General features: G+C 43.5%; 4 protein-coding genes, 1 long non-coding RNA gene and 1 pseudogene across 6 annotated transcripts; 2 read left to right on the top strand and 4 right to left on the bottom strand.

Moving 5' to 3' along the window:
- Positions 1-26,918: 26,918 nt before the first annotated feature.
- LOC136502769 (uncharacterized) lies at positions 26,919-28,794 on the top strand. Its single transcript, XR_010770697.1, has 3 exons — positions 26,919-26,979; positions 27,876-27,967; positions 28,277-28,794. It is a non-coding gene; the product is annotated as an uncharacterized lncRNA (long non-coding RNA).
- A 757-nt stretch (positions 28,795-29,551) lies between these two features.
- Positions 29,552-31,110, bottom strand: LOC136505322 (CEN-like protein 2). 2 transcript variants are annotated; one of them, XM_066500473.1, is made up of 5 exons: positions 30,538-31,110; positions 30,394-30,455; positions 30,203-30,243; positions 30,040-30,120; positions 29,552-29,929 (listed from the first exon to the last, which is right to left on the bottom strand). In XM_066500473.1, exons 1-5 carry the CDS (start codon positions 30,736-30,738, stop codon positions 29,913-29,915), a joined length of 402 nt encoding a protein of 133 aa, XP_066356570.1. In that variant the 5' UTR covers positions 30,739-31,110; the 3' UTR covers positions 29,552-29,912. The 2 variants fall into 2 exon arrangements, with proteins under 2 accessions (XP_066356570.1, XP_066356571.1); XM_066500474.1 differs by having other exon boundaries at positions 29,555-30,120; positions 30,538-30,796.
- A 4,555-nt stretch (positions 31,111-35,665) lies between these two features.
- On the top strand, positions 35,666-37,399 carry LOC136504726 (uncharacterized). The gene is made up of 4 exons (XM_066499704.1): positions 35,666-35,999; positions 36,088-36,299; positions 36,386-36,653; positions 36,949-37,399. Exons 1-4 carry the CDS (start codon positions 35,745-35,747, stop codon positions 37,255-37,257), a joined length of 1,044 nt encoding a protein of 347 aa, XP_066355801.1. The 5' UTR covers positions 35,666-35,744; the 3' UTR covers positions 37,258-37,399.
- A 136-nt stretch (positions 37,400-37,535) lies between these two features.
- On the bottom strand, positions 37,536-39,855 carry LOC136506158 (uncharacterized; annotated as a pseudogene).
- Positions 39,856-41,406: 1,551 nt separating this feature from the next.
- LOC136505275 (pentatricopeptide repeat-containing protein At1g22960, mitochondrial-like) lies at positions 41,407-44,784 on the bottom strand. Its single transcript, XM_066500422.1, has 2 exons — positions 42,132-44,784; positions 41,407-42,036 (listed from the first exon to the last, which is right to left on the bottom strand). The coding sequence occupies exon 1, from the start codon at positions 44,338-44,340 to the stop codon at positions 42,187-42,189; it is 2,154 nt and encodes a 717-aa protein (XP_066356519.1). The 5' UTR covers positions 44,341-44,784; the 3' UTR covers positions 41,407-42,036; positions 42,132-42,186.
- Positions 44,785-45,914: 1,130 nt separating this feature from the next.
- On the bottom strand, positions 45,915-50,009 carry LOC136504719 (ACT domain-containing protein ACR12-like). The gene is made up of 10 exons (XM_066499693.1): positions 49,785-50,009; positions 49,173-49,224; positions 48,739-48,852; positions 48,525-48,619; positions 47,942-48,020; positions 47,766-47,825; positions 47,498-47,553; positions 46,620-46,725; positions 46,473-46,541; positions 45,915-46,365 (listed from the first exon to the last, which is right to left on the bottom strand). Exons 1-10 carry the CDS (start codon positions 49,904-49,906, stop codon positions 46,303-46,305), a joined length of 816 nt encoding a protein of 271 aa, XP_066355790.1. The 5' UTR covers positions 49,907-50,009; the 3' UTR covers positions 45,915-46,302.
- Between the last annotated feature and the right edge of the window lie 18,134 nt (positions 50,010-68,143).

The following is a 68,143-nucleotide window of genomic DNA, read 5'->3' on the forward strand; positions in this document are numbered from 1 at the left end:
GTTCCCGCGTGTCGCGTCCCGACCAGCGCCAGAGCGCGACCGCCGCGTGGCGGCCATGCGCCGGCGACGCTCGCCGCGTGGCAGCCACGGCCTGCCTCCGCTTCCACGCACTCGCCTTCATCTGCTGAAGCCACTGCGCTCCCCACTTCGCCCTCCCGCTCTCTCAGACGTAGCGCCAGCAGCAGCGCGCGCCCGCTCTCGCCACCGAACGCCGCCGCTGCCCCGCCGGTGACATATCCCCTTCCACGCCCTCTTCCTTCGATTCCCGCCGCTAGCAGCTCCGCCTAGGGTCCCTGCCTCGCCTGCGCTCGCTCGCGACCGCCGTCGTCGAGGTAAGGGCCGAGCTTGGCCGCCTCCTTCCTCTCCGGCGAGCGTGCTACCGCGGCCATGTGGTTCGTCATGCCGCCAGGCCGACGCCACCCTCCCAACCGGTGCGGCTCGGCGTGGTGTGCACGCTGGCACCGCCCGCGCCACCGGAAGGGCTCGCCGCCGGTGATCACCGGTCGGCGGAGCTCCTCCCCTGCTCTCGGGTCGCTGAACCGTGGGACCGCAGGGCCCAGCCACAGTGGCTGGTGAAGGTTTCAGGTGCACAGCACCGGGTGCACCCAACAATTTCGTCAGCTGAAGTTTAAAAGGATTTCAAAAATGGTTTTCAGATTTCTATTTAAATGCTTTGGAAAATGTTTGTGTACTCATTTTGGCTCCAAATTTGTTGAAACAAATTTTGTTGTGTTCCTTGTCACCAGATCTACATGATAAAAATATTGCATATCATTTTTGAGATACTTTTCTGTAGAGCTTTATTTAATTCTTGATATTGCTGATATCTTGTAAAATGTGTATTAAAACCTATATATATCAGAAAAATATGCTTCTAAGTTTGTTACTCTTCTTGTGTAATGTACTTCCTAGGAAAAATATATGCCATGCATGTTCTGTAGAAAAATTATGAGGTGTAGTTCAAGTGACTTTAGTGGCTGATTCTTGCTATTTTTGCTAGAGAGCAAAATTTGTATAAAACATGCATGTGATAATTTTTGTACAGTGATTGTATGCTATGAAGATCATAGGAAAAATACTAAATCTGTTGTTTGACACTTTTCATAATACAAAGTATTTTCACATTCATAATTAGGTCCAAGTTTGTCATTTTTGTGTAGGCTATTCCACTTATCCAAATGCCATAAAAATTTGATGGTAGACTACTTAGGGTAGTACTGTGCTATGGTAATTTTCTAAGATTTTTCTAAGCTATAAAAATAGATGTTGCTATTCAAACCTATTATTATTAACTAGGGTTAATCATATGTTGCTTTGTGTATACGTAAGAAATTAGTGAAGCTTTGGTGTATCTTTGAAGCATTTAATGAGATGTGTTGACTTAGCATATTAGTAGTAGAAGAGAATGCAGTAGATGACATGTGCTTGTAGTACATGTTCTTGGATGATGTTGATTACCTTGCATTCAAGCATATCCATTGTGCTCATTTCATCCGATGCACCATTTGCATAAGCACTTACGCACATGCATCATACAGGATCGCAAACCGAGAATCCAGTCGTCATACCCGAGGAGCCCGAGGAGCAGCTCGAGGTGCAGCCGCAGGAAGTGACCGAAGCAGACGAGGAGGATGTTGAGGAACTTCTGGAGTGCCCCGATCACCGCCCGAGCTCCTTCGAGAGAGGCAAGCCCCGGAGCATTTTCTCCTCGGTTTGCAATTGTTAATTAACTGCTTTACTTTAATTGATGCATTATGTTCAGGAGTTGTTTGCAACTATTGCTGCATTATACCTTGTCTACCTTTGTTATACTATATCCTTGTTACCCTAGTATCTGCAGTCGAGTCAATGCTTAGCTGGCTTAGACCAGTAGAAGTCAGGTGATTTCCTGTCACCTGCGAGCTATAGGTGGTTACCTGGATCTGCTTGGATGACTATGAAGTCATGGTATAACTAAGTGTTAAATGAAGTTGAGACCGGACGGAGACTTACAGAGTTTTGAACTGTAGTGCTTTCTCTCTGTGTCGATTAAGGACCGACCGTTGTTGGGCCTCGAGTCATGTTGAACGCATGCCTTACATTTAGCTGGCCGAATAAAGTACCTTTCGACCGCGAAGCTGGGAGATTATTCGGGCCGAGTAGATTGCCCGCAATGCACTGTGCCGGAGCAGGTGTGGTAGGACACGGGGGCGAGATGATAAGACCAAAGTGCAGTCGGTCGGCCCCCGGGTACATGTGGTTCCTGGCAAACTCGAGATACCTAGATAGTTGACTCGGTGACCAATACCTCACTTTAGCGGGTGAGTGAGGTTTGTGTAAGGAATAAATTACCAGCTGGTTAGGAATCGATTCGAATCGCCATCGCTCCTGGACAGTGAGCACTTGACTTGAGTTACTTCATCATAGTAATGTTAATGGAACACTGGACAGTTATAATGAATATGACATTATGGAAGTTGATTAATGATCATGGGTTATCATTATTTGCTTAATCTCATGTTTGCTCTGGTATAGGTGCAAATGTAGTCGACAGGTTAATAATAATTAACTTGACAATAATGCTTTTGGAAAGGTTCTTGAAATGCTAAAAACGCTTCTTTTTGCAAATGAGTCAGCTACACTACTATAAAGCCCTTCATAATCCTTGGTGTCACTTATTTTTGGTTATGTCGGGTAAGTCTAGCTGAGTACCTTCTCGTACTCAGGGTTTTATTCCCACTTGTTGCAGATGGGCAGATGTATTATGGCTACTGTATCAACTGCCTTTATCCTGCGATGGGTGATGCTTAGGACCATGGGCATGGTCATTCCTTACATCTCGTCCGATGCTTTTGTTGGAGATGATCATTAGCTGGCACTGTATTTGAACTCCGTGTGAGTGTGTGTGGTTTGCACAAATGGCTTCTGCTACTTTTATTCGAACCCGTTTTGTAATAACTATGTTTAAACTCTGATGTATCTGAGATGCGAACTTTTATGTAATATGTGATGGTGACCGCTAAACTTATTACGATCTTGGCTGGTATGTGAGTTGGTTTGAAATCCTTCACGATTTCATGGACTACCGGGTTATACGGACTTAAGTTTGTTAAATCGTCTGCGCTGGCGGATGATTTTCTTACTTAATTTCGTATAATTGGTCGGTTCTGTTACATGGCACAACTTTGGTACTCCAATTGGATTGAAGGGTCAGCTGCTAGTTCTTTTTTAAAAAAAGGCTCAGCTTCTAGAAACATCACACTACACCCTCATTTTAAGGCTCCGTTGGTTATGGTTCTAATGGACGAGTAAGGATATAATCTGGAATATATTGGACGTCCCTTGTAACAACTCATGCCATGATCTATTCAACACCTCTATTGTCATCACCATCGGGAATGGAAAATGCATTGTTCTAGCTTTGAAGTTGGCTCAATGGAAACACAACAAAAACATTGCACCCACTCTTTATAAAAAGGTCATAAGAAAGGAGACAACCGATGAGAAAGCGTTGACACAAAACAAATGGGTTGAGCACATTGCACCAGTCCTTTCCCAACGGCCCTGTTCGGTAGGACTTATTGCTGCTATAGCTGATTTGTAGGGCTGATTTATTGTGAGAGAAAAACATTGTTTCTATGGCTGAAAAGTAGGGTTGATTCTGGCTAATAAGCTCAAGCGAACAGGGCCGAAGAGAGGGGAATTTTTGATTTGCGGGAAGCAATCCAAGAGACAATGAGAGAACTGGAGATGGAAGACCTGGTTAGGTGGAAATTGACTACTATAGCTGGATACACCACACAAGGCACCTATCAGATCCAATGTCGAGGAACCTACACTAAGATTAAAATCATGCCAATTTAGAAATCCTAGACCGAAGAGAAATGTCATACCTCAGTCTCATACAACCAATGCTTGCAATGTTTTTTGTTAGGCAAATACAATGAAGCACGATTGCTTATTAGTGGTATGCAAATTGATAATGGTCCCTTCCCAACCAATGCCTTTGAACTGCAAAATAAACATATTAATCAAGCTAAATCAACTAAAGGCAAGAATGAGATCATTGGAGAAGAAAGGTTTAAACTTCTGAAGAAAGGCAAGCAAAAGCTAGTGGAGAAGACCCCTGGTGCTACGTCGAAGACTTCAACACCCTCAGGGGGCAAAGACATAAGTACAATAGATATGCCGCAGAGACTAGCTTGGTCGGTTTGAAAACTGGCATGGATGATTTGTCCAAGGAAATTGAAACGGTTCCAAATCCAAGAACAAGGTGAGGCCTAGCTTTGAGGAACTTTTGGCCAAATACAAGAAGAAACAAGATAACTAGAAGAGAAAGAATTGTCTGTGGAAGGTGGATTTGAAGCCATCAACAACACACCAAGAGCGGTGAAAGCCCTATTTTGGTTTTGGATAATTGATGAAATCTACTTGGACTAACCCTATGTTCTAAAGTGTGGATTTGAGATAGGTTGGCCCAACTCAAGTGATGGAGCTAAGTGGCACTCATGGATTGAGATGGCCACATGAAGTGAAGATCATGGTGATGGTGTGGACACATGTGATGATCAAGCTCCGGAATTTGAAAAGAACAAAGAGAAAAACAAAATGGGCTCAAGGCAAAGGTGATATCTATAGAGCCATTTTGTTTTGGGGATCAAGACATTTAGAGAGTGTGATCACATTTAGAATAGATGGTCTTACTATTAAGAGGGGAGCTCTTATCGAACAACTCGATCATCAAGTGCCACTAGGTGTTAGAAAACTTGCATATGCATTTTTAGGCCTAGTGCACAATCAGTGAGAAGTGATTAACCTTTGAAAAATGATTATGAAAATGCTAACACACTTGCACGTGATGGTGAAACACTTGTGGTGTTGGCACATTTGCAAAGGTGGTGAAAAAGGTGAAGAAAAGGAGATGAAACCAAGCTTGAAGTGGTGTCCTGGGGGCACCGCCACCCCCTGTCCGGTGGCACCGCCATCCCTAGGGCAGTGCCCACCTAGCAGTGTCCTGAGAAGTAGCGTGGGCGCGGTCACCGCCGCATCCGGTGTTCACCACCTCGGCGAGGGCGGTGCACCGCCTGGTCACCGTCACTAGTAGGGCGGTGCCACCGCTATTTTTATCCAGAGAGCAAGGGAACCAGGGGTGGTCATCGGACAGGGCAATGCCATCCTGTGTCCGGTGCCACCGCCCTATTTTTCTAGAGAGGGGGTCTCGGGTGGCTTGGTCACCGCCCTCCCTTTGGCGGTGCCACCGCCGCCTGTCCGGTGCCCGCTCAGCCAGTCAAACTAGCCGTTGAGTCGATCGTTGGGGGGCACCACCACCCCATGTCTGGTGCCACCACCACCATGTTCGGTGGCCTCGTAGAAACCAGCTCCAAGGGGTAACAACTCTTTTTCGAGGTGGGGCTTATAAATAGCCCCCTTGGCCGGCCATGGCCACTCTCTTAGAACCCCAAAGTGCTAAGATTTCATATTGTGAGCAAGCTAACACACTCCACTCACTTCTACACTTGATTTCATCATCTTGAGTGAGATTGAAGAGCCTCTAGTGCATTGCTTAGTGATCTAGCATCTTGTGGCACTAGTTGGGCGATTTGGGCAGGTGGAGATCTTGTTACTCTTGGTGTTTGCCGACACCTAGACGGCCTAGTGATTGGTGGATCGTTGAGCAGCTATTGGTGATTGTTGCCGGCTCCGATCATTGAGCTTGTGAGGGGTTCTTGTGCCTTCTCCGGCAGAGCACCAAAGACAACTCTAGTGGATTGTGCGTGGCTTGTGGATATCTTGTGTTGGTTGTGCGGCACCCGGTTGCGGGTTAGACATGTGATGCCTATTAGCGCGTGAACCTCCAAGTGAGTGAATCACCACAATGGGGACTAGCTTGCCGACAAGCAAGTGAACTTCGGAGGAAAAATCATTATCTCCTTGGTATTCTTTGATATTCATTGATTGATCACTTTCCACGACGGTATATCTCCTCTACCACTCACTTGCATTACTCTGTGTATTTACCTTGTGTAGAGCTTGTGGTAGTTGTAGCTAGTGTAGCATAGCTTCCTAGTTGTAATTAGTTCCTAGCTAGCTCAACTAGTGTAGAGAGTAGCAACATAGCCCTTGAGTGCCTAGATATCATAATTAACTATAATTGTTGGTAGGTGGCTTGCAATTTTAGTAGGCTAGCGCAACACTTGCTTCACCTCATAATTATCTAACCTCTCGGCTTAGTGTTGTTGTAGATTTTTTTAATAGGCTATTCGCCCCCCTCTAGCCATTAGGACCTTTCATGCGGCCGAGTCACCAAGAACAAGGTAATCATGCCATTGCACCTTATTCAATTCTATGACGATAACTCTGTAGTCTTGTTTATATCATTGCAGTTACTCAACTTGGGATTATAATTGTATGCATATGCAACCATATTTCATTAAATATCCTATTGCATATACAAACTATAGTTTATCACCACATCCAATTGTTGTTAGCAATAATCAAGAATACATCCTCTAGTGTTAAATAAGGTGATAAAGGCAATAAGAACATTTCTACATCTCTACAACCGAGGTGTTCCTCAGGCTTATCTCACACATAAAATGGGATATTGCGGTGGATGCACATGACATAATCAATGGAGCAACAAGTGGAGGTGATTCCAACGAATTCTTCATTTACAAAGAAGGTTTGGAAGCTAACACATATTGTTTCTTCATCTACTTGAGCTTGATAAAGTATTATGGCCGATAATGTGATTATCGCCCTTAGAACAAATGTGGCTGATAAATGTTGTTAATCATAGCCCTTAGACTACTATAGTCTAGATGAATATTTTTTAGCATGCAAACTTTTACTAAAAAAATAGTCTACGCATATGTTCAAAGATCTCGGCTAATCTAGGAAAACCGGCTAGTCCTATTTTGCATCTTTGTCAAACTACAAATTGGACTTGACGATTGCATTTCTCTCATTGAGATGATTAAAATATATATATATAAAGAACGCCTATTGGAGTAAAGATAAGAGAACTATGGCCTTCAGGAAGATCCACACTCGTGGAAATCAGATATGGTATTGTTATCCTAAAACCAAATTGGAATTGTATATTTACATAGATTCTGTAATAGTTATGATCCCCAAGGGGAAAGTCCACCCCACCCTATAAATATATAGGGTCACGAACAATTGAGGGCATCTGGCCAATCGATCAAAAACACAATCAATATAATATTTGACCTTTCCAAACCCTATATCTAATGTTCTGCAAGCTTCTCGATGATGTTTGTGGGTGTTCTAGGAGTGTACAAAGTAAAGAGCACAAGTGGAGATGAAGAGTGACTCTAGTGGATTCATGGTGTTGTTGGTGTAACTCATGATCGAGCCAACTCATACACTAGCACTCACATCTGATCCAAGCTTGAGGGATTGTTGAGCTAGTAGAGGAGCGGTGATCCTTGGATATGCCACAATGGGGATGTAGGTAGCTGATAAACAATGGAACCTCAGGGAAAAATCTTGTGTCTCCCCTTGTGGTTTGCACCTACTACACTTGTGGTCTTTACTTTGTGCACTCCTTGCTTGTGTAGTAATTTAGCTCTCTAGTTTGCTTGTCTTGTGTAGTTGTTCTTGCTAGAGTAGTCAAGTTGCTTGTTCGAGTAGCTCCTAGTTCTAGTAGTGTAGCTAGTTGTTTACCTATGATACAAGAATTTTGAAGGGCTTGCTCCTCTTTTGGCTTGCTTGCTAGTTAGGCTTAATGTTTTTAGGGCCTTATTGTTGCCTAACTAGTTTTTGATACTATTGTGCATTTGAAGGAAATTTTTATAGGCTATTCACCCCTCTAGCCATCAATCGATCCCTTCACCTTGTTGACCTAGAACAGCCTAAGGTGTGTCCTCATAGCGAGATCCTTCTCAGGAAGCATTCATTGGTTTTTATCGTGGCAAATCTACCAAAACTAGCCAAGATGGTTTGGGAAACCAGATAGGGCAGTTTTCTCTGGCCCTGCTTCAATTTGATCCTTATGCGATCTGAGCACACTACCTCTTTGCGTGTGTGACTAGATTTGCGTCCATGGGACATGTTTAATGTGATGGCCCTAGGGACTTATTCTTAGTGTGATTCTTTTAGTCCTGTGCTTCAACCAAATAAGGGGCGAGTACAACTACAAAGGTAATGTTTGTTACTTTTAATTTTTACAGCCCAGTTCAACCCTCCTCACAGCCTTGAATGACAATGGATAAAGTTTAATAAATCATGGAAGCATACGTCGAACAAAAATCGACAAAATCAGGGTTTGAAAGCATCTAGGCCCCTAGTTGGGTTTCGGTGATTAATGACAATACATGATTACTGTGACTAACGTGTGTTTTGTAGAGGCAATTAAGTTAGGTCACGGTAATGGAGATCGTTTGGGCTATCATGGTGGTCATGCCCCTACAATGGAAATTGTTTCGGTTTTTAAAGGATGGACGATAAGGTTAAGGATGGACTAGTTCTAAGTGTCGTTTGGTGTTGAGGAGACACTTAGAGTAGTTTAGGACTTTATTTTTCTTTTGGCCATACTATTAAGGGGGGTATGGACGGGTAGCTTGACCTAGGCGAATCTAGTGAGTTAGGTGTGGTGCACACTTGCTAAATCTAGCACTAGGTAGCTCCTAAAAAGCCCTTAGATCCATTGGAGCAAACTTCATTCACGTATGATCGAGAGTTGAAAGTGAATGGAGGGTCAAATGTTGACCGGATGCTGGTTTCAGAGTGACCGGACGCTGGCGCAGAGTCTGGTCAGTTCATTTGATCAAGGTGAAATCATCTGGACGCAACCGGACACTGAGAGGTGAGTGACCGGACGCTGGGTGCCAGCGTCCGGTCGACTCCAGTAAGGTTCTAGAGAGGGAAAATCATGATCGGACGCGTCCGGTCACAACTTAAATACTGGAGATCGGGGAGAACTGACCGGAGCATCTGGTCAACATGACTGGAGCGTCCAGTCACCTCACAAAGGCCCATAATGGTTTGTTTTTCAACCCAGGTTATAAATACTTCCTCCATTCGTGTGAGAGGGTACTTTTGCTCATTCCAACAGCTGAGAAACACCTTTGAGAGTGCCAAGAAGAGCAAGGTCCTAGTGAGGTGCTTGAGATTTGAGAATCCCAAAGAGAGACCTCATTAGTGAAAGCAAGAGTAGCAAAGTGTGCATCCACCCTTCTCATTAGGCTTGTCGTGGTCAAGTGAGAGTTCATGCTTGTTACTCTTGGTGATCGTCATCACCTAGACAGCTTGATGGTGATTGGAAGCTTGGTGATCATCCGGCGGAGCTTGTGGATGACCCAACTCATGTTGTGAGCGGTTGTGGGTGATTCACCGCGACAAAGTGCCAAAGAATCAACCTGTAGAGAGCACTTGATCCTTGCGTGGATCAAGGGGGAGCTACACCCTTGCACGGGTGCTCCAATGAGGACTAGTGGGGAGTGGCGACTCTCTGATACCTCGGCAAAACATCACCGTGTTCCTCCTTCTCTCTTTACTTTGAGCAATTCAATTCTTGTCATTTACATTCATAGAATTGCCATGCTAGAGTAGGATTGGAACATAGGTTGCTAAACTTTTGTGCGATAGATCAATAGAAACACTTTCTAAGCATAAGAGGTTAATTGGGCTAACCATAGGACTTAATTATTGCAAAGAAATTTAGAATTAGCCCAATTCAACCCCCCCTCTTGGGCATCTTGATCCTTTCAATTGGTATCGGAGCCTCGTGCTCACGTATTTAGGCTTAACCGCCTAGTGAAAGATGTCTCACGGGGATGAACCTCCTCCTATCTTTGAGGGGGATGATTTTCCTTATTGGAAAATCCGCATGGAGGCATATTTAGAAGCTCTAGACGTTAGAATACTTAGAGCCGTCTCACAAGGCTTCCCAAAACCTCGGGATGCTACACACCTACAAGGCAATGAGGTGAATTATGAGAAATGAAATGCAAAGGCTCGAAACACCATCTTTAGAGCCCTTTGCAAAGATGTGTTTAACCGGGTGAGGAACCATAAGGACGCCCATGCACTATGGTTGGACGTTTATGCACTCCATGAGGGAACAAAGAGTGAGCGTGAGGAACGCTATCATCTTGTCATGAAAAAGCTTAACTTTTTGAGATGCTTCCTAAAGAATGTGCTAATGAGATGTACTCACGTTTGAATGTTCTTGTAGAGGAAGTCAATGGGCTTGGACTCACTCAAATGCAACCATCCGATGTTGTAAGAAAAATCTTGAGTGTCCTCCCCATTGATAAATATGGGCATATTGTGACCGTGCTTCATCAAGGTGATCTTTCCACCGCTATACCAACACAAATCTTAGGAAAGATCAGTGCTCATGAGATATGCATGCACATCACACCTCAAGATGGCTCATCCTCTACTAAGAAGAAAGAAAAAGACTTAGCATTCAAAGCTAGCCAAGAGAAGGGCAAAGCAAGGCTTGAGTATGAGAGCTCAAGTGATGATGAAATTGATGATGCAAGTCTTGCTCTCATGGTGTGAAGAACCGCCAAGATGCTAAAGAAGCTCAACAAGAGTGGCATCAAGTTTGATGGCAAGAAAAAGAAGTTCTTCACTAACTCTAGAAGGAAGCCAATCTCCGAGATGGATTGCTATAATTGTGGAGAACTTGGTCATCTAGCACACCAATGCACCAAGCCCAAGAAAGACAAGTTCAAGAATAAGTACAAGGGCAAGAAAGATGACTCAAGCAATGAAGAAGAAGATGAGAAGAAGAAAAATAAGCCATACAAGAAGAGAGATGGCAAGAAGAAGGACTTCCACAGGAAGAAGAAAAGTGGAAAGGCATACATCATCGGTGATTGGCTCACGGACATTGATTCATCTAGTGGCTCATCCGATGATTATAGTGATAACGAGAAGGTGGCCACCATTGTTATTGACTCTTCATCATTTTCATCGCCACCACCACCATCATCCTCTACACACCTATGCCTTATGGCTAAGGGTGATCGCAAGGTATCAAATGATGATAGTAGTGGTGATGAACATGCTAGCAATGATGATAGTGATAGTGATGATGATGAATATGAATCACCTTCTTATGATGATCTTGTTAAATTGCTAAATCAATACACTAAGATCATTAGAAAGAGTAGAGCTAAGAATGAAAAACTAGAAGCTAAGAATGATTCTCTTTTAGCTAAATGTGATATAGCCAAAAAGACCAGTGTTGAGCTTAGAGAAGTAAATGATGCGATATCATCCAAACTCAAGGAGCTCAAATCTTCTAAGAAAGAGCTTAAAGATAAACATGATAAACTTGAGAGGATCCACAATGAGCTCATCACTAGCCACAACATGCTAAAAGAAGAATATAATACTCTTAAGATTAATTATGATAATCTTGTCATTGCTCAAGAATATTTATCCAATGAGCCACATGATGCTACTAACGATGTTGTTAAGATTGATATAGCTACATCATGTGATGATTTGATCATTGAGAGCATTGAGCAAAGTTCTAGTAGCAAGGGCAAGCAAGTGGTTGAGACTAAAGATTATGATGAGTTTGTCAAGCTCAAGAATGACAATGAAAAACTCAAGAAAGATCTTGAAGAGATCAAAAGCCACAACACTATTGTGCTAGAAACTCTTGATCATGATAGTGATTTGATTCTTGAGAATGAGAAGCTCAAAGAAGAGAACAAGAAGCTCAAGGAAGAGAAAAATAATGATGCTCTCAAGGAAGAGAACAAGAAGCTCAAGTTGGAGAAAGGACATCTCAAGATTGGATTGAGCAAGTTCTAAAGAGGCAAGCATCTTCAAAGTGAGCTACTAATGAACACCATCATGAAGATGGATAGAAGTGGCATTGGGTACATGGCAAACAAAGAGAAGAAGGCTCAAGCTCAACAACAACAAAAGCCAAAGCCAAAGAAGTGTTTTGAGTGTGAACAAGAAGGCCACTTTGCCCATGAGTGCCAAACTCCACCACCACAACCCTTGCCCAAGCATGCTAGACCTTTTGCTTTCAATGCTCATTACATGCTTAGAAAGGATTCTAGTGGAAAGATGAAAGTCATGTTCTTAGGACCTCCCAACAAGAATAGGCCTAAGAAAATTTGGGTAGCAAAGTCACTTGTTGAGAAGGTGAAGGGCCCTCAACAAGTTTGGGTTCCTAAAGCTTGATCTCTTGTGTGTAGGTAAACTACAAGACCGGTGGAAGTTATTGGGTTATTGATAGTGGTTGCATACAACATATGACCGGTGATCCTCGTATGTTCACCTCACTAGATGAAGAAGTAGATGGACAAGAAAGAATCATATTTGGAGATAATTCAAAGGTCAAGGTTAAAGGATTGGGCAAAGTGGCAATATCAAATGATCATTCTATCTCAAATGTGCTATATGTTGCTTCATTGAGCTTCAACTTGCTATCTGTTGGACAATTGTGTGATCTTGGCTTCCAATACTTGTTTACCGAGAAGGAAGTTGTTGTATCTAAGAAGGATGACGATCAAGTGATATTCAAAGGATTTAGATACAACAACCTATATCTAGTGGACTTCACCTCCGAAGATGCTAACTTGAAGACATACCTATTCACCAAAACAACACTTGAGTGGCTATGGCATAGAAGACTTGCTCATGTTGGGATGAGCTCACTCAAGAGGCTAATGAAGAATGATTTGGCGAGAGGGTTGAAGGATGTGAAGTTTGAGAAGGACAAGCTTTGTAGTGCATGTCAAGCCGGCAAGCAAGTTGCAAATACTCATCCAACCAAAGCTTTCATATCAACCACAAGAGTGCTAGAACTCCTTCACATGAACTTATTTGGACCAACAACATACAAAAGTTTGGGAGGAAATCTTTGTCTTGTGATTGCTGATGACTATTCAAGATACACATGGGTATTCTTCCTTCATGACAAATCCAAAGTTACATCATGCTTCAAGAAGTTTACCAAGAGAGCACAAAATGAATTTGAAGTGAAGCTCAAGAAGATTAGAAGTGACAACGGCAAAGAATTTGACAACACAAACATAGAAGCCTATTGTGATGAAGTTGGGATCAAGCATGAGGTCTCCACAACATATACTCCTCAACAAAATGGTGTAGTTGAGAGAAAGAACCGGACATTGATCACTCTTGCAAGAACAATGCTTGATGAGTACAACACTCCCGAAGCTCTATGGGCGGAAGCTATCAACACTGCTTGCTATGCATCCAACCGCCTATTCCTTCAAAAGTTTCTTGGTAAGACACCTTATGAGTTGCTCAATGGGAAGAAGCCGGACGTCTCCTTCTTTAGGGTGTTTGGTTGCAAATGCTACATCTACAAGAAGCGGCAACACCTAGGGAAGTTTCAAATACGTTGTGATATTGGTTTTCTTATTGGTTACTCATCAAAGTCCAATGCATATAGAGTATTTAATCATGCCACCGGCTTGGTTGAAGAAACATATGATGTGGAATTTGATGAATCTAACGGCTCCCAAGGAGCACATGAGAATCTTGATGATGTAGGTGATGAACCATTGAGGAAGGCTATGAAGAACATTCCGGTTGGAGACATCAAGCCTAATGATGATGAAGATGATGTACGAGTGATCAATCTTACTTCTTCATCAAGTGTGCCACAAGATGGTAAAAAAGATGGGAGAGTAGAAAATGAAGATACTTATGTCTCCCATGAGCAAATGGTGACACAAGCACAAGATGTTGATGCTCCACAACCTCCCCCTCATGTGGTTGATAGAAGAAATTCACCTCTACTTCAAGCTTATCCACAAGATCTCATCATAGGGAGTCCATCAAAAGGAGTAATGACTCGCTCATAAAAACTTGCTTCATTTATTGAACATCACTCTTTTGTCTCTTGTTTTGAGCCTACTAAGGTAGAAGAAGCTCTTCAAGATCTGGATTGGATCAATGCCATGCATGAAGAGTTGAATAACTTCACCTGCAATGAAGTTTGGACTCTTGAAGAGCGACCACAAGGTGCAAGAGTCATTGGAACAAAGTGGGTGTTCCGCAACAAGCAAGATGATCAAGGCGTTGTTGTGAGGAACAAGGCAAGACTAGTTGCAAAGGGGTTCTCTCAAGTTGAAGGTTTGAATTTTGGAGAGACCTTTGCACCAGTTGCAAGACTAGAAGTCATTCGTATCCTCCTTGCATATGCATCACATCATGAAATGAAACTATATCAAATGGATGTGAAAAGTGTATTTTTAAATGGCTTTATAAATGAACTAGTCTATGTTGATCAACCTCCTGGATTTGAAGACCCTAGATATCCTAATCATGTTTATAGGTTGTCCAAGGCGCTATATGGGCTTAAGCAAGCCCTAAGAGCTTGGTATGAGCGCCTTTGGGACTTCCTCATTGAGAAGGGCTTCACTATTGGGAAGGTCGACACCACACTATTCACCAAGAAGCTTGATGGACATATCTTCATTTGCCAAGTGTATGTTGATGATATCATCTTTGGATCATCAAATGAAGATTCTTGTAAAGAGTTTGGTGAATTGAGGTCGAAGGAGTTCGAGATGTCAATGATTGGAGAGCTTATATTCTTTCTTGGTTTTCAAGTCAAGCAAATGAGAGAAGGGATTTTTATCTCTCAAGAGAAATATACAAATGATCTTCTCAAGAGATTCAAGATGGATGAATGTAAGCTAATCAAGATACCAATGCCAACTAATGGACATCTTGACTTAGATGAGGGAGGTAACACGGTTGATCAAACTCTCTACCACTCTATGATTGGTAGCTTGTTATATTTAACCGCATCTAGGCCCGACATCATGTTTAGTGTGTGTATGTATGCTAGATTTCAAGCTAATCCTAAAGAAACTCATTTGATTGCCGTTAAAAGGATCCTTAGGTATCTTAAGCACACACCAAGCATTGGCCTTTGGTATCCCAAAGGAGCTATATTTGCATTGGTTGGCTATTCTAATTCGAATTACGCCGGTTGCAAAGTTGATAGAAAAAGCACATCCGGAGGGTGCCATTTGCTTGGTAGATCATTTGTGTCTTAGTCCTCCAAGAAACAAAATAGTGTGGCTTTATCCACCGCCGAAGTGGAATACATTGCCGCGGGTGCTAGTTGTGCACAAATACTTTATATGAAACAAACTTTGTTAGACTATGGTGTAGTTCTAGAAAAGGTACCTCTTTTGTGCGACAATGAAAGTGTGGTAAAACTTGCAAATAATCCGGTTCAACACTCTCGCACGAAGCACATAGATATCCGCCATCACTTTCTTAGAGATCATGTTGCAAAGAATGATATTTCATTAGAAGGTGTAAGGACCGAAGATCAATTGGCGGATATCTTCACTAAACCGCTAGATGAGGTGACTTTTTGTCGATTGCGGAATGAGCTCAATGTGCTTGATTTTAGTAACTTCACTAAAAAATGAGCTTGTGTTGTCCCTTGCATTGCATTGTAATATACAACATGTTTACTTTTTGGTAATGCATATAGGGCTTGTCTAACATGGTTACGATAACCGCCGAAAAGTGAGTGAAGAAGTTTAACCTTGGATCAAACTTGACAAGCAACTAGATTTACTTTCAAGTATTGTATTGCATATGCATGAATGTTGCTTTGTCGTTTATCTTCAATTGCCCTTTTATTGCCTATTTTCTTAAAAAAGAATTATAGCCTAAGGCAAAATATTTTGAAAAATTGAGGGTTTGAGAGAGGTCACTCACATCAGTCCCAATTGGTGTTTATTTGGATCTTATTGGAGTTGGGACTTGATTGGGAACAGGTAGCACGAAGGACTTTGAAGATTTGCTGGAAAAAGAGTGACCAGACGCTGCACCAGACTCTGAAGTCCAGCGTCTGGTCAGTTCATAGGAGGTGAACCTGTGCGATGGAGTGACCGGACTCTGTTGTTCAGCGTCCGGTCAGATGGTGGTTCAGCGTCTGGTCGAGCGAAGACGATGGAGATAGGATGGACCAGACTCTGGCTGCGTCCGGTCAGTTGTGATCGGACACGTCCGATCACGATTCTAGGGGTTTTGGACCTCTCTGGAATCGACCGGACTCTGGGTGGCAGCGTCCGGTCGTTGCCACCGGAGCGTCCGGTCTGTTGAAAACATATGGGATTCCAACTCTTATCTCGATTTCCTTCTCTATCACGGTCAAGGGCCACCATATATCCGCCATCCATTGACCTAAAGCCTCAATCGCCGCTAATCCACCGTCATCACCGCAGCCGTGCCCTAGCCATAGCCTCCTGAGCCATCGTGCGCCCACGCTCGCCGCGCCTTCCTACGCCAGTGACCACCACGCCGTCCACGCCTACGCTGTCCGTGCCATGCCCATGCCGTCTCCGCCCACGCCAGCGCTGTCGTCGTGCCTTCACTAGAGCTGCGCCACTGCACCAGCACCGCCGCCGTGCCCATGCCCTAGCTCACGCCAGTGCCTCCCCTGCCGTATTGCTTCACACGCCAGTGCCCACGTCGCCTCTCCATGGCCGATTCCTCGCCGCACTTCGCAACCCTAACCCTAGCTTTAGTGCCGACCCGGTGGTTCTCCGTGATCCGTTCCTTATTCTTTGGTTCGCCGGTTCATCAGGTAGCAAGTCCTCGTTTCCAATTTCATATCTATTGCTTGCTCCTTAGGGTTTCGAATCTCTAGATATGTTGTAATTACTTATAAATCTAATCTATTCTAACGTGCAGTGAGTCGGTGTTTCTGAGGTCCCATTGGCAGTTGTCAGTTAACTCAAGGCCAAGCTCATGAGTACGGATCAAGGCCAAGCCTCGGAAGTGACAGTTGGCAGTTGATTCTTGTCAGGGCAGTTGTTCTTTTCAGCTTCATCAGATGCCTCATGTCAAGAATGTTGGAGGAGGTCCCGGTGATGAGGATCCAAGGCCCCGCCTCACCAGCCTACTAATGCAAAAGGCAAGACGATGAAGAAACTGGCAACAAAGAAGCAGAAGTATCTAGATGCAGATACAGTGAGAGCAGCCATAGTTGCAGAGGCCGTAGAGCGCGCAGAGAGAGGAGGTACTCGAAGTGGTGTTGTTATTGCAGATCAGCTTTCTCCATCTATGAGGGCTGCACTTGAGCAGGTTGAGCGCTGTCATGGTGGTCCAGCTGGGACTATCATGGTTGGAGGATGATGTGTGGCTATTGATGAGAGTCAGCCTCAAGGGGAGTCACAGCAGCAGCCACAGTCAGCAGAACAGACTCAGGAGGGAGAGCAGGCCGAGGAGACAGAGCAGGCACCTCAGCCACAGCTTCACCACTCTGGTCGTACCCGTGCTCTAGTCACATCGAGGTTAGAGACACAGCGGAGGGGTTCTCATCCATCGTCTAGACCACAGGGTCCGCCTCCAGTGACTCACTTGGATTTGAGGGCCACCACAGCCAAGCAGGTGCAACAACTCAGATTTGTTGATTTTGAGCAGTGGTTCCCACCGAGGAGAGATGACCGAGCTTCAGAGTGCTTCTACACACCACTGCAGGAAGACTTTTATAATGCATATCTTAACAGTGGGGCAGTATTTAGATCTCAGAGGGTGTGCAACATTGATTCCATTGTAGCAACAGCTGGAGAGCATATTTGCCCTTACCTATCATACCTGCCAGGGTTGACAGATTTACTTGGACGGACAGGCTTATATGTTCCATCTTAGGTTCGTCAGTTCTATGCTACACTTTGGATTGACCCACAGCACAGATTCATTCACTTTGCTTCTAGAGGCAGAGATTACAGGCTGATGAGCTCAAGGGTTAGAGAGATTCTTAGGCTTTAGGAGCAGCCAGTCTAGCTTTATGAGGTTTGCTATGGACAAACAGCGCCTCCTAGACACCCTCATGGCGGTATGGTGCCCCTACAGATCTAGTCCACCATTACTTCATAGAGCCTTTTGACGAGGGGTCAAGCAGGACACCTAGTGATCTCACTCCTACTGCTAGAGTGCTTGATGCTACTATGAGGAGGACACTGCTTCCGAGGATGGGGTATCGCGAGGGCTTGACTCGCATACAGCTATGGCTACTGAACTCTCTGATGCAGCAGACTGTGTTTGACATTTGGGATCTCTTTCTATCAGAGATGGAGGATACTATTGCAGAGGGGTTCAGGGGTCACAGGCAGCTACCATATGCTCACTGGATTACATTCTTGATCCATAGGGCAGTTACTGTGAGGCCACCTGAGATGCTGGCAGAGTATAGTGATGCTACTACCGAGTTCCCTACATACAACATGACTCAGATGATCCGCCATAGTGCAGTGAGGACACCTAGCCAGCCGCGCCGTCGTCCAAAGGTGCCAGAGACTGTAGCCCAGTAGGATGAGACCATCAAGGGCATAGTAGCTATAGAGGAGGAGCAGTTAGATGCTCAGCAGGAGGGTATGGTCGACAGTGACCCCAGTGACAGCTCAGATGATGACTACCACGATATCCCTTAGATGCCTCCATGACAACATGACCATGAGGCTAGTAGCTCTAGTTCAGCTTCACCTGCACCACAGACAGATCCCGCTCTACTTGCTATACTTGAGCGGATGAGGCAGGATCAGGCTCGCTAGGCTCAGGAGACCGCTGCTACATTTGCACAGTTTCAGACTTGGTAGGATGAGTTCCAGCGATAGCAGCAGGCGATCTAGCAGCAGCAGCAGACTATACAACAGCAACAGCAGGCCATGCATTAGCAGCAGCTTCTCATGCAGTAGCAGCTACTTAGGTTCATGCAGCATGTTATGACAGCTATTGGGGCTCCACCGCCACAGCCTTTGCCCTAGCTTCTATGACTCTAGTTTACAGCCCAGTGGGCTTCAGAGTCAGGGACAGCCAGTGCCACAGTTTCCTTCACCTACAGAGCAGGTGCTCCAGTGGTTTGCTTCACTAGTGCTAGCCCCGCAGTTCACTCCTCTTCATACGGGCTTTACTCCACCTCAGAGTTTGTCAATGCTCACCCCAGTTTCTAGGAGCCTTGGTGCTTCATTTAGTGAGTTGACAGGGCAGCCTACTCCGCCAGAGCTACATGTCCTAGGTCCTTCCACAGTTGCACCTATTACCGGGACTACAGAGACGCTCCCTTCATTAGTTGCATCATCAGACCGCTTCAGCATCGCTTCCAGCTACAGAGGGTCAGACTGCTCAGAGCTCAGGATCAGATGATGATGGCACATAGTTCTAGCTCGCTCCTCGCACCTCAGCGCCCGACTCGTCCGCTGCAGCTCCGCTGACCGACCCTTAGGTTTTGGTGTTTGACGCCAAAGGGGGAGAGGGATCGAGTATGTTAGACTTAGGGGAGCGACTTAGGGGGAGCTTAGTTTATCTATTATATTTGATTTTTATGTGTGATACACTATTATGCATTCGTGTGTTTACTTTTATTCATCAAACTATATTCATCAAACTTTTTTGGTTTTCTTGTTTTTTTATTATCTTCTAATAAAATGGTATGACAAATCTCTCAATGTTTTTCATGAAAAAACTGAGGTGCAAATGAGGTCGTCATTGCATCTCTTTGAAGATTAATCTCACCAGAGGTCCATGTCATAGATAAATGCAATCAAACGTTTTAGGACATTGGTTTCATTGTTATTATTCATCAACTAGCCATAACTAAGATATGATACTAAAGATAGATGTGCCCATATTTATTCCTCGCGATGCCGATGACGATAGCAGTGATGGAAGAGAAAAACCTGAGAAACAAAATAAATCATATTTGTTATCAATGCTAAATCGATAAAAGTGTGAGAATACAATTGTTTACATTTAGTACTTGATATGTACTAGATGTTAGTAGAACACAAATGATATTAACTACTTACTTCCACATATGCTTCCGGCTGGCACTGGATTGTTATAATCGCGTGCAAGACGAAGAATCTTATCTATGCTTACTGTCTTCTCGTCTTCCATGGTGAGAATTTGGCAAATGCAAGTCATATCACATTCTTCCACAAGTTCACGACAAGTGGAATCTAGACCGATATAGTCGCCTGAAATTTTTATGGAATACTTGCATTTGTATAGAACCAAATCTTTCTGGCGATAACAATCTGGCTCACCCTGAGTTTGATGTGTTGTAAACATGATGAAAACTAAAGCAAAGATCAGAACTTCAAGGGTCGCTTTTGTAGCCATCCTGTACTATACTATGGTGCTGATGTTGGTATAATCAAGTATCGCTTCTAGGTAACCAGGTGCTTCCGTATACCTTACATGTATTGGACCATTGTATTTATAGCGTATTAGAACTTGAGGCTAACTTGGACCTATATGCAATAATCTGTGATTCGATACCATTGCATTAAAATCCAAAACTATCCAAGTGACGTACGTAGAGATAGATGTGAAAATCAAATCTCTGTGCAAGGAAATAAATGTTAAGAAATCTTTGAGTGCATATCGAATCTCCATATCATGAAAGGAAATAAATCTTTAGAAATCTTCGAACAATTGTGAGTAATGCATCAAAATCCGAGTCATAATATAAAAAAAATGAATAAAAATCTCAAAAATAGATTGTTATATCCGAGCACTTCACTAACTATAAAGACAAAGTAATTTTTATATCATCGACTATCAAACTCATAAAACATTTAATTTTGTATGTCAATACTTCGATCTGTTCACAATATCAAGGCAAAATTCCCATTTTGCCATGACTATCTCTGTACTTTTAGGAACTTTTTAGTTATTTAATTTATTTCTTACCGAGGAAGTCTGACTTTTCACCTTTGTGCCTAAGAATGCACATAATCATTAAGTTCACAAATATCTAAATAGGAGTACAGCAAGATTTAAACCCTGGTGGGTAGAGTCATGATGGCAAAAAAACATCCTAGTCATTGCATCAACAAGGATGTAGTGTATTGAACATTCGTTCCTTGTGTGATAGAGTATCTCTACCTCGATTTGAGCCTCCAACTCATCATGCATGCTCATTTGCTTGGTCTATAATGTGTTTCCATAGAAAATGTGTAAATATATTATTTCTGTGAAATGGAACTATCTTTATACTTTAAAGAGACAAGTAAATGTGTCCATGCGTTACAACAGGAATGTACACTTGTTGCGCGGTCACCTGAACATTCTTATGGCTCAGAGATTTATGTAATAGTTGTGCCATCTATTCTAGTATGTATTATAATAGGACTATGAGCCATTGTTGGCTGCACAAAGCATGTGATTCTGACTCGTATGGGCACAGGTCATGGGTCAAGAGAGACGCTAGGCATGGTAAGAAGTAAAAACGATGTACAGAAGGATGTAGTTGCATGTATAGCCTTAACAATTTTGCATCAATCGACTGATAGCAACAAGATTTTGCTTCTCGAGGAGCGCCTTTGTTCCTGTCAAACGATAAATACTCTCAAGGTTGTTTCAAAATTTTATATTGTCACATATGTTTAAATTGGATCGTCGATATATGAAAAGTTAATTACACTTACAACTCACGATTGATGTTAGGCACCAGATTCATCACAAATATAATTTTATAGTATATAGTTTTCACTGTTTGAAACGATATAATTATCACAATTGCAAGTTATAGTGTTATATAAGAGACCATGTCAATACCTAGAGGATCAATATTACACTTACAACTCACGATTGTTGTTTTCAATACTTCTCCCAAATGCATTATTGTCTCTATTAGTCAGATTATGTCTGCTCCTACCCTGTCATGCCAAGTTTTCTTTTGCTTTTGCCCTCATAACGAGATATGCTCTTTCAACTCATATACCTTTGCCTTTAGTTGGAGCTCTCCTATGGGCTTAATGCCACTATGTACATCTACTTTTTCTTCATTATTCTCGTCCTCTTTCAAAGGACAATACACCCAATAAGGAGTGGATTGGATTGAGCTTTTACAAACCTTTTTTTGCATAATATAAACGTGTTGCTTAGCCAAATCTGACAAAGTGTGACTATTTTACTACAAAAAGTGTTATGCAACCTAGATTTTGACCCTACTGTATCATGACAATTCTTATAAAGTAAATTGTCGAATGCAAAGAGAGGGTTAGGAAGACTCAGCTTTTCATGAGATTTTGAAGTGTTGATACTCTTCACTAGTCTTTATTGGAGCATCTACACTTTTCTTGAAACCTCAGTAGGAGCTCTTCCATATCATAAGAAGAAAGCAAGTCAAAATTTTACATAAGTAAATTACATGGGTAAAAAAGGGACACAAACATAGTACATAAAGCAAAAAAAACATTAGGGAACATATGGGTGTCCGCAGGCTTGCTTAAGCCCCAACTCCTCCTTTATTAATCCCATCACTTGTAAAGGTGATATCTATTTCTTGGAAAGCTCTTCAATTTCACTCCTTCCATATATTCCATGTCATGTACATTAATACTGATGTCGTTGTTCTTTGCTACAAAGCGGATTGGCCCTGTAGTGCACCATTGTTGCACTGTCTCCACATTTGGTGATGATAGCCTTATACAATCTCCTACCCAATTTCTGACAAGTAGCTAGACTTCTGAAGCAAAAGGGTAAAGTACACAAAGATGTCATGTTGTCTCTAGATGTTGGTCGCACATTGGACATATTGGATTGGATGGACAATTCCTTTGTATTAAGTTATCTATCGTTAGGATCTTTGCTTGTAGTAGTAACCATGCAAAGAACATGTGTTTCCCCTCAGCATGCGCCCTCCAGATAGATTTGGAATTGAAAGGGGGACATTGATCCTTTAAACTGCGCTAGCTACGCTGATCTTGCACAAGGTGTTGTCCTGTTCCACCAACTTGACTTCCTGCACAAAGTCCCAGAGTTCCACAAACTCCGTCATTTGTTGTACAAATTTAAACTCCATAAACCCTGTGTCCAGTTCGATCATATTCAGAAGCTCATCTTTCGTTTTTTAGTTCTTTCTCCAAGCCAACGGGTACAGATTTGGTGCTATGTCAACTGGTGCTCGACTGTTTGGCCAAGATGAGTGCCAAAAGCTCGCTTTGTCTCCTCGCCCAACAGTTACCACCATCAAGACACGAAAAAGAGCTTTGTCCCTTTGATCGTAGGGCGGAACAGTCCCCACCCACGGTCTTACAGGATCAACCCACTTGTACCAAAGCCATATAAGTCTCAAAGCCCTTCTAAATCTGCCCAAGTCAAGGATCCCCAGCCCACCAATGTTCTTTGGTCTTGCTACTTTTGGCCATTGCACCAGACAGTGACCCCCGTTCGCATTAGCTTTCCCTTTCCAAAGGAACCCCCTCCTAATCTTTGTCGATGTGCTTTATTGTCCATTCCTTGATTGGAAAGACTTGTAAGTGCACTAGAATTGAAGAAAAAAGCTCAGAGTTTACCAAATTAAGCCACCCATATCTGTCGAAGAACGTGGCCTTCCAACTCGGCAATTTCTTTTTTTTTTGAGACGACGCCTTTCGACGCGTATTTCATTAAGCAGAAAGAGAGTTTTAAGCGAAACAACAAACTCGGTAATACTCTGATTACCAAGGCCAACACACACGCACCCACCGGACAACACAGGGGACTACATGATTGAACCAAATTTAAGAACCACTTTATCAATCAATCAACGGGTAAACCTCAACCCTCCGCGGTGGCTTGACATTTAGAGGCAAGACCCAAATATTTGCATGGAAAGGCTTTGACCTCACACGGAATGCCATCTAGGAGAGCAACTAGATATGAGGGGTCACAAGCAATTGGATGGAACGCACATTTATAAAGATTGGTTACAGACCAGATGCCTGACCGAAGGCCGATAAAATCTCAAGCATTGCATTGATCTCTTGCATCGTCGAATTCAAAAAACATTGTCTCATCATCAGTATATAGGCTCACCCTTAGCTTCACAGATCTGTGTTGAATTGGCTGTAGCATGCCGAGCTGGGTAGCTCTATCAAAGAGCCTCTGCAGGGGTCAATTGCCAGAACAAACACAGGGGATCACCTTGCCTTAAACCACTGCCATGATCAAACCCATTCACCTCTTGAACCGTTAACCAAAACAACAGAGGAGGTTGTGTACATGAGGGCAGACACCCAAGCTCGCCACCGTGCGCCAAATCCTAGTTTCTATAAAACTCCTTGTAAGTAATCCCATTTGATCGAATCAAAAGCCTTTGCGATGTCCAACTTGACGAATAAAGCTGGATGCTTGGCTTTATGTAAATCTTTGATTCTCCTTGAATGTACATGAGTTATCATGGATGCTCTGTTCCATGGTAAAAGCACTCTGGCTTCTCGAGGTCAAAGAGCCCAAGGAGGTGGCAAGCCTTGACGCCAATAGTTTGATATCAGTTTGGCCATACTATGCATCAGACTTTGGATGAAAGTCGGACAATGAGGCTGCATCAATTTTCTTTGGTATGAGGACAATATGTGCAGTGTTGACCGTACATCTTTAGGTGCTAGTCATGCTGATTGTAGAAGTAGTTCACTGCTCCCATTATGTCATGTTTGATTATTTCCCACGACGCTTTGTAGAAAATCTCAATATAGCCATCCGAGCCTGGTGCTTTCTCCGTAGGCAAATCAATTATCATTGCTCTAGCTTGCTCAACTGAGAACTGTTCTTCAAAATGAGATAGGTTCTGTGATTGTAAATCAAGCATGTCCCAATTCACGGTATGGGTTTTGGGTTTCGGGCTGCCAAACAGGTTGCTGAAGTGTTGAAGCACTTCTTGTTCTTTATCATTTTGCGTATATATACCACTGTTTCATTGGACTGTAAACTTTGAACGAAGCTTCTACGTCTAGCATTGATTCTGACGAAGAACAACTTGGAGTCGGTGCTGGCTGCTTTTATTGCCATGAGCCTTGAGCGTTGTTTGGCCCTCAACTTGCTTCAGCCGGGTGTAGTAGTGTAATTTATCCTGGCCCAACCTTCTATATTCCTGGACCATCCAAATGAGCTGTTTCCCTGCTCCAGCATCAAGAATTTTTTTTAATGTGTCCACATCCTTTTTTATTGAGCAGAGCAAATATTCTTTGTTCATGAGAACCACTGTCCCATATTTAGCATAAATATATTTCATGATCACTTGTAAATTATCATATAGAGAATTGTTTCTAGTTCAGAAAAATGGTGTTACAGCTTTACAAGGAAAAACGTACTAGGTTCATAAGATTTTTCTAGGTTAAAGTGAAAATATTTTCTAGTCTTAATTTTAAAAAAATATCCAACATTAATAAAATATAAAAATTGTTTGATTTTATTTATTTTATTCAAACTAATAATGTTCCACTAGACATTGGCACTGTCCATGAAGGGGATATATACTAAATCGAGAATAATAAAATGACCTCTCAAAATTAAGATTTTTGTTTCGTTCTTATTAAAAGAGTTTATTTTAACAAAGGATAACCTTATAAAGAGAAATTGGAAAGGGGATGGTAGGTGTTGTTTTTTTACAATAAAGAGATCATCCAACATTTATATTTATTGATTGTCATGTCGCAAGATTTATTTGGAGAGGTGTTGAAGTAGCTTTTGGTTTACATACACCGACTAGGATGGCAAACTTCCTAGGAGTTTGGCTTCAACAAGAAACTACGATTCTCAAATTTGTGAGATCAAGTGCATTTGTTTGGTCTATTTGGTTGAGCAGAAATGATGTTATATTATTTTTATTTATAGGTTATTTTTAGGGCTACATGCTGGACGCGCTTCTGGACCATACATCAAAAGAAAAGCAACATACCAAGGTTGAAATGGGCAGCGCCAAGCATGGATGATTGTCATGTCAAGGTGAACGTAGATAAACAAGGTTAGTTTGTTTTCCTTAATTATCTGAGAGAACACTAGCTCATTGCTAAAACCGAGAATACTAACGATTACTTTCTTTGAGACCTTCAGCCAAGAAATTATATCCCTTCCACTGACATCTTTTGTGTGCAGCCAGCGAATGGCTCATTAAATCAGTTATAGTTTGTTTGATGGTATGTGCTACTCGGATAACCGTAGTAATTGTAGAGCTAATACGTGCAACAAACTCCGACTTTCAGGAGGGATGCATTTATTAGATAAAAGGCTGAGGCAGACTTTCCAATTCCGAGTACTTTTCTTCACAATGTATGAAGCCTGTAAAACTGAAATCGATCCAAATCCACAACCTTGACTATTGAGGAAAAAGGGTATCGCCTAATAGAATTGTTGTCTAGACTACGTCTCATTTGTTAGTGTTGCTTTTTGAAAACATGCTTTTATAGCCAGAAGCTAAAACTGGTTATGTACATAACTCGTGTGGAGACTAGAATAAAATTCTTTTTTCTAAAAAAATCAAGAATAATAAAAGATAAAAAGGAGAGAAAGAAAGAAATAAAAAATTAATTTGCAAAAAAAATCCGTGTAAAAGATGCGCCAGGAGAAGGCCCGGTGCGGGTGCGCTCACCTGGGCCGGAAAACCCCGGACTGGGCTACGGCCCGTCCGCCGCATGGTCCCTTCCGAGTTTCGTCCACAGTTGACGGTAGTCCTGGGCAAATTTAACCGAGAACCGAACCGAAAGAACCAGAACCGAAAAATTCGGTTCCTTATTCGGTTCCTGATATTGAGGAACCGAAATAACCGAAGAAAATTCGGTTCCTACTCTCGGTTAACCGAATTAACCGAAAGAACCGAATTACATGAATTATACTCCACTTGTATTTTGTAGGATTATGTTTAGTTTATATGTAGTGTTTTATATTTGAACTTGTGTTACTATATTGCTATTGTTTTCTTATATATTATTATTATTAAAAATGAATATAGTGTTGCATAAATTTGTCTTAGAACGAGTATATTTATTATTGTTTTGAGGTCTTCTGAAAAATTTCGGTTAGTTCGGTTAGAACCGGAACCAAACCAAAATGACCTAGAACTGAAATGCTCGGTTCCTAAAAAATTTTTTTTGGAACGATCGGTTCATGTTTTGTAGAACCGAATTTTATCGATAACCGAGCGAACCGAACCGAGAACCGAACGACTCCGCCGACCCCGTCCTACGCCAGGTGCGGAGCTCTTCGCCGGCGACGAGCACCCACCAGCAGGTATTCCCACCCTTCTCTTCCCTTCCTGTTGTGCGAAGCCGAGCACCCGAACCCTAACTTAAAGATGTTTTGCTATTTGACTGATGCCTACTAGCCTCGAGCTTTTTTGCAAAAATTATCGGGTGTAGATTTGTAAATCCATCTCACTTTGCTGGGACCGCCACGGTGCCATATCATTTGTCTGCCTTGGACACAATTGCGCTAGTTTTTCTTTGATTATTCTCTAATAATCCAGCAGATATCTGATATTTCCGTACTTATTTGATAGCATCTCTTCAAAGTATCTACCATTGATTTACTCAAGTTGAGTTGATTATTGATTTTCCTCGCAGATAAAAAAGTTGAGTTGATTTATCCGTGATAAAACTGGGCCGCATCAGATGTGGTGTGTGTTCCACATTTCCTTGCGCAAAACTAGGCACCTGAAAGTTGACATCTAGAACTATAGAGGAACCTAGGGTTCAGGAAGAACAAAGTTGTCTGCTATCATTGAAATCTGCAATGAACCTAGACTTCAGTTGTCTGCTATCATTGAAATCTGCAATGAACCTAGACTTCAGAAACGACAAAATTGCCGACTATGGTTATGATATATAGCTGTGTGACATTCCTGCACTAAGCACAGCAAAGGGGAAAGGAAGGCAAAAGGAACAAACCTGTAGGATATGGCCTATCTGGGGAAGAGAATTTTCTGACTTGCATCATTCAGAACTGTTATCATCAAATGATGGAGTTCATTAAACATTTTATTTAAAGCATTTCGGAATCAGAAAAATATAAACGTTTGATGATATGTAGTGTAACTTTTATCTGCAACCGATACTTGATGTTGAAGTTGTCACCTATGATAAGACTTCGTCCTAATTATATCTAGTGCTTCCTTTGTCATCTTGCAGCTTTGGCCACTCAATGTCAATGGTTACGTGTTCGAGGAAATGTCAATGGTTACTATGGAAGCAGTCCAATCATACTGCCAATTGAGCCTCTGGTTGGTTTACTTTCGCTATCATATGAAAATATAAATCATTTTCTCTGTTGAACATACTCACATTCATCAGGAGAGAAAGGAGAGACATGAATATCAATTGTTTGATAGGTTCGCATCATACATTTGTGGGTTCATAAGATAAGTTAGAAGTCTAAAATCTGAACAGTTATATTTATGTTGGGTATCAATTTTCAAATTGTGTGGACATTTGTTTTTTGTTGCATATTTTTGTATGCCTATGTCAGTTATGTGAGAATTTCTTATAGTTTTAAATTTTTAACATCTAATTTATTCCTTTTTCTCCAAAAGGTATATAGATTAACATCTTCAGTACCTGAGATCTTCCTTCAACTAGCAAAGGGAACTAGGATTCCACTCCTCAGTCCTCATCAACAGAGGTAAACAGATACAATTCTTCATATTACATTGTTACAGCTTATAGTTTGTTTGTATGTAGCCAATAAACACGTAGAGAAGCCAATGGGAAAGAGGGCATTCAGTTTACAGTCAGATTTGGTCGTATAGAAGGTCAAGTAGAGGGTCAGGCGTGAGTCTTTTATATTCTGGTTGGGTTGTTTCTTGGTGTATGTCAGGTGTCCAGATGATTTTTTCTAGTGTTAGCTCATGACCTCCTCATACCCTCTAGGCGGGTAAGGAGGTTTCGTATGGGATTCTCTTCTCTTTCCCTCTCTTTAATGCAAAGATACATGTCTCTTCTGCATGTTCGAGAAAAAAAAGTTTACAGTGAGATTCAATTAAATGGATTGTATTTAACATGCATGGAATAGAATTCTGGTCATGTGGCTTAAGGACAAAATGAAGGGAAGATAGGGGCAAAAAAAGGCCCACCACATTGACATCTCCATACTATTCATGTGTCCAGTGGGCAATCTTCTGGGTAAAATAGATATCTCCGTTTTCTATCCATGCCTCTCTTAACAATATAGCAGTCGAATGCAGTTAGGGTGTCTTACTAGTTCTACAAGTTGAGACAACAAGATCCAACAGTTTTCGTTCCAAGAGATTTTCTGTTAGAAAAAGTGCACATAGTCCAAAGCTGCAAACAGAAGATGAACTTTATTCCCTGTGGGGGGGTATCCACCAACCCTGGTCTCTGACTTTCTGATAGGACTTGATGATGCCCTACCAGCTAGGATGGAGAGGGAGAGCTACAGTACCCGCGGGGGGTACTGTTCACACGAGGGAGGGAGGGCAGGGACGGCTGGCTCCCAGGAGAAGCCAACAAGTTCAGCCTTTTGGCTGTGGCTTGTCGTAAACGATCGTAAATTTTCAGTCGGAACAGTATTTTTCTCTCACACAAACCAGCCAGCAGTACTTCTTCACGAACCAACAACGATACGAACCAGCCAACTGAACAGGCTGTTTAATTGTTGCTTCTTGCTTGATTATAACTGATACATGGTTATCTTTTATAGAGATGACTGACTTGACCCCTAAGGAAACATCCTAATCGAATCAATCTATCTTATTCCTTTCCTAACAAACCAAACCAATCTAATCTAATCTAATCTAATCCATACTGTTCATGCTGTTATGTTCACGTGCTACAGTACCATGTGGGCCCCTGGTCTGGCTCCACTTGCCATAACACTTTCAGTTATAGATTATCTTACACATAAAAAATTACCACAGTACCGCGTGGGCCCCTGGTCCGGCTCCACTTGCCATAACACTTTCAGTGACAGATTATCTTACACATAAAAAATTACCACAAGCATGAATTATTCATAATTCTCATTCTTCCCACTTACAAAACATTCTAGTACTAATACAATCAGCAAAATGCACCTGGTTTATTATAGGGTAGGGCTCAGGACTTAGGACAATTTAATGTAGAATAAGTTCATTGACTTCCTAGAAAGAAGATCAGAAGGCCCTTATTTATCATCAGGTGGACAATAAGAGCTGGAATTTTCAGCGTCTCCTAGCAGCAGTTTCTCTCTGCGCATTGAAGTAGACAGCAGTTACAGGGAGGCCAAGGTCATTTTCCTCAGCGAACTGCCGAGTGTTGAAATGATCTCTGGAGGATGGCACAGTTACAGTTTGCCTACCCTTCTGCTTGAAGAGCACAAAAATGAACCTGTGGATACCAATGTTTGGTCTTGGGCTCTCGTAGCTTATGACCTCTTGCCCTGCAATTGAAAGATGCATGGTTATTAATTCAAAGAACAACTAAAACATGGAATAGACTAAACCTGAATCAGCAGAACCTACCAAAGGAGGCATCTGTTGTCCCAGGTATATCAGTCACGATCCTGCAAATGTAAAGGATACAATTCAGCCAGATTATTCATTGAAATGCTAAAAAAACATGCAATTTTGTTATATGAAAGATATGGTTCTATCTTCCTCAGCAATATATGCTATTTGACACCCCTACTAAGGTAAGAAATGCTGAATATTACCAATGAAGGTGCTCCCTTAGATATGGATCACTTGGTCCTGGGACATCTGGGTCTGTCATAACCTGAAATTGGATGACCATGGCCATCAGGGAAGGAATAGCATTTGTAGAATGTTTATCAATGATGGAACATTTGACTGCTAACCAATGTGAAGAAAGACCGCAAGTCACCCCCTTGAACCTCTACCCTAGGTTTAGATACAACAGCTGATGGGTAGATCTCATGGCCATTGAATACGAGTTTGTTTGAGTTGTAGGTCACTATCATCTTCACACATGGGTTAAAGGAGTCGAGAACTTCTCCAATCACCCGCCCAACTATGAGAGGCTCCACAGACCTAGACATGGTTGGAGGGACAGGTATTTGTATTTTGCACAAGAAATGCTCTGACTGAATGGAAGCAAGCGAGTGCACTCAATGATACGCAGTGAGCTGCTTATTGGGCATTGGTAGAGGACAAGCCTCTATTTATAGCGGTTAGGAGGCTGCTGCTGAGTGTAGGATAAAAAGAGGATGTGAGGCATGTGTGTCTTTTAGTTCGGTATGGTGTGGATGCAGCTGAAATGGCAACAGGAGGGTTGTACCGCTTTTTCCAAGAAAGCCAACAAAGGATGTCATATCTTCTGGAACGGTTACAGACAAAATCTATGCAAGCAATGCTTCATGTCTCATCTTTCAAGTTACTGGGATAAAGCATTTTTTCTCTCTTTGATGACTATGTATGTGCAAAATTGTTCTTTCATGACTGAAACAAAGTATTTCAGGTCACCATGGAGTCCACAAGAAAATATGTGATAGACCAATATGTTTAATTCTTTATAAAACATAACACACCTCCAGAAAGTGGGCCAGTAAAGACTACAGTGCTAAACTATCTGGTATTATTGGGAAACATTTTCCCTATCTACATGTAGGGTCAGCATGACAGTTACTTTGCAGAATTTGTTGCTTAATGATGTTATCAAATTTTCACGTTCCACCCTTCCGAAATAGAAAAAGTGAGCTTTTACATAAAATCGTTATCATCAGATTTCTGGAGAGCACAATTCAAGCACCTTATCATTTTCCATTTTTTTTTCTTAAAATGACATATCTAAGTATCGCTTTGTGGAGAAAAAAATGGAAAATAAAGGGGGATTTTTTTTTCATTGGCTTGGAGACAAAAAAAATTGCTGCATTTTTTGACGTGGAAGCCTTTGCGCTCTGCAGAATCTGATGCTTAATCACCTTATCAAATTTGTGTATTAGCTCTGCATTTTTTAAAGAAACAAACATATGAACTATTCTGGAAAACGTGTAGTAGTATCTGATTTCTAGTGAGCACATTAAAATACCTTATCGTGAAAAAAACATCTAGATGTAAAAAAAGTCTAATAGGGAAGTGTGACTTTTCTGGATCTAAATAATGGAAAAAAGGAATATGGTTCTTTAGAATTTGGTTTCTATCAATTCCATTTGGCATGCTTGATTTGATGTTTACTTAAATTGCCTATATTCTTATCCTCCTGTTTTCTAATATTTCCTTTTTATGATCTGGGAGACAAGATGCCGCATGGAAGCCTCTCAACCCTCAAATGTTTATCTTTGCTTGTTTATTTGTTTAGGCAACCCTCATTTAGCTGCCCCTTTTTCTGTTAAGGAAAAGAGAAGCTTTGAGTTTAGTTGCTGCCAGAATCTTTGCTCAAACTGTGATACCAGTTGATTTACAATTACATCTGTTTATTATCTTCTTTGGGATGCCATGACAACAAGTCACTAAAGAGAATAAAGGAACAGAATGCAGTGCCACCACCACTTCATCATGTAGGGGTGCTGTCTAGTGCAGAGATATCAACTCAGTTATAAAAAGTTCCTAGGCTCTTCTTGATTGAGCATTTAAAAAATCTTTATAGTTTTCCATAAGTGGTGGAGCCAAGTACAGTTTTGTGCATTCTTCTGTTATATGGTCAATTGCCATCATGCCTGCTTGGCACCATGCCCAAGTGGTAGAAGTGGAGTCAAGTACGGCTTGGTGACAATTTTCTGCTCCTGGCCAATGCCATGATATTTGATTGAACCTAGCTAGGGTAGTGGAATCTCGTAATTGCTCCAACCAATGGTAAGTGCATATAATTGCACCATTGGTAGGTAAATCTCAACAGTTCTGTTTTTTGGCAACTTTGACGAGTTTATTTATCAATATCAGGTCAGGGCTCTCTTTTTTTCTCTAATAAACGCACATTAGCACCTTTTACAACTTATAAAACGACCTCGACCTAGCGACAACTCATGCTTGGCACCAATGGCTAAGAGGTATGTAATGCTTTTAGCCCTGCCCAAACCCCAGTACTGCAGCTCTTCACCAGCGAGCAGTTAAAGCTTTAGCTATACTCTGGGACACAACATCAAACACACACCGGTTGCAGTGATTTGACAAGGTCCAGGCACCAAGTATGGCAATGGATGGATGCAGTGGTCAGGGCTTTGTCAAGGGCAAATTTTCATCCATACCATAACTTCAGGTACACTTTTTTGTTTATTATACCACCAAGCTAGTCAAAGACAATGTAGGGTCAGGTCCTACATAACATCGACACAGGCTGATAGGCTCACCACACGTGGGCTAACACACCCTAATTGCTGTCGTTTCTATGATCAAATGGATGAAACTATACAGCACTTGCTGGTTTCTCTAGGCAAGTGTGGTTTATTGTCCTCCAATTTTGGGACTGCAGCAGGTGGTTACCCAGCCAAGCTCAGCAGGTTTCTCCTCAGGGTGGTGCCAAGCTCTAAATCAGGGGGGCAAGCAATTCAGGAAAGGGCTCAATTTTTCCTTCCTTTTATCATCTTAGTTGCGTGGCAAACCTGGAAGCATCGTAATGATTGCATTTTTAATATAACGAAGCCAAATGTATGGCTGGCAGTCCGGAGCATTTCAGAGGAAGGCACCTTGTGGTGTGCAGTGTGCTGCAGGTGCTAAGGAGTTACATAAATTAACTATGATATATGCTGCCAAGCTTTTACAAATAGCTGCCAAGTGTGTTTTCCACAACAGTAATTATTGACTAGCTCCACTTACATTTAAATCCAAAAAAATAAAAGAAGGTCAAAGGTTGCTTTACCAGAGTTGAGATTCACTAGCAAGTTTCATTTATACATCTCTGGGGGCACACTAATCATCTTTCACCTCCATGCAGATGGCGATGTTTCTTTGTTGCTGTCATTAGCTCTACTTGACACCTCGAAGGCCTGAAGCACCTCGGCAAAAAGGAGCCGTCCACTCCCGGACCGGACATGCAGATGAGTGGTGAGTAACCAACCTGAATGACAGGAGGATCATTGTGGGGGCAACCGCCAGGAGGCAATTAGATATTCGGATCATGGCATGAAAGACTTTGGAGGGACGAGGGCTATGCTGCAACGGATCTCCATGGATCAAGGTGTTGCCACTCGATTGAGTACGAGTCAGAATCCAAGCACACAAGATGATATGATAATGCTGTACTCAAAAGTTGTTATGAATGTGGGGGCTGACAGTGGACGAGTTTCCGTGTGGGTTTGGGCTAGTTTTCCGCGTGGAATTGGAATTGGGCAGTCAACGCCACGAGAATTGGAAATATTACATTTTTATTATCCTTTGCCGCAGGATTTGGTCCAGAAAGTGGAAGTGTTTGCTCATGTTTCCGGAGAAGATCTCCACGCTTTGGAATGCCGGCAGACGTTGCGCGTTGCGTGGAGGCTCATACACAAGAGCAGAAATTTGCAGTGGTGGCCAAAGCTATTCAGGGCACCAGAGCTGTTCATTCAAACCCAGTATCGTCACGGGCACGGTTCTTTTTTATATACTGCAGATGGAAAAACATGGAAATATTTCAAAAACATCTAATTGTCTACATGTAATAATTCATCATATGCGTTGTGCTAGAGCTCGTGCTGTGATTAAAAAAAATGGTAAATTTCTTTTCTGATAGAGCTCCTGTGTTGTGGTACCAAACCGAAAGCAAAACACTGGTGTTTTTGGGCTGTACCAGGAGCAGAGCCCATTGGCAGCAATGAGCTGGGGTCGTACTCGTACGTGCTGCTGCTCTCTTGTCTCCACGACAAGTCAACACCAACCCGGCAACCCGTACGCGCGCGCTCTTGTTCCTGTACTGAAATCCACAGAGGGAGCTGGGCTCTGATCTGGGATCCATCCACGTGATACCAACAAATCCAATTGCCTACCAAGCAGTGCCAACTTGCAGTTGCAGGCCAGGGGAGGTCATGTGATTCAGGTCAGTGCGTTCTCGCTATCAGCGTGCACCGAAAAATGGTCACCAGTTTTCTGAGTCATCTACCATTGTCCATTGGCATATAGGATGTGTCACTCTCTGCCTGCTTTGGAGGCTCGACACTTCAGTACAACAACATTGTTGGATTCTTGGTGAATGGTGAGGCTATACAGATTCTCTGTAGTACTTACCCACTTGCATTGCAAGCAAAGAAACTGAACCGCAGCAGCAGTCATGGAGAGGGGCGGGGATCATAGTGCAGCTCTGATGGTCGCCTGATACCAAGAGCACGCCTCTGAATAATCCACTGTGCTAAGCACCTTTGATGCATGCCTGATCTGTTGCCAGTTTGCTCCATCGGCGGCACCAGCAACAACAGCTCAGAGATGACTAGGCCTGTGTACTGCAACAGGCAGCACCGCAGATCTTATCTCTTATTCACAGCAGTGACATACTGATCCCCCTCACAGCTGCAATCCTGCACAGAGCACATAAGCAGCAACATGAGAGCAAAACCTGACAGGCAGACAGGAGAGAGAGAAAAAGTTAATCCTGAATCAGGTCGCACTCATAAACTCATGCGGTGAAATGCAATGTGCAATAGTTATATCATCACAGTGGGAAAAATGATAGGGCGCAAAATCATTCCCCACCAAGAGATACTACATGGTAAAGTCGGAACAGAGAGCTGTAATGTTTGCACTGGTCGACCGTCCACAGACAAAAGTTTTGATGCTATTGCCCAGTTGTCACGCCAGATCTGTGCCTCTTCTCCCATGGTTGCGTACCCAGAAATCCAAAATTCTGAAAGATGGCAAATATATTCAGATTTACATAGTTTCTGTAAAATAGGAACATAGATCTGGTCATCTGGGTCTATCTACACCATCAGGATGTAATAAGTTATACAGCAAAAGCTTAAGTACAATTAGGCAAAATAAATAAAGCAAGCAAGATGGGGGGGTCGGGTTGGTCCATCTGTTGCAATCAGACTACCAGTGGAATAAAGGACGACCGACATTGCAAGTGTTCCCAGCCACTCAAAGCTAAATTCACGTTTACCTTCTCTCACCTCAAAGCACAACCAGATCTTGGAGAAAAATGGCCCCTAAACTAGTCTTTGTTCTTCCAGTTGTGCTCCTCGGCTTAGCGTTCCAGGTGATTCTCCGGCCACCGCCCCAAAAACTCTGCGGTTCCCCAGGTGGCCATCCTCTGATGTCTCCCAGGATCAAACTCAGGGACGGAAGGTACCTTGCATACAGAGAAGATGGAGTACAGAAAGACAAGGCCAGGTACAAGATCATCACAGTGCATGCGTTTGATAGCACCAAGGACTTCCCCTTGCCTGTTTCTAAGGTAAATCAAACAGCACAACATGACTAGAAGTGAGATACCTTTTCCCCAGTACATATTTTGTTTACTGGTTTCTTGAACTGTCATTCAGGAGCTTGTGGAAGAATTGGGAATTTACCTCCTTGCTTATGATAGAGCTGGATATGGGGAAAGTGACCCGAATCCCAAGCGGGATGTCAAGAGCGAGGCACTGGATATCGAGGAGCTTGCTGACCAGCTGGGGCTTGGGCAGAAGTTCTATGTCTTAGGGGCCTCAATGGGAGGATACTCAGTTTGGGGATGCCTCCAGTATATACCACACAGGCAAACATAAACTTCAACCACACGCATTGTTAATGAAATATGCAACTCTTCAGATATGTAAAAAGCTCCATATGCCGCGTGTGCAGGCTTGCAGGAGCTGCGATGGTTGTGCCAATTATCAACTACTGGTGGCCTTCTTTCCCAGCTGAATTATCCAGGCAGGCCTTCAAGAGACTGGTTGTGCCAGAGCAGAGAACTCTTTGGATTGCACATAACATACCATCCTTGCTTTACCTGTGGATGACCCAGAGGTGGTTCCCTTCTTCTGCAGCAGCCATGCACTACCCTGAAATATTTAGCAAGCATGATATGGAGGTTCTTCAGAAGATGATGGCAATGCCAAAAACCATTGAGGTAAATCACAGCATCAGTTATAAATGTAAAAGAAAGATAGCAGAACATGAAGTGCTACTTGACAGAGTCAGAGCAGGTCAAATTAATAAGAATTAGAATATACAAGGATTAGCTTCCTAAGCATTCATGCCATAGAGACAATAATATACTAACATATTTACATGAAAATTACAGCAAGAAAGAGCATACAAAGACATGTATTCAAAGCTGACCTGAAGCAATGTTATTATATAGAAAAACCTGTCCCTTTTTAAGATTTCTTGACATAACACTGATTTGCTACTGCATTTTTCAGAATAAATCAAGGCAGCAAGGCATTTATGAATCAATCCACCGTGATTTACTTGTCGCTTTTGGAAGTTGGGAGTTTGATCCAATGAACATTACCAATCCATTTCCTCAAAATGAGGGTTCTGTACACATCTGGCAAGGATACGAAGATAGGTTGGTGCTTGTTGAGCTGCAGAGGTACATTTCCAACAAGCTTCCATGGATCAAGTATCATGAAGTCCCAGAAGGTGGACACATGTTCGTGCTGGTAGATGGATGGACCGACCGAATTCTCAAGGCACTCTTGTTAGGAGAAGAGTCCCTAGATGTGTGACAGTAGGTCCATTTTCAAAATGTTGAAGAACTGCCGGCTGCCAGCTGTCATTTTGCTTATAATTTTGTTCCACAACTTGTAAACTTGTATTCCTACAACACCAAAGACTAGTGTAATTCATAATCTGATAGACTTTCCAGCATATCAAGTCATTACAATACTCGTCCCATACACATACTACCTTTGGTCCAAAATTGATGTCATCCCAGAAAGCGAAAACGCGTAGTCAAACATTCAAATTGGAGAGGGGAGTGTTTTGAGTCCTTTCTTTCTTGAACACTAGAGTACTAGACAAATCCTACAAGTGCGCAGGCACTAACAGTCTATATAGAAACATTAAAAGAAAGTACACATCAGTTTACTACCAATAAAAGTTCGTCAGATAAGCACCCTGGAAATGGAAGCCATACATAAAAACAAACAGCATACACTTGAATCCAGTTCTTGAAATGAAATAGCATGGTGCCTCACACCAGGTAGCAGCAGTGCTTCGGCTCAATCAGACTTGCAATGACCAGAATTGATCTACAGCAGCTGTTCATTCAGAAGGAAAGAACCATGTTGGATTCATCAGGCTGCCATCTGGTGCCCGAAGGTTGTCGTCTGCTATTTCCACAGCAAATGGCGCCAATGTACCATCCCTCATGTTGTACACAAATTTATCAAAAGGAGACGCATTTCTAGAGTGGTTGAGGCCACCATCAATGAAGTAGATAAGATCATCTTCGACTCCGTCATACAGACATGCACGGAATGATTTGCTGCTGCAGGGGCTGATGAAGATGCAGTCGCCATCCAAGCTGTCGATCTCAGTGAATCTGAAAGGGTTTGTGCTCAAGTCCACCTCAAATACCCCAATCTTACAAATATTGTGCCAGCCTTCAGGTCCCAAGTATATCACAACCAGCAATAGTTTCCCATGCCACTCTAACTATGTTCCACCTCTGTCCATAGCTATCCTTGACCTCAGGCAGTTGAGTCACACAGCGCTCGACACCAGAAACCATCAGGCCACTGTCGTCTTCTGAGATGTCAAAGACAAAGAGGTTCGTGGTGACCTTGCTAAACATGTAGACCTTTCCCTGGTACAAGGCAATGTCATTGAACTTATTGATGCAGCCACCTTGGCACACGCACCACGGCGTCATCCCAGCCTCCCAGGCAGCCAGAGGGCAAGGCCAGCTGTGCTCCTGTGCACAGAGACGGCAGCCACAATGCACTTGCAATCACGGTCAGGTGAGGAGGACAAGACTACCTTGCAGAACGACATCACATGCTGGGCGCCATTGACCGTGCATTGCACTGCACCAGAGCCGTTGGCGATGGGGAGAGATTTACTGTAGGCATCGAGGGAGTGGGTGGTTATGGAAGGCAGTGGGAGGCGGACGACGTCCTGGCAGAAAGCGTTCATCAGGAAGCACTGGCCGTCACCAAAGTGGTGACCTTTGTTGAGCTGCACGCCGACGAGCCACCCATCAAAGGAGCCCGCGCAGCGGACGCCAGCCGCCATCTCCCACGAGGGCAGGGGGATGCGTCGCACGCCCGTCATAGCCTCGTCGGCGCAGAAGGCGGAGAAGGATAAGTCGGAGAGCACGAGCAGCGGGAGCGGCGGCCGCCGCCCGTGGACGCGCGCCGCGGCGCGCCACGCCCAGCACACGGAGCGCAGCCCGGCGCGGTCGTCGACGCGGGGGAGGCGACCGACCACGAGCCCCAGGATGTCCGCCGGGGAGTCCGCCCACAACAGGAGCTCCAGCTCGCGCCCTGCGCTGGGCCTCGGCGGCTCAGGAGCTGGAGGGCATTCCGTCGAACGCCTTGCCTGCACCCAAGCCACCGACGGCAGTGGTGTGCCATGTCAGCGCCCGTGTGGGGCGCGGCCGGGTAGAGGTGGGCCTCGCCTCCGTCTTCGGGCAACTGTGCTCGCGCCTCGATCCATGGCCGCCTTGGATCCTCGCCCCCGACCCCCCCGTGGAGATGAGGCCCTTGCGCCGGGCGCTGGTTGCCTCGGCTCCTTCGCACAACAGCACAAGCCTTGGCTTCAAGGCTGCTACACTGGCATTGGCTAGCGCTTCAACTCGTGGTCAAAAAGGTTGCAGTGTGTGTTTTTTTCAGAAAAAAAGTTGCCTTTTTTCAAAAAAAAAAAAAGAGAGCTGCGTATCACTATATTAGAAAAAACAACATACGCACCTACGGACGCAAGATATGTCCCATTGATCAAGATACTCTGCAATGGCCCTGATAGGTAATGCTCCTCTAATATCAGACAGCCTTCTCATGTTACTGAGAGCCTCTCATAAGCTGTTCTCTTGTTCACAGTTCTTTTAGATACAAGTGCAAACACATGAGGCACAAGGGTAGATATATTCTGACCATGCAGTAATCTGTCTGACCAAGAAAAAGTGTACGTTTTACAACCTCCAGCTTCTGAGACAATGGCATGGAGAAGAAAGCTCTGATCAAACTCTGAACCTGAATAGGCAAGGTTGCCCAGGGGCGATCTGGCTCAGTTTTGCGCAGCCAAAGCCATCTCATATGGAGAGCCCATCCCAAGTTCTGTAAATTGAAGATACCAAGTCCACCAAGCTCAAAAGGAAAAGTCAGTTTCAGCCAAGCCAACAAGCAGTGACCACCTTGCGCATCCTTTCTTCCTCTCCATAGGAAACCTCTCCTAACTTTATCAATGGCCATGAGAGCCCAAGGTGGAATATCAAGAGCCATGAGCAGATAAACCAACATGAAATGGAAGTGAGCACAAATTGAACTAACATTTAACTTCCAGCCATTGTCAAAAGGTCAGTTTTCCATCCAGGAAGTTTATCTGCTATCTTATCAATGATTGGCCGAATCTGAGCCCTTGTTAGCTTGCACAAGGAAAGAGGCAGGCTGAGATATTTGCATGGAAAGTCCATGAACTGACAAAGGAGTCCTTGTATAGCTTTCACTTCACTTTCTGTGCATTGGATCGGTTGCACACTACTCTTGTGAACATTACTCTTTAGACCAGCTGAACCAAACCCAAAGTTATAAACATCACTAGTTGAAGGATGATATTGGGTCCAAAGTTAATTCAACATCACCACATGTTTGGAGTCCTTGTTTCCTAGTTTGTGGCATTTAGCTCTAAACTCTTGTTATTGTCTTGTAACAGCTGGTAACCCAAAGGATGATATTTTGCTTTCAGTCAGGGTCAATGCTCTGATCTAAAAAACATTCTTTTTTTGCCCTAAAAAGAGTCAAATTTTTATGATTATACCAACATAAAATATGCAGTTTTATCATATGAAAACATCAAGGAAGATCAATGTCATTATTAAATCTACTACTTTTATAGCATATGCTTAAGAAAGAAATGGTCAATATTGTGCAATGTAGGACATATTAGTGACCTAAATGACAAGTGGATCAGACCATTGGTAGTACTATAACTTGGTTGCTCACAAGTCTTAGAAACAACAAACACAGGAAGAAAATAAATTATAATAATATGCAGTCTAGATAAGATCAAGAAAGGCTTCAGTACATGAGCATTCTCTCAGTATTTTCTTAAAATTTATGGTCTGCGGAATTGATAAGACCAATAGAAAAATTAATAAGGTTGCATGTGCCTCATTTCTACAGTTAGTCTATCAATAAAAAAAAATCAAATATCAACAACCACCATAAAAGAAAATAAAGCTCACAACTGATCAAATCAAATGAGTGAAACTGCATTAGACAATAGCATGCCTAACTATGTTAGGCATTAGCACCAATGTACCATTGAAGCTTTCATATGAGTACAAGCATATCATGTGATGTATTAGCTCATCCATGGTTCTGATATTATGCATGTTGTCAAAACTCACTTGCATACAGGCCATACACTTTCCACTTCTACTTATTTGGTAAATCACTAACCAAGACCAAGTACCATTTAATACATATATTCAGCTACAGGTTTCCACCTCAGATCCAACCTCTTGCGAACTCTGGAGCTCTGAAGTTTTAACACAAGTGAAACAACAAATGCTGATGTGGGCCGAAAATTAAAAGAACCTTTTTGACCAAACAAAATTGTTCATGTCAATAACGGTTGGGACAGAGCTGAATTTTTTAAATGAATAATCTTCTCATTAAATGATTCAATGAATGAGAATACAGTTACAACTTACATATCTGACAGATCAATATACTATGACTTATGCCTATGGCAAAATTGAGGTGATACAAGAATTATTCGTTACAAAAAATTCTCGGTATGTTCTTACCAAGAGAAATCCTATATATAATTGAAGAAAGCTCAGTCGCAAAGGCCCACGGCCATTTACTATTTCAGCTAGTTGGGTAAGGAATTGAAGGCCAACAGGTTTCCAGTATACCTTATCAAAAGGAAATAACAAAGGGGACAGAATTGTATCAAGAGAGGTTTTTAGAAACGGAGCAGATGCCTACCACCCAGTTTTCACTAGAAAACGTATCTCCGTAGCTATGATGCCAAGGAAAGAATTCTGACAAGGTTTAAGCAGCAAGGAGAAGACCTGTTTGTGATCAACTATTCATTTGGGAAGCACCCAGCTGATTAACTAAGAGAACATGGTCCCAAATTCTTGCTTTTCTTCTTTTGGATGGAATTGCCCCCAAACTCCATCTATCATCTCTGAGCAGCAAGAGGAAGGCCTGTTTCTGCTTAACTATTTGTTTAGAAAGCACCCAGCAGCTTAACTCAGAGAATGTTGTTTCAAACTCTCTTTTTCTTTCCATTTTGAAAAGAATGGCCCACGAACTCCATCTATCACCTCTGGCCTGAAAACAAAAACGGAAATTGGTTAGAGACATGAGCAAAGCTAGGTAACAAGCCACTGATGAAGAGAAATATGCATATAGGAGAAAGCTCTTACAGGGAGATATCAGCAAAGCAAGGACAAAAGGACAAGCTTTCAGAGATCGATCAATCTATTCACCCAAAACGATATTCTCCAAGTACTCAATTGCATGGTGCATGCGACCTTCATCAAATCCCTTGAACAAGGCCTTATGTGTTAAATAATCTGGATGAATACCGTTCTGATGCATTTCAAAATAGAATCTCATCGCATCTTCCCAGTTGCCCTCTCTACAGTTCCCATCTATCAACAAAGTATATGTGTATTTGTTTGGCACCAATCCCCTTTCTAGCATCTCATGAAAATGACAATAAGCCAGTTGAGTTCTGCCCGTCCTGCATAATGCATGTATGAGGACATTATATGTTATTTCATTAGGTTCAACTCGTCCCTCCAGCATCTTCCGAAACCAACCATACGCTGAATAAAGGTTTCCTCTTCTACAATATGCATGAATAAAAACAGTGTAGGTCACAGCTGAGGGTGCCAAACCATCTGAGATCATGTCCTTAAAATTTTTTCTTGCTTCTCTTAGGAGTCCCCTTTCACAGTGCGCATGAATCAAGCAGGTGTATGTGATACAGTCAGGCTGTAAACCATTACTGACCATCTTCATCTGCAGCTCTTTGGCATCTTTCAGGTTACCAGTTTTGCACAGTCCATCGATAAGAATATTGTATGTCACTGTATCGGAAGATATGCCTTCCAACATCATCACCTCTCTCAACTGGAAAGCTTTGGAAATAGCCCCTAGGGTCAGCTCCGCACAAATCCTTGTATTATAGGCAAAGCAATCCGGCTGCAAACCTTTGCTCAGCATCTCATCAAAGAATTCTCTTGCCATAGCAAGGCTACGCGCATTATGCGAACCCTTCATGAGAATTGTATATGTACAAACATCAGGCAAACAACCCTGCTCTACCATTTCCTCTTTCAATCTCCTGGCTTCCTCTAAATCACCTAATCTACAATAACCATCTATAAGAATGTTATATGTCAAAACTGTTGGTGCTAACCCTGCACGCCTCAAATCGCCAAACAACAAAAGAACCTCTTTCAAATTACCCGCCTTACAATACCCATTTAGCAAAGAATTGTAGGTGATCACATCTGGTAGCAAGCCCATCGCCCTCATTTCCACAAACTTCGCCTGTGCAGCCTCTATCTGCCCACTTTGAAGCAGCCCATGGATCATTGCATTGTACGTCACTACTGTAGGCATAATGCCCTCATTCTCCATCTCCAGCTGCAAATCATCAACCTTTTTGACAAAGCCCCTTGCAAGCAACCCAGTGATAAGTGGGTTATAAGTGAAGGATGAAGCCTTCTTGGACAGCCGCATTCGCTCAACCAGCTCTGCTGCCTCCTCAAGGTCACCTTTCCTAGCCAACCCAGTAATCACCACATTGTACGTGACATCGTTTGGCAAGCAACCACTCCCCCGGGTCTCCATCTCCTTCAGTAGAATGTCAACCTTGTCCTTCCTTCCCTCCTTCAAGAAAGAATCCAGCAAAGTATTGTATGTGACAATACTCGGCTCAATCCCGAGCTGGAGCATCTCCACATGCACAGCACAAATGTCGTCCCACCTGGCTGCATCACGCAATACACGGAGCACACGGTTGCAGTCTTTAACGTCAGGGGCCACTCCGTGGCTTGCCATCTCGCGGAAGGCGGACAGGCACAGCGTCGAACAGGTTTCGGGCGTGGCGTCGCGGGCTTTGCATTCCTTCGTGTACTTGGTGGACAAGCGTAAGAGGAGGCTCAATAGTGACTGTGGGGCGGGAGAGAGGGGAGCGGATAGGAGGAGGGACACGAGGGGGAGGATGAGGCAAAGGTGCAGGGCGCGGAGGGAGACAGGGTAGGCGGCCCGGATGTGGTTGGCTCGGGCGAGCGGAACGAGGACGGCGGCGAACGCGGAGGCGGAGCGGGGGAAGCCACACGGGGTGGCCTCCGCCCACTGGAACAGCTGGCGCGCGAGGCCGGGGAGTCCGCGGAGCGCGGAGTGGACGTCGCCCGTGGCGAGCACCTGGCGGAGAGGCTCCGGCGGTGGGGGCTCAGAGGCGAGGAGCGCGGCGAACGGGTTCTCCTCGTGCAGAGGCGGAGGCGGCGGAACCAGCGCCGGCAGAAAGGAGGAGGAGGAGAAGCGGATGCTGGAAACGGCTGCTACGGCGGCGGCGGCTACAGGAGCTTGTGATTTGCAGTGTGGGATGTTGAATAGCATGGATTATGATTCTGGTACCGCCCGGCGACGCCTCGCCATGAATGATGGCGCGGCGGCGGCGAGAAGGAATCTGTGGCAATGGCTGCGACGCATCCAATCCACTAGATTCCGGCGCCCGTACGGGGTCGAGGGCGCGCGCGCCCCAGGCTGCGGCCCCCGACCTGGAGTGGAGGGCGGGCGGAGGGGGGCCTTGAGTGAGATGCCCAGGAAGCGGCGGCTGAGCCGGCGTTGGGCGATGATGCCTAGGCGGCAGTGGCAGCGGCGGCGGCTGGTGAGACAGAAAGGCGCCGCGGGTTGGAGAGGAAGAGGGATCCGAGGAAACCAAGGCCACGTCCACGTTTACCAGCGCAGCGCTGGCGCTGCCGCCGGAGGTGCACACACCATCTGGGCTGCACTGAGGGTGTACCAGTGCAGTGCACAGAGCTCCCGCTGGGTCCAGGGAAGGTGGAAGCCTTACCTTGCCCTGTATAATACGAGGAGACTATAACTCGAACTGGGACCTTCTGATCACAGACAGTAAGGCTCCGTTTGACAGGGCTTCTCCACCGACTTCAGGAACCGTTTGGAGCCATTTTCTACCAAACAGGGTAAAGTAAAATAGCTTCACTTGTGAAGCCCCTAAAAACATGCTCTCACAGTGATTTGGGATAAGATGGAGCCAAAAAAAGTGGCTTCTCCCGGCTCCTCCTTTAGGCCCCTAAAAACATGCTCTTACAGGGAAGCCATTTTGTCAAACGGTTTACCAAAACCGCTTCAGCTCCACCGGTGGAACTGTTCGTAGAGCTGAAGCAAAAAAAAAATGGCTTCACTAGTGAAGTAAAGCCCTGCCAAACGGAGCCTAAAACTCTACCGCTGGCATCAGGCCCGCCCTTCACACCATCTGCACTGAGGGACGAAACTAAATGCACAGATTGAAACTGTTTTGCGAGACGAAGTTTTTAAGTCTAATTCTATGATTTCATAATATTGTGCTACAGTAAATATGTGCTAATAATGAATTAATTAAGCTTAATAAATTCGTCTCGAGAATTACCGACGGATTCTGTAATTTATTTTTTTATTAGTATCCGAATAACTCATGCAACACCCTTACGTGATACTATCTAAACTTGAAACTTTAGTCCAGGATCCAAACCCCTGGATCTGACCAAAATCCGGCCAGGAGTATGAACGCTGCAAAATCAAATTCATCCGACCAGGAGTATGAACGCTACAAAATCAAATTCAAATGCGAGGTTTTGACATGAATCTTAGGGTTCGAGCCTGATGACATGCAAATACAAACATACAATGGTCCTGGATGTGAAGAAACCACAGAAGACTTCGAGTAAAAAATAGAGGTTTCAAATCCACGACGAACTCAATGCATTTTGCATTTTCAGTTAATATATACTCAAGTTGGACCCTTTCTATCGATATAACAGACCACATTTCTGACATGCCGCTCAACCCTGACCTGGGATATGCACAGATTGATATCTGAAGAACCCAAACTTCACGCTCATGTCAATTTTGCCATTAGTGCAAAAGGTTCAGTATAAATGCAGCTATTTCAATTGACGATAACAAGTAGGAAGCAGGACCAAGGTGGTCGGTGATTTTGTAATGCTCTTTTATTTATTTCATCAGAGAACACCACAAGTCCACAGCTGAGTTTTACATGCAGATGGATTGTGCCAACTTACAGACAACATCAATCATTTGAGGACCTCCAATGTGATCCCTTATAACAGGAATCAAATGGGATAACAATGATTGAAACCTAAATTCTGTTGCTCCCAGCTGTATATGACTACAAAATGGTTTAGTGAGCCAAATTTCAATGCCACCTATGTACATATATATGGATGCTACAATGGAAACTCCATCTGCAACAGTACAAGGGGCTCATAGAGAAAGAACTATAGCCAAAGTTTGAAGTTTCTGATTTTAATGTACTAAGAAGGTTCGACAACACAACAATCAATAACTGTCTTCATCTGTCTCAGGCCTTCGGAGGTAATAACGCAGACAATTGATCAGCGTCTATACAAAAGCAAAATAAAGAGTGCAAAGTGAACACAATGAAGACAAAAAAAATCACATTTAGTAGAAATGATTATGATGTCGCTGAAATGACCAAGGAAGTAGACCTGAGATAAGGAGCTGTTTAGTTTTGCACCTCTGTAACTTACATGGAACTTGTCCTTCGCAACCAGACCCTGTATAAAATGCCAAATATCATCTAACAGGCTTTAATGGTCTTAGCTTTAACAGCAATGAAGTGAAATGTAGCATACTTCAGTATCAATCTCAGCTGATTCCACATCAATATTTGTGTCCGTGATGATCTTGACTATCTCAAGAAGTAGGCCAGGCCGATCAGCTGTCTCTATGTAAAGCATGCTGCGAATTTCAACAGAAATCAATGAGGAAGCAAGTGATGCAGCATTGTATGAACAAAAAAGAGATATACATCGAAGTCAGATTCTACTTATGTTGGAAGTGATTCTTGGGGATGGACAAATATGCAATTTCTAACATGTTGAGATGCATCAAAGTTCAAAGGAACAAGGGATAGGCACAAAAAATTGATTTGAAGCTGATTATTATGTCAAAAGCAAAATATAGGGCTAAAAAGAATCCTGAAACAGTTAATGATACATATTACGGAGCACACAATTACATAGGCTGAAGGAGGAAAAACAACTTTGATGGCCTCACGTAGTATTGTGTTGCCCATGCCTGCATGTTCTCGGCCTATCTGTGATACTTAAAACTTTCTGCTGTAACCAGATCCAATTTACTAAGTATTTGGTTTGTGTGAGAAGTAATGCATAGCTCTTTCCAAAGTCTTTCTACAGGAACTGATACTACATAACGCAGACAGAATGGCTCAAACCTTAGAGGTTCTGGCATATGTCTTGCTGTACAGGTGTACACGAATAGCTAATTCATTCTGTAGTACAAAATATTTGGGACATATATCACTTGGTGTTAGTACTTATTTTCAAATGTATAGAACTTCTGCTAGGATAAAACAATACAGATGGGCATGCAAACAATAAGATTGACATATATAACATGACACATCATGAAACATGCAAAATAACAGTTAATCTAGAAGTAGCCGTACGTGCTTGGATCATGCTAAATAAAGGAGCTAGCAGAATTAAACCTTCTTTTTGGTCCATCATCTTCAACAACTATACGTGTTGCAATATCGACAACAACCTGCCAGTTCAAAGATCAAAGAATGCAAGTTCAGGCTTAATAATGTATCGAAGATCGAAGCACGAACCAATAGCATAACAGAGCAAATTTGAAGCCTTCCATTTCCTAAAATAGAGAGAGTTCACAGATTGTAGTTGAAAAGATGTCTAAACCCAGATAACATGATGCAGCACAGCATCTGAAATTACAGAATGGGAATGCATTATACTTGCCTTCTTCTCAGGCGGCTTTATCCCAAAAAATTCACCCATCGCTAACTTCTCACTTGATTCCTATACAAGGATGGCATGACTACTATGTTAGTTACATTCAATGAAATAGTAAAAAAATAGGTACAGAAAAAACGATGCAGAGTAACAACTAACACACACAAGAATCTGAAACATACAGGATGATACTGGAGAAGGTTGTTGATGATGGTTAGCCGAATCCTTTCTAACATGTCAGGGTCCTCAACCTTGCGTCCACTAGATACATACAAAAGGGATGGAAAATATTACTGTAAGAACCAATCCAAATAAAAATTCTGTAGTGCTAAAGTAGCGCTGTAGCATTTAAATGGAATCTTGGTACAAAAGTCCTTAGGGTGCCACCTTTTTTTCATCTAAGATTGAACAAGGGATTTCAAGAAGGAATGTCAATATTCTGAATGATTGATATGTGACAAAGCATATGTGCGAGGATTATATGATTACTATCAAATATCTCAAGAAAACACTAGGCTAGATGAAAAATAGTGGAACAGTATAAGAAATCTATGTGTGTACAGGTACAGAGTATAGTTGAGAAACCTTATCACATGAAAGCTGAACAAAGGTAGCATAAATGTGCCGACGCTATGCACTTAGGCACTAAAAGTGAATGTAAATGCATATGTGCAGGAATAGTGAATGCTCTCTTTTGTTTTCCACGTAGACACACATAACTAGATGCTGCACACGAAAATAAAACAGGAAGGGGCAAGCACCCACGATCGCATGATGTGGAACTTTGTCTGTGTGACAGCTGAGTCAGTTGTCACACTTCCTTTTGTGACATCAAGGCCAAGGTCCTTGAGTGCTTTCATCTGCAAACAGTGAATACCAGGCAAAATAATTGGCAGATACAACAAAAATGTAAACATCACAATTTTTTTAGCAACACCAATGTAAAGACAAAGCATCAGTGTGAATGTAAAATCTATACCGTGTCAAGTAGTGCCCCCAAACGATCTCCAAAACTTAGCTGCACAATGGTTGCATCACGGTCTGAATCTTGATCTATCTGGACAACTGGGACTGGGACTGCCTCATCAGATGTCTGGGATGAGAATTTTCCCAAGAATACACATTAAAAGCAATCATCAGCAAATTGAATAAATACAAAAATAGCGTCTACCACTGATTAATAGCAGCATGTGCAAGAATAAAGCACGAGGGGAAAATGGAGTTCTTAAAGCAGTGAAGCCAACATTTATTAAAAGAGTATACCAGAACATTTAGACGGTGCAACACTAATGACAGCCAAATAGAGAAGTAAGCAGATCTTGTAATCAAGACTACAAGGGCATGCTACATTGACATGAAACTGTGGATGCAAAAGGAGAAGAAAAAAAGGAAACCAGTCATGTGAAAACATACCGTTGAAGAAGCTCCCAATACATTAGCTGAGTTGATAGATTGGCAACAAATTCTGGTAATAAGATTTGAAAAACATAAAGATGATTAGTACGTGCAGTGTATAGAACAGGGAAGTAAGAGTATTATGCAAGACAGATCTATTTACTACTATCATTTACATATAACTTAGGAATTGACGAGACGATAGAGTTGATGGTTGAACAGATACAGGACGTGCAGACAGAACTTCTCATACGAGTCCAACTACTGCCCAACTTATCATAGGCGCAGGGAAAACTTGCCATATCCCAATCTAACAGATCATCAACTGACAACTCGGCGAAACCGTCGAACGACGAACCAGGCTGAATTACCCGGGCTAAACTATCTCCAGTCGGGACGAAAAATCCCCTATAACAAGAGAGAACTAAAACCGGCACCTACGATTCTACGAAACCATTGCTACTCTGTTACGAGCAACGCAAGTGGATAATCTCTCGAAGCCGCGCAGCACGGAGAGTCGGAGACTCGATCCCTCGCGGCTGCCAGAGAGCGAACAACATCCGACCATGGCCAGCAGAGCACGGCGGCACGGGAACGGGCCCCGGGCCCTGCGAGGATCAGATCGCTCACCTCCGGGCGGGCCGGGTCAGAGGGCGTGCGGCGCGGAAGCGCAGGTGCCCCCGCGACGGGGTAGGGGTGGCGGGTGCGGGGGCGACGGGCAGGAGGCGGTGGTGGGAGGTGGCGAGCGCCATGGGTGGGTGGGTCCGTGGGTGGGCGAAATCTGGAGCGGGGCGGAGTCGCGAGGCGTGCGCGCGGCGTGTCACTCTGCCCACCGTGATCGTCTCCGCGCTCGGCTCACTGGAGTGGCGTTGGCGCCGGCCGGGGACGGAAGGGAAGAATTTTTTTTAACATTTTTTTAACTAATTTTAAATCTAATACTGTTTAATTTTTTTTTCTAAAACTAATACTTTTGACTGTACATATTTCCTTGGCGCGGCGAAACGTCTGCATCGCGTCATGCATGGTGGAGCGACGAGAGGATGACGTGGTGACGATCGGGGCGCTGACCGGTGACGTGGCAGGGTCTGCCGCGCCACCGATCTTGACGTGACAGTGACGCGCCATAGAGAATGGCGCGGCGAGGCAAAGCTAGGCATGGGCAGAGCATAGGCCTGCCTGCGCGGCGTTGACATGGCATCTAGGCCTGCTCATTGTAGCGGTGACTGTGGACATCTAGGCATGGCTATTGTGGCTGTCGGCTTTACAGTGGGATATATAGGGTCATTCTTTCATTTCTACTGTGGGCATTTTGCCATTCAAGTGCTTTCATCCCTCCCGTTAACTGTGGGTATTACAACGACTCCCGGTAAATGCTACTAGATCTGACTAGAGGTAAAAGATCTGATTCAGTTGTTTTGTCCCTTCTGTTAACTGAATTTTTTTCATGTACTTACATTGTCTTCTAGCTATGTTTACACTGTCTTATTACTAGATTTACAATGATTTCTTCAGTGTAATTTATTGAACACGGTGGTGTAATTTAGAGATAATACAAATATATGCCAAAATTTTCAGAAATACTTTCAAATTATTTTTATGAATTGTAGATACCAGAAAAATATATTTCAAATTTTTCATAAATTTCAAAACAATTTTTCCCAAATTGTGGTGGAACCCACCTCCCCAACCTTATCCCTTCCCTTCCATCGCCTGCGCACTTTCCTTCCCTTTCGTCGAATGCACACGCAAACAGAATCTGGAGAAGAAGAAGCAACGGTGATCTGCCCTGGGGGCGGCCCTCCTTGTTGGCCTCCTCGTAGCTGGCCATCGGCTGCTGCCATAGCCGGGGCTGCGAGCTCTGAGGCTGGCCGCACCAGCTGCCTCGCCGGCTCTCGTTTACTGTGCCTGCCTCGCCTGTTCGTCGGCCTCGCCCCCTGCTAGCCGTCCACGTAAGATCAGATGTCCCAAAAATCGGTTGATTGGAGAGGCCAAATTAATCGGTTGAGGTTTAGCAATTCTGCAACTAAAATGTTTTAGAAAAATAGTCCATTAACTCGTGCTCTCGCACGGCTTCTAAGTACTTATATCTTCTAAAATTCTAACCCGTATGAGACCAAGGGTTGATGGACTAGTTTTCTATGAATTGAAATATTTTAGCTGTAGTCAGATCTAGTAGCATCTACCGGGAGTCGCTGTAGATGTACTCCATACTAGCTGGTCGACGAGACCCTCGCGTCTAGCCTTTCGCGGGGACCGAGGGTGCCGCTCGCTCGGCAGTCCGATGGACATCGGAGGGCAGGCCTATGCTCTGGCCTAGATGTCCACAGTCACTGCTACAATGAGCAGACCTAGATGCCACTTAGCTCCAGCTAGCTCATCAATAAGTTCATTAACTATTGGCATGGGTGCTTATTCTTTACTATTTGAGCATTCAAATGCTTATAGTCCACAGAAAATCTCCACGTCCCACCTTTCTTTTTTACAAGCAGAACAGGTGAAGCATAAAGGCTTTGACTTTTGATAATTCCATTCTTCACCATTTCTACAATTTGCTTTTCAATCTTATCTTTTTGAGCCGGGGAATATTTGTATGGCCTAATGTTGACTGGTGGGGCTTTAGACAATAACTGAATGTGATGATCAAAAGGTCTCTAGGGAGATATTGAGGTGGGTTCCTGAAATAGATCAGCATAATCATCAAGTAATGACTGAATTTGTTGAGGTAACATTGCAGCCTGCCCTTCATTCAGAGCATGAATTTCCATAGCTGCTGAAGACTGCTGTGCCTGATAACTTTCCCATTTGAATTGTACATAATGCTGGACAGCTTCCCTACTGAATAATCCCTGCAAGGCAACAAAAGTTATAGCAGGGCATTGTGAAATCTGCTGCTTAACCCCATGAAGCTCAATTCTTCTTCCTTGATAGGTGAACCTCATGATCTTGTTAGATCAGTGGACCCACATTGGACTACACTCTTCTAACCAGTCCTCACCCACTATCATATCAAAGCACTTGAGTCGCAAAATGCCCACAGTAGAAATGAAAGAATGACCCTATACATCCCACTGTAAAGCCTCCAACCACAGTGGCCATGCCTAGATGTCTACAGTCACCGCTACAATGAGCAGGCCTAGATGCCATGCCGAGGCTGCACGGGTAGGCCTATGCTCCGACCATGCCTAGCTTTGCCTCGCCGCACCATTCTCCATGGTGCGTCACTGACGCGCCAAGATCGGTGGCGCGGCAGACCCTGCCACGTCACCGGTCAGCGCCCCGGTCGTCGCCACGTCATCCCTCTCGCCGCACCATCATGCAAGGCGCGGCACAGGCGTTTCGTCGCGCTAGGGAAATAGGCGCGGCCAAAAGTGTTAGTTTTGGGGGGGGAAATTAAATAGTGTTAGATTTAAAATTAGTTTACAAAAAGTGTTAAAAATAAAAAAACGAAGGGGAAATGGGAAAGGGGTTGGGGTGGGCTGTCTCGTCGCCGAGCCTATGGGTCGGGAGAAAATCGGAATTTTGCCCTTATGGGAAGTGGGCTTCGCCCAAAAGCCATCAATTTTGTGGGCTTCGCTAAAATGCCCTTATGAAACGAGTCCAACACGCTATAATGCCATTTTGAGTTTTAAGTCTACTTTAAAAAAAATTCAGCCAAAATTTTAGCCTTCAGTGACCATTTTGCCCCTGAGCTCGTTGAATCGATGGGGGAAAGCGAGCAGAGAGAGAAGTGCGGGCGGTGGTGCTGCTCGTCGCCGGGCACACAGAGAGAGACGGTGGGAGACAGAGAGGGGCTTTAGCGGTGGAGCTGCTCATCGCTGAGAAGAGCACCTGGGCGAGCGACCGGTTGTTGGACCTAGGCGCTTGGGCGAGTGCCCACCTAGACCGAGTGCTGCTCTGGCGCTGGGAGCACGCGGCTCCTGTTGCTCGGCCTCCCACGACGAACAAGCAAATCTAGAACAGAAAACCGGCGGCCACAAAATCGACAAAAAACTAGACCAAATCAAAACAAATCGTGACCAAACTTTTCACAGGCCATCACAAGGGAGTTGGTGAGCATGCTCTAAGAGATCATCGCCCAATTTCAACCCAAACTCCGGAAAAATTAGATCACGGCCAAGAACACGAAAAACTCTCCAAAAACGAAATTCGTTCAATTTCTTCGTGCTCGACTCGATTCGATCAAATTCACTTAAGGGGTAGCATCAACTCATGTCATAGCACGAATCTGAGCAAAAAAGAACGAACTAAATCGGTCTCAAAATGAAGAATTGAAGCAAGAACGGGGAAGGAAAAAACTGATAAAAAAGCTGCAAAAATAAAATCACACACACAATCCCTAGAACACGAATTGGTAATGTCATTGCCAATTGGTGCTGTCCTTTCATAGATAAACACAGAGAAGGCAAACATTGGAACAACAAGCATTATATGCCAAACCCTAGAACACAAATCGAAGTCATCGAAGGGACGAATCAGAGAGGCAAATGCAAAATCCCAAAATACAAGAGGAAACGGGAGCACCTGAGACTACTATGTGCCAACCACGACATCTTTAAGACATGTCTATGCCTTGCAGTTAGGGATGAAAATGGTACGGATATTTTCCGACCGTATTCGAGACCGAATCCGTTTAGAGGGGTTGAGATCTGTCTGTATCTGAGTCCGGATATTCAACATCCGATACTGTATCCGTATCCGAATACTCAAATCGCATATTTATGATGTCGATATCCAATCGTATCATATCCGACAAAGTTACACTATTTGTATTCGAATCCGAATCCGGATAGAAATATGAAAACAAATGTAATATTAGTGATATCCGTCCGTATCCGATCCGTTTTCATCCCTACTTGCAGTGGCGTCATTTGTTCGAACATGTCGTGGAAATTTCTCTCTCTTTAATGATAAGCATATCTGATAGGAGAAAAATTGATCTTACAAATTTTGCTCAATGGTTAGTCAAACTATATGCACGTTTAGATATAAAACTTGTACAAGTAGATTTTATATTTAAAGTGTCTCAGAGACGATGTTGTTTTTTTAGCAACTAACTATATGTTAGAGGAAAAATTAAATATATTTTGTATAGACAAATGAGGGAGTACGATGAAAATAAAAAGGCTTTGGTTTCAACCTCCCTATCAAGAGGGCAATAATAAGCCGCAACTGTTACAAAGTTGTGACCCAAGCTATCATATCCAATAATATCATACCATGTGCACCACACAGTACCTCATACGAGTGCGGATAAGAGCCGGTTTTTAATCTATTGACATGTCCTAAGCATAAATGACGGCATGAGATAAAAATGAGAAATTATATCTCTACTATAAGGGACCAATCAAAACAATATTAGGTCTCCAACAAAAAAGTCCACCGTTGAGAGACTACAACCATTGTGCACCAACGAAATTATACACAGAATTACCGTATCATTAAAATCTATGACTCCTAATCATTTCTCACAGGCTTGAACTTGATCCAATTGTCAACGTTATTTGGATCTCCTCCACTCAGGCTTCAACGCACGCCTCACACATCCCGCAGTCTACGGTAAAATAGAAACCAATGGAAGTCAATCAAGGCAAATATAGAAGTCAGTCAAGACAAATAGGAATGAGGGATCTATGACTCCGATCAAGGCAATTTCCAGCACATCCCGCAGTCTACGGTAAAATAGAAACTAATGAAAGTCAGTCAAGGCAAATATGGAAGTCAGTCAAGGCAAATAGAAATGAGGGATCCGTGACTCCGATCAAGGCAATTTCCAGAATTGTCATTATAATGGAAAAACCCACGCCGAGCCCGGCCCCATCTGACGCGCCCCTTCTAAAACTCTCCGTGCCGTTCTGGTATTGCGTCAATAAGGAATGGCGACAGACCTGCCAACATACTCATTCGCATGTTTCCATCAAGAACACGTGGGACCTGGTTTGATGACCCCACGCGTCAGTAGGAGCAGTGGAGCGTCTACAGCGTGGCTAAACCTGGAAAGGTCTACCCTTTTCTTCTCATAAAATACCAACGACGGACAAGGAAGCAAAACTAGTCACTTACAGTCCGGGCCCACAGAGAGGAGATCGATGAAGAGGTTTAGCACATTTGGTTTTGCCTATTTTTTTTTTAAAAAAGAAGAAATTTCCGGTTTCATCCTCCAGAGAGAGAAGTTAGACCACTGTGTTACAAAAGTAACACACTACACGTCCCGACCGAGTTTACAAAATAAACGAACCGACTTGACACGTGATTATGAAAATAAAAGGTCATTATGAAATAGAACACACAAGCTAGACACAATTAGTTTTGTTCTAATTTTTAGATATATAGCTTTTGCTATGCACCTAAATATACATTATGTCTATATACATATTTGAAAGGATCTAACAATGCCTAGAGGGGGGTGAATAGGCATATCTAAAAATTTACTGCAAATACTAAGTTCAAATCTGTCAGCCACTGTCGAAAGTCCCGACGTTTAGGTCGGAACTCCCGACGTTGTCAGAAGTTCCGACGCAAACGTCAGCAGTCCCGACGCCTAAGTGAACTACAAAAGCAGTGCCAAATTTAACTTTGCGGATAAATAATCTTACAACCTCACTTCCTAGTGGTTTGGTGAAGATGTTGGGTCACTCCCTTGACGCCTTAATGCCTCCAAACCATAGATCGAGTCCAAACCCTAAAATTGAGATTTTGGAGACAAAGAGACAAACACATACAAGTAATCTCAAGCAATCACAACAACAACAAGCACGCAGGACACAAGGATTTATCCCGAGGTTCGGCAACCCGACAAAGGAGCTCCTACGTCCTCGTTGTTGAGGTGACCACTAAGGTCGGAGTCTTTTCCACCTCCTTGCCTCTCTCAAAGCGACCACAAAGGTCACTTGAGCTTTCCACTAAGAAATCGAAGGGTGATACAAGCTTCCCAAGGCTCTTCCACAAGATGGAAGCTCTTGGGCAACGCCTAGCCGGCTAGGGGCAACCCCCAAGAGTAATAGACGCAAAGACAACCGGCTTGACAAAGAAATCAAGTGCTCAAGCTTTCCAAAGTGATGTTCTCACTTAATCCACTCTCCTTTCACTCAAAAACTAAGGGAATCGAAGATTGGAGCAAAGGAGGAAGGAGAGGGGTGCTTTAGTTGCTTGGGAGCTGTTCAGCACGAAGTGAGTCAACTGTGAAATGAGTCCGTAATGGTTAGAAGTGAAGAGAGGAGTATTTATACTCCAAGTGAAAATCCAACCGTTCAGATCTACGTCGGAACTCCCGACGCAGATCCCGGGACTTCCGACGTAAGCAGAAAATACTGTTCACAAAGGGTTAGAAGTCCACGGGTGAAAGTTAGTGTCGGAACTCTCGGCAAACGTCGGGACTTCCGACAGTCGGAACTCCCGACGATCGTCGGGACTTCCGACGTGCACAGTTAAACAGTCAGCCAGCACCGCTGATGCCGGGACTCCCGGCTAGGGTCAGGTCAGTGTCAAAACTCCCGGCGAACATCGGGACTTCCGACGGTCAGAACTCCCGACGAACGTTGGGACTTCCGACGTGCACAGACAGCGAGTAGTCAGAAGCACAGGTGCCGGGACTCCTGGCTTAGGTCGAGACTTCCGACTGTCGGGAGTTTCGACTTACGTCGGGACTTCCGACACCGAAAGTCACAGAAAATTATTCTATGTGCTCGTGAAGTGCTAGAGTGACTCTCTTTTGATTTTATTTAAATGCTTAAGCACTCTATCTTCCTCAGACCAACTAAACTTGCATCCCTCTTTATAGTGCGGCGAATCCTAAACTCAAAAACAAGATTAAAACCTTTGGAGATCGTTTTGAGTTCGTCCGCCTTTACAACTTCAAGAATTGAGGGATACCATTTCATCTTTATCAACTCTTTGAATCTTTCATGGGACTGATAGCTGCAACATATCTCATTAAGATTACATTAGTCCCTAATTTGGATGTCATCAATACACCAAAACCCACATAGGGGGCAAATGCACTTTCAATCTCCCCCTTTTTGGTAATTGATGACAACCAACTTAGGCTTTTATAAGAATGAAAGATTTTAAAACTTTTGAACCCCAAAATTTATGGAGAGCTCCCCCTTGATGTATGCATGAATTTGAATTTCAATTGGAATCATGTATACATGATTTGCATACACCAAGACAAAAGCTCCCCCTAAATTTTGCAATCCGTGGGGTGCAACTAGTATGTGTGAACAAATAAGTATCGGTGAAAAGAGATGCAATATGACATGTTATTTCACACAACAAGTAAAAAGAAGTATGATGGCCAAGATTTCAAAGTAGAAACTTGAAGTAACACATGGCCATACAAAAACATTCATCATGACAAGTAGAGATAAGCACAAGCAAATAAGATAGATTAAAACATAACTTATCCTACAATCATCCATCACACACATATAAATAGATAGTTGTCCATCACACGGTTGCCACCACACGACATAGTTCATACACGCTAAAGGTTTTAAAGTTCCAAAAACATAAAGACCAACTAACTTATTACAATAAATCAAAGCCTAACACTCCCCCTTTGTCAACAAGTGCCAAAAGGGGTAGGCCGCATGAGAAACCAACTACTCATCGTCGGAGTCATCAGCTTCGCCTTGGTCACCTTCCTCACCATCGTCGTCGTCTTCATCATCTTCTCCCTCTTGATATTCCTCATCCTCTTCAGTTGCTTTCCCCTTGCCATGCGGGCGAGAAGAAGCATCATCTTCGTACACCGCACAAGCCTCATCATATAAAGCCAACGGATCACGAGGAGGCACAAATGGTGGCGGAGGAGAAGATACAATGCCTGCATGCTGTTCCAACCGATATAGCCTCTCTTGCATGTCGTGCTCACGCTGAGCACTAGCACAACACTGTCCAAACATGTAGGTCATTAGAAACTTGAACTTGCTGGGCTTCTTTCCGGAGGAGGACGAAGAAAGGGGCTCGTCACTGGATGAGCGAGCAGCAGCAGCAGTAGTGGTGGTAGCACCATGGCGAGAGCAAGAAGCCGAAGGACCTTTCCCTCTAGCTTGGGCTGCCTCAGCTTGTTCTTTGAGTTCACTAGCGGCAATGATAGAGGTCTTGTTGGATATCTTGAGGAGCTTATGCTCAGAGTCATAGGGAAAACGGATGCCGGATACATACTCTATGATATGCATGATGTACGGAGCATAGGGAAGATGCTTTACCGGATCCTCAGTAGCATCATGAATCTTATTCCATATATAGCGACTGATGGAGAACTTCTCAAACTCATCTCCAAATCTCTGAAGCACCTTCTACGAATCATCACGAAGGAAGGTGGAGTCACCTACCTTCAGATATAATATCTGTCTCAGGATGTTGTTCAGAACATAATAATATGGCTTCAGAAATGTGGTCTGTCCATCAGCTCTGTGACCCTCAAGATGCATGTGTTGATATTCCTCCAAAGCAAGATCCTCATACTCAGTCAACTCATTTGCATTCCGGTCGCTGTGACCCAAACCAAGAAGGCGAGAGAAATTGACGAAGTCCACCTTATAGTGCTTGCCTTCAGTGGTCCAGTGAATAAAGTCCACAGCACCGGTCTGGTCTCTCTCATGATGATAAGAAAGCATAAAACTGACAAATCAGCTCGTTGTTCCAATTCTTCGGAAATTGTAGCAGGTAGGATAGCCCCATTGATTGTATATCCCGAACCATCTGCACCAGCTCGGGTTCCTTGTACTTGCCAAGAGAATATGCATCAATGCACTTCATCTGAAGGACCGGTGGCTCCTTCTTCTTCAAAAACTTCCGATAAAGAATGGAATCATAGAAATCATAATGGAAGGGGTGCCAGAAACGATACTCAAGGCGGAGATCTTTCTCATCCTCTGCATACAGGTTCCTTCCTCTGTTGTACCGAATGTCCTTGACTCGGTGACAATAATTCACTGGAAGGGGAGGAGTCCATCCATCAGCCAGATTCGGAGCCATGGAGGGCTCCCTCATGACCGGCGACACACCGGTGAATGGAACAAGCTGAAATGTCCCCGGTGGACCATGAGTCGGGGTGCGAAGCGGTGGTACAACAAGGGTGCGTCCGGCATGGTCCAACGCTTCTTCTTCTTCATCAACCATCGGCTCAGCCCCAACAGGAGCAGGAGCAGGAGGGGCAGGAGGAGGAGCGGCAGCCGATGACCCCTGGTCGCCATGGCCATGGCCACGGCCACGGGAACCACCAGCACCACACGAGTAAGATGCCTTGGTGCGGCCAGGTGGCTTGGGAACAGCGGCACGATCTTGAGTCTTCTTGGAACGCTTTTCCCGATGGCACGAGGGACTGCTACCACCATCCATGACTGCGTAGAACACAAAAAGGAACTAAGAAACAATACAAGGAGTGGTGAACGAACATCGAGAAGTGAAGAAACGGGAATGGAGTGGTCACCATAGGGTCGGTAGTCCCGGCAGAAGTCGGGACTTCTGACAGCCAGGAGTTCCGGCGTACGTTGGGACTTCTGATGGTCGGAACTCCCGACGGTCACTGGGACTTCCAGCGCACACGGTGACCATCCCATTCATGAGGCTTCAAATCACGACACACATCCAAACAAGGGAGATAGAGGGGTAGAGAGGAAGAAAGAATAGAGGCAAAACAAAAGGTACATTGGATTTAGGGTTAGAACACCATGGTAATACCTTGAAACGAGAACGGAAGAGATGAAAAGAAATGAATCGCAGTCGTTGACGAATAAATCCACGGGCACAATCTCCTCCACCAATGGAATCTCCTCCACACCAACGACAAGATCACCACAATCCGAAGAAAATGAGGGCACGGGTGGTGGAAGGGAGGGAGGGAGGGCGGTCGGCACTACCGGCAAGACCTCCGGTGGCGGTGGAAGAAGGAAGGAGGCCGGAGGACGAGGTAGGGTGGCGATGGAAGGGGAGGGCGCGATGGGGTGGAGCCAAGGCGGCGTCGGCGTTGAGAGGTGGGAGGAAGAGAAACCAAACCACAGTAAAAAAATAGGACGGGGACGGTTATAATGGAGTCGGGTAACGGATCCGGCGCAGTCAGATCTGCGTCAAAACTCCCGGCATACGCCGGGAGTTCCGGCGCGAGCCGGGACTCCCAGCCGTCGGGACTTCCGACGCATGTCGGGACTTCCGACGCAGGGAAACAGAAAAACACCTTAACCTACACTCGCTCTACCATGTGGGGCAAAAATATGATGGACACTAATATTTTCACAGGTGACTAGATTTCATTCATCCAATACAAAACAATAGTCACTCATGAAAATTACAAAATAGATTTTGAAAATGGCACACAAACTTTTCACAATTCTTTTCTCCTAACTAGAGCAAGCAAAATTTGTGTGCAAGGGATCAAGCCACGTTACGAGAATCAATGATATTTAGTTCACTCCTCAAAGCACAAAATCTTGACTCATCTAGGGGCTTTGTGAAGATATCGGCTAATTGTTTTTCGGTGCTCACATGATGAATGGCGATATCTCCTTTGGCTTCGTGGTCTCTCAAAATATGATGCCGGATGTCTATGTGCTTTGTGTCGAGAGTGGTTTACGGGGTTGTTTGCCAACTTAATGGCACTCTCGTTGTCACACAAAAGTGGAATCTTGGTTAGCTCACATCCAAAGTCCTTTAGTGTTTGCTTCATCCAAAGTAGTTGGGCACAACAAGCGCCGGCCGCCACATACTCGGCTTCGGCGGTGGACAAAGCAATGAAATTTTGCTTCTTAGAGCTCCAAGACACCAAGGAACGACCAATAAATTGGCAAGTTCTGGTAGTACTCTTCCGGGTTACTTTGCAACCGGCATAATCCGAATTGGAATAGCCAAGTAACTCAAAAGTGGAGCCCTTAGGATACCACAAGCCAAGATTAGGAGTGTGCACTAAATACCAAAAAATTCTCTTAACGGCCATCAAATGACATTCTTTCGGATTAGCTTGAAATCTTGCACACATGCACACGCTAAGCATAATATCGGGTCTAGATGCACAAAGGTAAAGGAGTGATCCAATCATGGAGTGATATACCTTTTGATCGACGTCCTTTCCTCCTTGATCAAGATCAAGATGTCCATTGGTTGGCATGGGTGTCTTGATGGGCTTGGCCTTGTCCAAGTTAAACTTGTTCAACATGTCATTGGTGTACTTGTTTTGACTTATGAACATGCCATCCTTGAGTTGCTTGATTTGAAATCCAAGAAAGAACTTCAACTCTCCCATCATGGACATCTCGAACCTATTTGTCATAATCCTACTAAATTCCTCACAAAAAGCCACATTAGTACTACCAAATATTATGTCATTGACATATATTTGGCAAACAAAGATATCATTATTGACTTTGCGAGTAAACAAAGTAGCATCGGCCTTTCCTATCTCAAAACCTTGTTTGAGTAGGAAATCCTTTAAACAATCATACCAAGCTCTAGGGGCTTGTGTGAGCCCATAGAGCGCCTTGTCGAGCTTGTAGACATGGTTTGGATACTTGGGGTCTTCAAAGCCCGGTGGTTGCTCTACATACACCAACTCGGATAGGGGGCCATTGAGAAATGCACTCTTCACGTCCATTTGATATAACTTGAAATCATGATGGGCGGCATAGGCAAGTAGAATATGAATTGATTCTAGCCTAGCCACTGGTGCATAGGTCTCCCCAAAATCCAAGCCTTCAATTTGAGTGAATCCTTGAGCCACCAACCTTGCCTTGTTCCTAGTTACCACGCCATGCTCATCTTGCTTGTTGTGGAAAACCCACTTGGTTCCAATCACATTTTGCTTGGGTCTTTCCACCAAGGACTAGACTTCATTCCGAGTGAAGTTATTCAACTCCTCTTGCATGGCTATCATCCAATCCGGATCATCAAGTGCCTCTTCCACCCTACGAGGTTCTAAAGGAGAAACAAACGAGTAATATTCACAAAAACTTGCTAAACGGGAACATGTAGTTACCCCTCGTCGAATGCTCCCCAATATGTTATCAATGGGATGATCCCGTTGAATGGATTGATGCACTCTAGGATGCGGCACTTGAGTTGATCTTTGGATAGGGTCATCATCATCATCATCATCATGGTCATGATCTATTGGAAGATCACAATCATGAGCTTGTGGAGGGTTGACCTCACTACTTTCTCCATTGTTGAGTTGTGGTTGAGCTCGCTCATTGTTGACACCATCTTCATGAGAATGACCTTGTGCTTCTTTTGATCTCCCATCTTGACTATCTCTTGTTGCGGAAGCTTCACCATGTTCATTTGATGAAACATGATGAATGGTTGGATCAAGATCATCACGCACAACATGGTCTTCATCTTCGTCTTCAACGGGCTTTACTTTACCAATAGCAAGCTTCTTGATTGCTTCATGTGGGGCTTCCTCATTACCTACATTCTCAACATTGACTTGCTCTTTTTGAGAGCCGTCGGTTTCATCAAAAGTCACGTCTACCGCAATTTCAATCAAACCGATGGTTTTATTGAAAACACGATATCCATGTTCGTTAGTACCATAACCAAGCATGAAACCTTCATCAACCTTTGGTGCAAACTTAGAACTTTTGGATTTTTTGTTAAGTATGAAACACTTGGATCCAAAAACTCTAAAGTAGTGCACCTTAGGCTTTTTACCGGTTAGAAGTTCGTAGGCGGTCTTTTCTCTTATCTTGTGAAGATATAAGCGGTTGATGGCATGACATGCCGTGTTGACCGCTTCCACCCAATAGTTGGTTGGAGTCTTGTACTCATCCAACATTGCTCTTGTGGCTTCTATGAGCGTTCGATTCTTCCTCTCCACAACACCATTTTGTTGTGGAGTGTATGGAACCGAGAACTCATGCTTGATTCCTTCTTCATCAAGAAACTCTTCAATGTTGGTGTTCTTGAACTCCGTCCCGTTGTCACTTCTAACTCTTTTGATTTTGACATCAAACTCATTTTGGGCTCTTTTTGCAAACTTCTTGAAGATTCCTTGGACTTCACTCTTTTCACGCAAAAAGAATACCCAAGTGAAACGAGAATAATCATCAACAATTACAAAACCATATTTGTTACCACCAATGCTTATATAAGCGACGGGTCCAAATATGTCCATGTGAAGCAACTCCAATGGCCTTTCGGTTGTCACAACATTCTTGGTGGGATGTTTAGCTCCAACTTATTTCCCCGCTTGGCATGCGCTACAAATCCTATCTTTCTCAAAAGAAACATTTGTTAGTCCAAGGATGTGTTCGCCTTTTTGAAGTTTGGCCAAGTTCCTCATCCCAACATGGGCAAGTCGGCGATGCCATAACCAACCCATGCTAGATTTTGCCATTAAACAAGTCTCGGGATTTACTCTATTTGATGTGAAATCAACTAGATAGAGTTTCCCCTTTAAATGACCCGTAAATGCAATAGAGGAATCCTCCCTTCTATAGACTTCCACGCCCTTATCCGTAAAGAGACAATTGTAACCCATCTCACAAAGTTGTGAAACGGACAACAAATTGTATCTCAACGAATTCACAAGTAAGACATTGGAAATGGAATTATCATTTGATATTGCAATTTTACCCAAACCGAGTACTTCACCTTTTCCATTGTCACCAAACACAATATTTCCACTTTGATCATGACTTGGTTGGAATGATGTGAACATGTCCTTCTCTCCGGTCATATGATTGGTGCATCCACTATCCAACACCCAACTTGTTCCACCGGAGGAATATCCCTACAAAGACAAATTAAGCTTTTGTTTTAGGTACCCAAAAAGATTTGGGTCCTAGGGGGTTAGTCACATAAAACTTGGGCACCCAAACACTCCTCATAATTTCCTTTCTCTTTTGGGCACCAACATACTTAACCACAATCTTGCCATCCTTGCCCCAACAACACATATAGTCACTAGCATAGCACCGTGGAAGTGGTGCTTGTGGCTTGAGGACATCGGATTGCTTTGTCTTGCTTGTCTTGGTATTTGTAGGTTGGATCTTTGGAATGTATACCTTGTTGTTGGCCTTGCATATAAGCTCATCAAGAGCAACGCCCTTGTTGAACTTCACACAAGGCACACCATTTATCATATTCCTTCCATTGGCCTTTCCATCATACCTATTGTAGCCAATGCCTTCCTTGATTGATGGGTGCCTTGATGACTTGTATATAGTCTTGTTAGATTGCTCTTGACACTTACACCCATTTTTCAATGTCATCTCCAACCTATGAATCTCCTTGTTTTTCTTCTCTAACTCAACAAGGTTAGTTGCATATGCATTTACATCAATTTTATAGCATATTTTACAACCATCACTAGTGGAGACATTAGAGACTTCGGTTGCCTTAGGAGAAGTTGAAGGGCTAGCCCAAAGAGTACTAAAGTTTAGCTCAAGATTTTGATATTTTTCTTTCAAGCTTGTGAGGCTTTCTTGAGCTATACTCTTTTCATTCTTAAGACTAGCTATTTGATCATTAACCGAGGAATGTTCCTTAGTCAATTTCCCAATTGAGTCATTGGCTAAAGACAATTCAATGGTTAACTTCTCAACCTTCATTTTTTCCTCGGCGATAGATGCTTCAAGTGCAAGGTTTTTCTCTCTCTCTTGAGTAATTATATCTCCTTGCAACTCTAAGCATCTATCCCTCTTCTCTAGTTTCTTCATTAGCATTTTTATTTTAGTGAAGGCCTTTTTACCAAATTTCTTTATCATGGTTGCTTCAATTTCTTCTATGTTATCATCACAACTATCATACTCATCACTAGAGGAAATGGGTGTAGTATGTACCTTCTCCCCTTTTGCCATGAGACAAGTTGGGGTGTAGTAGTCATTGTCGATGAGGTTGGAGAAGAGCCTCGGTGGTGAAGATAGGTTGGAGAAGAGTTTTGGTGGTGAAGTTGAGTCGGGGAAGATCATGCTCGGTGAACAAGAGTGGTGAATGGTGATGTTTGTGGCTCCCTTCTTCTTCTTCTCATCATCACTTGAGTTGCTATCACTTGACTCCCATTCTTCCCCAAGATGAGCTTCACCTCTCTTCTTGCCTTTGTTCTTCTTATCTTCATCCTTGTCATGCTTGTGCTTCTTTTTCTCATTAGGACAATCGGCTATGAAGTGACCAACTTGACCACATCCATAGCAAAATCTCTTTTTGAACCTTCTCTTACCATCACCATAGGTCTTGCGGTTGCTTGTCTTCTTCATAAACTTTCTAAGATTTCTAATCACAAATGCAACCTCCGCATCGGAATCTTCTTCTCCACTTGAGGATTCATCCTTCACTTTCTTCTTCTTTTCTTGACTTGAACCTTCATGTTGTTGAGTTGCTTTAAGGGCGACACTTTTGTTGAATCCCATTGCATTAGGATTTTGATTGTGAGCATTGATTGCATCTTCATCTAGACACTCATGATGCTTGAGCTTTGAAAGAACTTCTTGAGGTGTCATCTCATCATAATCGGGCCTTTCCATGATCACGGATGCTAGCATGTTGTTCTTGGCTCTATAGGTTCTCAACATCTTTCTAGCAACTTTATTGTCATCCCATTCGTTGCTACCAAGAGCTCTTATGCGGTTGACCAATGCCATGAGCCTATCAAACATGGATTGTGTTGTTTCATTTTGCAAGAATACAAATCTTTCCAATTCACCATGAAGTAACTCTATGTTGCCTTTTCTCACACTTTTATCTCCTTCAAATGATACTTTCAAAGTATCCCAAATTTGCTTTGCACTTTCCATTCCATTCACTTTTCTAAACTCATCCGGAGCTAGGCTTGACACAAGCAATGCTACGGCTTGTGCATTTTGATGGAGGTTGTGCACTTCTTCTAGAGTTATCTCTCTATCTTCATCGGTAGGAATCATCACACCAACATCCACAACTTCCCAAAGTCTTGCGGCTATTAGATGCATCTTCATCTTGTAAGACCAATCGGTGTATCTTGTTCCATCAAAGTGAGGTGGCTTGCCAATATTGACGGACGGAGTATGTAGTGTTGAATCTTTCATGATTTGTCCATAGTCAAAACTCATGTGTGAATATATTCCTTTTCCATGAGCATGCTCACCGGCTCCAATATCACTAGCGGCATCTTTGTTTACTTCATTCTTGTCACTAATATCATTCTTGCCACTTATTGCATCATCAACCTTCTTGCTCAATTCTTCCTTCAACTTGCTCATCTCATCTTGCATCTTTCTCATTTCATCTTGAAAGAGCTTGACTTGAGTACTCATCAACTCTTCAGCTATTTTCTTGGCCATTTCGATGGCAACGGCTTGCATCTTGTCGGTCTCCGACATTGTTTCTTCTCACGTGGTGAAACGCAAAGAGAAGACCTCACTTTGATACCAATTGAAAGGATCTAACAATGCCTAGAGGGGGGTGAATAGGCGTATCTAAAAATTTACTGCAAATGCTAAGTTCAAATCTGTCAGCCACTGTCGGAAGTCTCGACGTTTGGGTCAGAACTCCCGACGTTGTCAGAAGTTCCGACGCAAACGTCAGCAGTCCCGACGCCTAAGTGAACTATAAAAGCAGTGCCAAATTTAACTTTGCGGATAAATAATCTTACAACCTTACTTTCTAGTGGTTTGGTGAAGATGTTGGGTCACTCTCTTGACGCCTTAATGCCTCCAAACCGTAGATCGAGTCCAAACCCTAAAATTGAGATTTTGGAGACAAAGAGACAAACACATACAAGTAATCTCAAGCAATCACAACAACAACAAGCACGCGGGACACAAGGATTTATCTCGAGGTTCGGCAACCCCACAAAGGAGCTCCTACGTCCTCGTTGTTGAGATGACCACTAAGGTCGGAGTCTTTTCCACCTCCTTGCCTCTCTCAAAGTGACCACAAAGGTCACTTGAGCTTTCCACTAAGAAATCGAAGGGTGATACAAACTTCCCAAGGCTCTTCCACAAGATGGAAGCTCTTGGGCAACGCCTAGCCGGCTAGGGGCAACCCCCAAGAGTAATAGACGCAAAGACAACCGACTTGACAAAGAAATCAAGTGCTCAAGCTTTCCAAAGTGATGTTCTCACTTAATCCACTCTCCTTTCACTCAAAAACTAAGGGAATCGAAGATTGGAGCAAAGGAGGAAGGAGAGGGGTGCTTTAGTTGCTTGGGAGCTGTTCAGCATGAAGTGAGTCAACTATGAAATAAGTCCGTAACGGTTAGAAGTGAAGAGAGGAGTATTTATACTCCAAGTGAAAATCCAACCGTTCAGATCTACGTCGGAACTCCCGACGCAGATCCCGGGACTTCCGACGTAAGCAGAAAATACTATTCACAAAGGGTCAGAAGTCCATGGGTGAAAGTCAGTGTCGGAACTCTCGACAAACGTCGGGACTTCCGACATGCACAGTTAAACAGCCAGCCAGCACCGCTGATGCCGGGACTCCCGGCTAGGGTCAGGTCAGTGTCGGAACTCCCGGCGAACGTCGGGACTTCCGACGGTCGGAACTCCCAACGAACGTCAGGACTTCCGACGTGCACAGACAGCGAGCAGTCAGAAGCACAAGTGCCGGGACTCCTGGCTTAGGTCGGGACTTCCGACACCGAAGGTCACAGAAAATTATTCTATGTGCTCGTGAAGTGCTAGAGTGACTCTCTTTTAATTTTATTTAAAGGCTTGAGCACTCTATCTTCCTCAGACCAACTAAACTTGCATCCCTCTTTATAGTGCGGCGAATCCTAAACTAAAAAACAAGATTAAAACCTTTGGAGATCATTTTGAGTTCGTCCGCCTTTACAACTTCAAGAATTGAGGGATACCATTTCATCTTTATCAACTCTTTGAATCTTTCATGGGACTAATAGCTGCAACATATCTCATTAAGATCACATTAGTCCCTAATTTGGATGTCATCAATACACCAAAACTCACATAGGGCAAATGCACTTTCAATATTAAAAACTACTTCCTCCATTTCAAATTATAAGTTGTTTTGATTTTTTTGGTACATCTAATTTGTTATGCATTTAGATATAA

Source organism: Miscanthus floridulus, chromosome 14, assembly GCF_019320115.1.
Source record: "Miscanthus floridulus cultivar M001 chromosome 14, ASM1932011v1, whole genome shotgun sequence".
NCBI classification, from domain to species: Eukaryota; Viridiplantae; Streptophyta; class Magnoliopsida; order Poales; family Poaceae; genus Miscanthus; species Miscanthus floridulus.

Coding starts and splice junctions, on each gene's coding strand:
- LOC136505275 (XM_066500422.1), bottom strand. CDS start 44,340: ATGCTATTCAACATCCCACACTGCAAATCACAAGCTCCTGTAGCCGCC.
- LOC136504719 (XM_066499693.1), bottom strand. CDS start 49,906: ATGGCGCTCGCCACCTCCCACCACCGCCTCCTGCCCGTCGCCCCCGCA. Junction 49,225..49,784: donor CTGACCCGGCCCGCCCGGAG/GTGAGCGATCTG, acceptor TCTTATTACCAG/AATTTGTTGCCAATCTATCA. Junction 48,620..48,738: donor TGGGGGCACTACTTGACACG/GTATAGATTTTA, acceptor CACTGTTTGCAG/ATGAAAGCACTCAAGGACCT.
- LOC136504726 (XM_066499704.1), top strand. CDS start 35,745: ATGGCCCCTAAACTAGTCTTTGTTCTTCCAGTTGTGCTCCTCGGCTTA. Junction 36,000..36,087: donor TCCCCTTGCCTGTTTCTAAG/GTAAATCAAACA, acceptor ACTGTCATTCAG/GAGCTTGTGGAAGAATTGGG. Junction 36,300..36,385: donor CTCCAGTATATACCACACAG/GCAAACATAAAC, acceptor CCGCGTGTGCAG/GCTTGCAGGAGCTGCGATGG.
- LOC136505322 (XM_066500474.1), bottom strand. CDS start 30,738: ATGTCTAGGTCTGTGGAGCCTCTCATAGTTGGGCGGGTGATTGGAGAA. Junction 30,244..30,393: donor CTAAGGGAGCACCTTCATTG/GTAATATTCAGC, acceptor TTACATTTGCAG/GATCGTGACTGATATACCTG. Junction 30,121..30,202: donor GACAACAGATGCCTCCTTTG/GTAGGTTCTGCT, acceptor TTTCAATTGCAG/GGCAAGAGGTCATAAGCTAC.